At 45.8% G+C, this 70,122-nt stretch overlaps 5 protein-coding genes across 9 annotated transcripts in view; 3 read left to right on the top strand and 2 right to left on the bottom strand.

Moving 5' to 3' along the window:
* LOC308436723 (H-2 class I histocompatibility antigen, Q10 alpha chain-like) overlaps positions 1-1,750 on the top strand; it is a gene marked incomplete at its 5' end in the record, with an annotated part of 3,003 nt that extends 1,253 nt beyond the window's left edge. Inside the window, 3 exons of the mRNA XM_080937711.1 lie at positions 376-651; positions 767-869; positions 1,639-1,750. Of these exons, the coding sequence (XP_080793837.1) occupies positions 376-651; positions 767-867 (377 nt within the window). The 3' untranslated portion in view covers positions 868-869; positions 1,639-1,750. The remainder of the gene's footprint in view (positions 1-375; positions 652-766; positions 870-1,638) is intronic.
* Positions 1,751-25,860: 24,110 nt separating this feature from the next.
* Positions 25,861-46,893, top strand: TRIM26 (tripartite motif containing 26). Of its 3 annotated transcripts, XM_080938050.1 has the most exons (10): positions 25,861-25,967; positions 26,197-26,268; positions 37,665-38,159; positions 38,257-38,352; positions 39,437-39,667; positions 41,117-41,134; positions 42,603-42,625; positions 43,012-43,127; positions 43,306-43,338; positions 43,737-46,893. In XM_080938050.1, exons 3-10 carry the CDS (start codon positions 37,722-37,724, stop codon positions 44,417-44,419), a joined length of 1,638 nt encoding a protein of 545 aa, XP_080794176.1. In that variant the 5' UTR covers positions 25,861-25,967; positions 26,197-26,268; positions 37,665-37,721; the 3' UTR covers positions 44,420-46,893. The 3 variants fall into 3 exon arrangements, with proteins under 3 accessions (XP_080794176.1, XP_080794178.1, XP_080794177.1); XM_080938052.1 differs by lacking the exon at positions 41,117-41,134; XM_080938051.1 differs by lacking the exon at positions 26,197-26,268 and having other exon boundaries at positions 25,872-25,967.
* Positions 46,894-47,405: 512 nt separating this feature from the next.
* On the bottom strand, positions 47,406-53,978 carry LOC308436722 (E3 ubiquitin-protein ligase TRIM15-like; the record flags this gene model as incomplete). Its single annotated transcript, XM_080937710.1, has 7 exons — positions 47,406-47,479; positions 48,490-48,522; positions 48,960-49,075; positions 50,417-50,439; positions 51,128-51,358; positions 53,196-53,291; positions 53,613-53,978. 7 exons carry the CDS (start codon positions 53,976-53,978, stop codon positions 47,406-47,408), a joined length of 939 nt encoding a protein of 312 aa, XP_080793836.1.
* A 3,239-nt stretch (positions 53,979-57,217) lies between these two features.
* TRIM10 (tripartite motif containing 10) lies at positions 57,218-64,388 on the top strand (the record flags this gene model as incomplete). 2 transcript variants are annotated; one of them, XM_080938059.1, is made up of 7 exons in its annotated part: positions 57,218-57,646; positions 58,963-59,058; positions 59,646-59,876; positions 60,607-60,629; positions 61,244-61,359; positions 62,528-62,560; positions 63,847-64,388. In XM_080938059.1, 7 exons carry the CDS (start codon positions 57,218-57,220, stop codon positions 64,386-64,388), a joined length of 1,470 nt encoding a protein of 489 aa, XP_080794185.1. The 2 variants fall into 2 exon arrangements, with proteins under 2 accessions (XP_080794185.1, XP_080794184.1); XM_080938058.1 differs by lacking the exon at positions 60,607-60,629 and having other exon boundaries at positions 61,197-61,359.
* Positions 64,389-66,148: 1,760 nt separating this feature from the next.
* The window catches only part of TRIM40 (tripartite motif containing 40), a gene marked incomplete at both ends in the record, with an annotated part of 6,516 nt that continues 2,542 nt past the window's right edge, over positions 66,149-70,122 (bottom strand). Inside the window, 4 exons of one of the 2 annotated variants that reach the window (XM_080938091.1) lie at positions 66,149-66,215; positions 66,392-66,414; positions 66,762-66,980; positions 67,639-67,725. In XM_080938091.1, the coding sequence (XP_080794217.1) occupies positions 66,149-66,215; positions 66,392-66,414; positions 66,762-66,980; positions 67,639-67,725 (396 nt within the window). The remainder of the gene's footprint in view (positions 66,216-66,391; positions 66,415-66,761; positions 66,981-67,638; positions 67,726-70,122) is intronic. The other variant, XM_080938092.1, reaches the window with a different exon arrangement.

Raw genomic sequence — 70,122 nt, 5'->3', positions numbered from 1 at the left:
CCCTTCTCCCAGGAGAGTTCAGTGTGTCCATTAAGCAGCATTTCCCTCCCATCTGCATTGTGTATCATGGCTTCTCTCAGGCCTGTTCATTGTCCATGCATGAGGATATTGAATGTCTGACTCCAGGGTTGCTCAGTCCCTCAGACCCCTTTCCCAGTAGAAGGGAGACCAAGAGTCTCCTGCTCTGTGTTGGCTCATATATTTTATATGTTTACTATAAAATATTGAAAGGAAGACATCATTTAGTTCCTCTGTTTAGGCTTCAGTGTGGAGTCCCCTCCCCATCAAACTCTCCCATATTTCCAGGGATGGTCACAGGATGCTCAGTACACAGGAATAAAGCAAACTCACATGTTTTCCAATTGTTCCCCTCAGACCCCCCACAAACACGTGTGACCCACCAAGTAAGACCTGAAGGGAATGTTACCCTGAGGTGCTGGGCTGTTGGCTTCTACCCAGCTGACATCACCCTGACCTGGCAGAGGGATGGGAACAATCACACTCAGGACATGGAGATGCCAGACACCAGGCCTGCAGGGGATGGAACCTTCCAGAAATGGGCAGCAGTGGTAGTTCCTTCTGGAGAAGAGCTGAGATACACATGTCATGTGCACCATGCAGGGTTACCTGAGCCTCTCACTCTGAAATGGGGTAAGGAGTGGATGTGAACACACACCCTGCTGTAGGGAAAATTTGTAACCCAGAGCAGGATCAGGGTTGAGAGCTAGGGTCAGACTCCTCACTCTTTCTTCCTTTCCCTCATCAGAGCCTCCACAAACCATCTCCATCATAGCAATTCTTATTGGCCTGGTTGTTGGAACGTTGGTGGTGGGAACTGTGGTGATTTTTCTGGTGTGGAAGAAATAAAGGTAAGGAAGCAGCAGAGTCTGAGTTCTTGTCTCCATAAAGACTTCAAGTTAACATATAGATGTGCCCTGCATGACTCATTAGAGGAAAGCCATGTCCACAGGGAACTATGTGCTGACATTAACTCTATCATAATGCATGAAGGAAATAATTGAAACTTCTACTACCCTCTTGATGGAGGTCACACAGTCCTGATTCTGATTGGCCACAGACAGAAAGATGTCACAGAGTAGGTACCTGCTGAGAACAGACCTACAGAAGGCCAGTTATTCCTCTTCACCTGCAATCTTCCATCTTGTTTTCTTGTCTGTCCCCGGAGCTGCAGTCCCAATTCTAGAACCTTCCCTGGGGTTTGACCAGGGGAATCCTCCCACTCCCACAACTTTACTGCTTCCTCAGTCTCTCATGGGCTGTGTTCTTCCCACAGGTGGGAAAGCTGGATTTGTACATTGGCTGCCAGGAACTAAGTGGGAGTTGGTTCTGAGACCTTGTGATGGGGAAGACAGGTGTCCATGTGGGTGCTCACAGGTCTTCTCTCTCAGCCCTATTGTTCTGAGCTCTAACAGGTCTTATTCTGTGCTGTCATGGGCATGGACACTGCTCAGAGTTCTGATGCATATCTCCCAGTAGGATAGGAAGTTCTGGGAGGACATGTTCCTGAGCTGGGGTGACTTGCTACACTGGAGTTGCTCTTAGTATGGATTCTGCTTTGATATCATGGCATAACTATCACCAATCAGAATTTGTTCTTCATTATATCTTTTTATACAGGGAGACACCTACCTTGTGTGACTTCAAAAGCCCGTGACTTCTCCGTTAATGGCTGGCATCTGTGCCTAGGTCTGTCTCCTGTCAGTACAACATGAAGTGAGATCAGCCCACACCTATCATGATTCCTTTTCATGCTGTCCTGTGTGCCTCCCCAGGCATCTCTAATACAGGAGAGGCAGGCCTGGATGACTGCTTTCAGAGTCTGACATTTACTTTCCAAGTTCATTCTTTCTTCGTGAACATGATGATTTTGGCAGTTGTTTTGGGAGTGGTGAATTCTTCTCATAGCTTGCTTATGAGTAAACTCAGTTGAAGCAAGTTGAATAAAATAGTAACACTGTCTTGAGGAGCTGAAATCCATCTTTGGTCTTCTCTTTTTCTAGGTGCCTTTCTTTCTACTCAACCTCATATTTACATCTCTTCATTTCTCTTCCTAATAAACTTGAACTTTGTTTTATACTGGTTGTCTTTATTTTATTTCCAAGTTAAGAATCTCACCTTCACTTAAGTAGAGTTTGCTTGTAAATGAAACTTTTATTTCAGATGGTAAGATGATCTGAACCCACTCTATGTGAATACACAGCTTGGGCTGAGCCCAGAGCATGTCCTTCTTTGTTCTAACTATCCCTAGGCCTAGGTCTGAAAGCTTCCATACTCTGTACAATCTAATCTTCTGAGATGACTGATTCAATCCAGCTTTTCTCAGCTTCTGATAGAATTGCTTTGGCAACCTGTTCTAATCCTCTGGCTCCTTCTCATTCTCTGGATACTTCTATCTTATATGTTTTCTCTGTGTAACCTAACTTCGTAAAGCTGTTCTGGTAAAACTGCTGTACACACACCACATTCCACACCACACTTTTCTCTCTTGCTGCTGTCCTCGTGAGAGTTGAGCGTATCCTGTTTCTAACTTGTTCTATCAAATCTTTCTCTACTTCATCATTTTGTCTGGCCCTCAATTAGATGTCATTTTCAATCATGGTTGATTCCTTCTACAAATTAACCTTTCCTTCATCGTTAGGGATTGAATGTATATACTAAGGTTATGTCTGTATTTCAGTCAGATGTACGGAAATCCAGGGTTTGTCTGCACTCCAGCCAAATTATATCTATGGATGTGATCACTTGCCAGAGTAGCCATGTTGCTGGATTAAAATTCCTCTACAATTTATTTTTTTAGGAATATATCAACCAGCTGTTTTAATAATACACAGCATGAACAAATACAAAATCAAGACAAGCAGTTTCCAGATCTTGCTGACAAACCTATAGTGCCAAACTTGGGAAACAAAGAGGCTAGACCAGGAGTTAAGAGACCAGCTAAGCTCATGGAGACCCTGACTCCATGAGAAATAAGCAGGGTTGGTAGCACACACCAAACTCTGGACATCACGAGTGTGCATGCCCACACATACACATGTAAAAACAATTCCCCCACCCCAATTGCTAATTTTAATCTGTTTTGTATATTTTTGTGTAAAAAGTCAAGATAACAAAATTGCCTTTATTACAAATTTCTGCAAACTAGAAAATCCAAAGTTCTATTCCAATCACCTTCTACACCAAACTATTCCAAATTCTACTTACATTATGTCTCAGCTCTGGGCTTGAGGCTTCTAAAGTTCACAGAATACTTTGACTCTTTCTTTATTCTTTGGGTAAATTTAAGTCATTTACATGAATCCAAACATCATAATCCTAAAATTTAATTAACAAGTTAGAAGATTCCCCAACACCAGGAAAAGTTTAATCTTAAACAAACAAGAGCTTTCACATCTGCTGTGTGGCATATCTAACAGGAATGATGGTACAATTTAAACTGACTGTCCTACGTCTTGCTGACTTTAGCATTCTCAGAAGGATCCCATCTTTGAAAATGGCAGAAAGTGCAGAGACATCTCAGTGGTTCTCTGTTCCCTTCAAACTCATTTCCTTCTAGCCCTTTTTGTCTCTGCTCGGTCTTTTGCCTCTAGCTATGGGATCTGTCAGCAATGTGAGTACCTTTCTTTTGGGAAAGGCGCTTTGAAGATCCGTCTGTTCTCCACAGGCCTGCTCTCAATCCCGCTTACCGCTTGACGCTGGGGTTCCGTTAGCTTTTTCATGACTGACACTAGTAGGATTTCTGAGACTGAATCCTTGGATGCGTCCTCTTCATCTTTCACCTGAGGAGCTTCTGGGTCCACGACTGGGTCGACTTTCTCTGAGGGCTTCTCCATGGCGGTGGGCAGAAGCCTCAAAAACTAGCTTGAAACAAAATTGCAGAGGCAAAGTGAGCCTCCTCTACAACTTCTAAACAGAACTCCTTAGCTACTATGGCAGCATGGAGTTGTCTCTACCCTGCATCAAACTGGGATTGCCATTGGTCCTGCTGGACACAAAGGACTCTTTGAAGCAATGGTGGCCAGGGTGCTTGGCTGTCACTGAGCTGCTCTTTTGCTTTGCACGTCACCTACAATTCTTCCCTTTCACTATCTGAAGATCCACTGGGTGGCTTATTTCATTTTTATGGTTGTCTTATCTGCATGTGTGCCTGTCTGTGTACCACTAGCTTGACTAGTGCCCATGAGTGTCAGAAGAGAGCCTCAGGTTCCCTGGAACTGGGGTTACAGACAGCTGTGAACTATCAATCATGGAGACATTAGGAACCAAACATAGGCCCTCTGGAATAACAGCCAGTGCTCTTAATAAGTAAGAAATACCAAGTGTTCCTAACAACTGAGCCATCTGTGTGTGTGTGTGTGTGTGTGTGTGTGTGTGTTGTGTTTCCCTCTGTGTATGTGTGTATGTATGCATATGTGAAGGAGAGAAAGAGAAAGGGAGAAAGAGAGGGGGGAAGAAAGGTGGGAGATACGTGTTTGTGGACAGGAATATGATGCCCATGGATGGTAGAAGGTGGCAGTAGAGCCCTAGGATCTGGCTTGTCAGACACTTGTAAATTGCCTTTTTAAGCAGGCTGGGAACCAAACTCAGATTCTTAGGAACTGCCCTTTACCACTGAGTCATCTCTCTGACTCTTTGACTCAGAACTAGACTAAATAGCTGCAGTAGCTTTTATAACACTTCCCAATAGGAGTGAGAGCGCATTGGTTTTATAAGAGAAAGATTAGCTTTGGGGAACTAGGAATCGCTACAGCTTGCCTTCTCACCCAGACCAAGTATTAGGCGTAGAATCCTGGGAGTAGTGTTTGGGTACTAGTTTCTCTAACCAGATCCATGTCCTGAGTCCCAGCACAGGGGCCAATAAGTCAGTGATTCTCAATCAGTTCATGGAAAGATGTGCATACATACTTAGAGTTTACATAGATCTCAATAAGAAGCATGCTCGTGTGTACTGTCAATTTATGTTGAATGTGTTAGGAACTGGACATTTTAAGACATTGACTTCACTAAAGACAATATCAGATAACTGTAATCTAAGGTCAAAAGTGGGACTCGGGGACCCAGGGATATCCTGGTAGCCATCCTTGGCTGTCAAAATTACATCAGAAATTAACTGAAACCCAAGAGGTGTTTGTTTTCTTCCTCCTCCTCCTCTTCCTCCTCCTCCTCTTCTTCTCCTCCTCCACTAAATCTTGAAGTGGAAAAGCCCACCTTTTAATTTAGCTTTTAATTGATTCATTGTGAATTTCACATCATACACCCCAACCCCATTCATCTTCCCATCTCCATCTCCTTCATACCCACCCTCAACCCTTACAACCTCTCCTTCCCAAAAGGAAAAGGGGGAAAGGATCTCACTGTGGAAACTGTAGTGTGTCACAGTGTGTTTCACAGTATAATTGTCCACACTTCTTTATTTGCAAAAATTTGTTTGAACCAGTCATTAGTCTGGTTCAAAGCCTCTGGCTTCTGCTATACTATCAATACCAAATCTTCACCTGGACACACTTCAGTTAGCAAGAACAGTTAACAAGGAACAGAGCTACAGAAGCCAAACTGCAACAGTGTAGTTAGGCACTTTCCCAGGCCTGTGGACTATGATGGATTTGGGGGGGTTGTTCTCATTTTGGCAGGTGTTGGGGTCTCCATGCTGGCTCTTAGGTCAGAATGGTGCCTCTAACATGGCATCACTTGTGTCAAGGGCTTGGCAGAATGCTGTTTCAATATGACCATGATGGGGGTGTCCTTGTCCTGGTGTACAATATCCACAAACTCTCTGATTTATACACATTAATAGAATAGCCAGCCAGGTATGGTTCTGTATTGTGGTGAAAATTAATTGGTGGTTTCTAACTACCTTTGATTCTTTAGTTCCCAAATAAAAGACACAAAGTCTTTATGTTTATAATAAGCCTTAAAAGCAGAAGAGCTGGGAAGATATCAACCCTCTATGCTATTTTGGTTACTTCACTATCAACACCCCCAAGATATAACTTGCCAAATTTCACCTGAGCTGCTTCTACTCCAACTGGCTGGCCCTCAGGGCCTTCATGATCTACCTGCCCCATAGTGTCTTCTCCCTTCTTCTCTCTCTACTTTTCTTCCTTGTCTTCTCTCCTCCCACCCCAAACTCAGAAACAAAAACCCCACCTGCCTCTCTGCTACCTAGCTATAGTCTTTCAGCATCTTTATTTAACCAATAGTTTCAAATTAAGGAGGAAGGTTACACAGCATCACTTGGTGGACATGAGGATTTCCTTGTCCCTGAAGATCTCTTCGTCAAGGGGCAACCAGATCTTGCAGGCCAGTATTTAGCATTATAATACATAGCAACAGACCAAACTTCAACAGTGGTACATTAATCCCAGCACTTGGAAGGCAGAAAAGGCAGGGGCAGGTGGATCTCTGTGCGAATGATCCCAGCCTTGTCTACAGAGCAAGTTCCAGGCCAGCCAGGGGTTTCTAGTGATGAATTAATAAAATTAACAAATTAATAAAATAAATTAGAGCAGCTTTTTGCATGTCAACTGTACTTCAATAAAAATAATTTAAAGGCTGGATTTTATTCTAAAGGAGTCCTAGACGTCTTGGCTATAAGGAGGGAGCCAGGCTCCAAGTGGATTTTTACTTTTTAAGGTAATGCAGACTTCTCCAGAAAAGCGCAGTGCCTTAGCTCCTGGCACACTGCCAATGTACATTGGTCCTAGGGTGTGGTTGTATTAATCAGGGCACAGGGGATACAAAGTAACCATGAACCACCTTTCCAGCATCCTTTATAGGCAAGCAACATAAAGATTTCCCACAGCTTCCAATTATTGACAGCTAATGTTTCTCAAGCAATAGTTTATCTGGGTTTGTTTCTGGTTTGTATTCTCATTTTATCCTCTAAAACCACAAGGTGGGGCTAACGAGCAATTTTACGGGTCGAAAGCCAACAAGTTGTTAAGGACAATGACACATTGTTTCAGCTATTTCCACAGGTCATTCTGTTCCAGGTAGCAAGTGAAGTTATGCTTAGAACTGACTAACATGCTGCCAGGAGTCTTCCCTCCTGGAGAAGACTGAGGCGAGACATCTTAGGACTCTGATGTGGCTTTAAAGACTGGGGGTCTCGGTATGTTCTAGCTTTCTAATTATACTGAAATGTTAATAACTTATAAAATGTCCTAAAAAGAACCTTTCTTGATCTTTCTGAGGGTAAAAAGCTGCTGTCTTCGGCGACTGACACCGGTAGCCTAACAGTAGGGGATTAAGTAATGTGGCCTTTGTTCTCTCTCAGCAGGAACTGAGCGGTGGCTCTAACTTTCAGCATGCTAACAGAAGTCGCAGGAAGGAAAAGAACACTTTGGAAAATTATTATAGTGTTTATTTCTAAGTTGCAAGAAATTACCTATGAGAGCTCTCTAAGAAAAAGGAGGAGAGCTGAAAGATCCTAAGCAGAATACGAAAAATTTTCTCTCTTCTCTTTGTCCTCAGCGCTTACATTTCTTTCAGAATGCATGATCACATGGTAAAAGCTCATCACAAGTTCACACAAATTCAAATCACAAACTGAAATATAAGTTTACCACAGAGAATGTTTACACACATATCCATTAGAGGTAATTATCTGGCTAAACATCCATCACCGGTCATAACTCCACAGGTTCATAGAAAGTTAAAAAAAAAAACAAAAAACTAAATTATTAGTGAAGTTTTGTATAGATAAACCCAGTCAATATTTTATCCTCTGTCCTAGCACCTAGAATAAATCATTAATTTCCTTTTTATCCTTTGGTTAACAGTTTTACAACCTCTTGGAATGTGCTCTGAGTGGTAGAAAGTCAGTTGCTATCTAGAAGAGATCCCTGAAACACGGGAGACCCACATGGGTGGTGGTCTCCCCTGTGCTCTCGGATGTCAGCACTCCTGTGAGACCCGCTTTCTCCCAGAGGGGTCTGGGTACAGAGTGCTCTGGCACCAGGTCAGCTCCAGGTGCAGGCAGAAACTTGAAACGACGTACATAATTCTTATTGAGGTCTGACTATCAGAAGAGACCTAATAGCAGTCCCACTATAAAAGAGCTTAGTAAATACTAATTAATTGTAGGGATTCTTATAGAATCATCATTAAGAATTAAGTCATCATCCACTTGTCTATATAACATCACTACAAGACAGTACATCTTCATAGATCTGCAGAGATCTGCTCCAAATGGGTGGGCTAAAACCTGGTGATTGTTATATATGTTTAACAATAACAGTAAACGCCTATTAATAGCAGGAATCTTTATAAAATGATTTTCTCCTGGGCCTTGCCTACTGGAGTTCTGTTGTAGATGTGAATAATCTCAGGAATTTCATATGCTAGTTATTAACTTGTCCTATGATGACTCTTGACAACACACTCAGCGATTAAGTACACTATTAAATAAATCAGTGGATCAGTACCTTAGCCTTCCTCAACAGTCTGTAACTCCATTTCCAGGATGTGTGTTGCCACCTACTGGCCTCCAGTGGTACTGCATGTGGCGAACAGGCAACCATGAAGGCAAAATATCTATACACAAAATATATACCTTTATATTATAAAAATATAAAGGGTGTCAGGCACTTACTAGGGGATCAGGCTTATCCCAGGGTCACACAGAAGAAAAGTATTTAATTCACTGTATTAACTATAGAATAAGAGTTGTGGTATAGAATCAAATCATATAGGCTTTAAAAAGAGGCAGCAGGAGAGGGACTGGTTAAGAAGTAACTTACTTAGTACAGTGTTTTGTCCAACACACAGAAAGCCCTGGATTTGATCTCCAGATAGCATAAGCCAGATGAGGTATCAGGATCCACTGAACTTGTCTCATTTAACCAAAACAAAGCCACTGGAGCTGGTGAGATACCTCAGTGAATAAAGGCATTTGATGCTCTCCTAGATTTGTCATGGCAACCAGAAAAATTCCAAACCAAAGAATGCTTTGTCATCCTAGATCCTAGTGCACAGACCTTCAACTAACCTTGAATAATGTGTGAATGAAAAATATACTTTAGGAGATTCATAGTGAATTTTGAGCTAATTTATCCTGACACTGGAAATTGGAGATCAGAAAAAATAGCTACTTTCAGAAAAATTGGTTAAATTTCTTGTTGCTACAACAAAATGTATGGCAAGAACAACCTAAGATAAAAGGCTTATTTTGGCTCACAATTGGAAAGGACATCCTATCATGGAAGGGGAGACAAGATGATATAGTGTAGGCTTAAGTTTTTCTCCACCCAACTTTTAATGTTTCTTAAATGCTTTAACTTCCCTTCTAGCCCACAAACCACCAAAGGTAGTGAAAAAGAAAGGTTATTAGGATATAGGGAAAGTGGACCTGTTTAGGAATTGTTCTTTGGAGCAAATCCTATCTTCATTGTGAGGAAAACAGCCATTCAGTTCACAGGTCAGCAGCGGCAGCGTGACACACTCAAACACACTTCAATCCAGTTAAGTAGAGTGGAGATAGCAAACACGAATCAGCAGTGGCGACACAACCTAGCAGGAACAAACAGGCCTCAGCTGGATTTAAGTCAGCAGGAGAGATTAGGGCCACCAGGGATAGCACAAGTTCTCAGCTGTGCCTCTCAACAAAACGAAGATTAAGAAGTGTTTCGAAGCTACTTCTGCAAGTCCCTCCCACAGTCTGTTAAGTCCTATTTATACTCTGTCCAAACATCATGTGTGTGAGTCTGTGGATCAGTTGACATCGCTCTGCTGCAGGTTGATGTCAAGGTGATACATAATTGGACAGTAGAGAGTGGGGCGGGGACAAAGTTGGTAAGGCAGAAGAGAAAGGAGAAGCGGAAGATTCAAGATGGAAGATGACGAGGATGAGCCAACTCCACGTGGCTCTGAGTAAGGTGAACCTATACATGCCTACAGTTAGTGAAGAATCCTTCATCACAAGTCCTTTCACGTATTTGCTCTGGAAGAACACCCTTTCACCTGGGTCTGCTTCGGTGAAACATTCCTTCACCTGTCTGCTTTAGTGGAACTTGTCTTTTACTTGTGTGCTTCAGGAAGACACTCCTTCATGTGCTTGCCCAGCAAAACAGCATCTGCCGACACAACCGACTTTCCAAAGAGTCCCTAAGTTTCCGCTTCAGTGTTGCAGCTCTGTGATAGCAGGATTGAGGCTGCTGGCTCCCGTCTCAGATGATCAGGGCGCAGAGAGCCAGGAATGCAGTGCTCTTCCCCCCCCCCCCCTTTTTTTGCCTTGCTAAGGAGAGGATAACAAGGGCTTCAAGGGAGGAATTCTGCTATGATAAAGTCCAACCAAAACCGGTTCACGGCACGCCATTTCAGAGTAAAACTTCCGGAGGGCAGGAGAAAGATGCTGCTGTTTGTTGTAGTTGGTGCGTACTGCAGACACTGCGTGCCGCTAGTTCCTGGTGCTATGGGAGCAGACGGTGGAGGCTCATTTTGCAGGCACCTGGAAAGGAGCCTAGGAGGAGCCAGTCAGCCCACACTTTTCCTTCATGGTGCTCTACTGCCATCTACTGGCAAAGCTTCAGGATCGGCTGGCAAAGAACGACTAAGGGCTTGGGATGCTTTTTGTAGCAGAGATGTATTATAAGTAATTCTCACGCAGTGGGAGTAATACCCGAACCTTCTATCAAACCAAAAAATCATAGAGAGATCACAAACATATAAATAAGTAAATATGATGGTAGTTCTTATGAAGCACTTTGTGTGTGTTTTTTTCTTTATAATCAGTATATTAAAGAGATTCACACATTTCAAAGATTGTTTAAATTCTGGCATCTAGACTTACAGTGACAAGAACATATGGTGACTTTAAATGTACAATTAAGACCATTCATCACAACCTGCTCAACTATTAATGTTAAATTATGATTACTTTGGAGCATAAATCAAATGATTTAAAATAAGCTAGCAGCATGCATTAGGAACACCTTATACGTGCAAATTACTTTTCACTTTCTGGGAATTACTTAAAAAGGGTTTTTATGTTTTTGGTTTTTTAATGCTGAGATGAATTAGAAGAACCTACGTCTCTCTGGATGGAGGATAGTTGTTGAACATGGTTAATGCACTGCTGAACTCCAAAACCACTATTAATATTAATGAGTTCTATACATATATATACTGTGAGCACTCTTTCACACATTACTCTCCTTTGCTGTTGGAGGGGGCACCTGGATTAAAGCCACTATTCCAGTTGATGGGATAAAAGTTTAACTACAACAACGAAAGGCAATGTAGACACACTCCTGCACATAAGGAAACATTTTGGAATGGAGAAGGGGCGGGAAGAATGTAAGAAACAGGAGGTTTGCTGTGAGACTGCATGTCTTAGGAGTACTGGAAACTACATCCATAAGGTCCCACCAGCACTGCTGCCCAGACGTGAGCTGAAAGAGGACTACGTTATGTTTAGCAGTGTGTGTGTATGTGTGTGTGTGTGTGGTGCACACACAAACCCCGCCCCCCGCCTCTCTCTCTCTCTCTCTCTCACACACACACACACACACATACACACACTCATGCAGCAGCCACATAACAGGCTGTGAGGCCTCCTGGATTTTTCTCCATTCATTTTGACATGAAAAGCCCAGAAAGCCTCAGCCCTCCACGAAGAACTACAAGCACCTAAGGAGAGCTGGGAGTGGGAGGAATAGCCTTCCTCAAAGAAGAACATCGAGTGGTTATCCAATACCACATGGTCAGTCTTGAAAAGATATATACAAGTAATGTCATACAGACTGAGCAGGTTATGTTCAGGAGTGTGTGTTGTATATATGGTGTGTGGTGCACATAGGAGCACACACACACACACACACACACACACACACATGCACAGAACCCAAGCACTATTGCTGATGCCAAGAAGTACTTACTGGCAGGAACCAGATATGGATACCTCCCCTCAGAGGCATCTACCAGAGCCATACAGATACAGCTGAGCATGCTTGCAGTCCATCGGACTGAACACAGGACACCAGTGAAGGTACTAAAGAAAGGAATGAAGGAGCTGAAAGGGGTTGCAACCTCATGGGAAGAACAACATTATTAGCCAACCAAACCCTCCACAACTTCCATGGACTAAAACACCAACCATTGAGCACACATTGAGAGACCTATGGCTCCAGGTGCATGTGTAGCAGAAGATAGCAGTGTGTGGCATCAATGTGAGAAGAGACCTTTGGTCCAGGGAGGGCATGTTTTCCCAATATAGGGGAATGTCAAGGCACTGAGGTGGAGAGGGTGATTAGGAGGGAGTGCACCTTCTTGGAGACAAATGGAGGAGTGGGGGAGATGGAAGTGAGGTAGGGCAAGGGGGATAACATTTCAAATGTAAGTACAGAGAGTATCTAGAAGAAGAAGAAGCCATCCAATTGTGAAAGAATAGGAGAGTTGTATGGGGTAGAGAAAAGGAGACATGTTTAAAAAAAAAAAAACTTAAAAAAAAATGCAACTTAGCAGGTAAGGAGGATTATTTCAGCTTACAATTCTAGGTCTCCGTTCATCATTGTGAGGAACTTCAAGAAGAGCTAATCCAGCCAGGGAAACACACAGGCTAACTACAGATCCTCACCTCTCCCTCGGCTCCCCGAAATCCAATTCTCCAGTCTCATTCCCAGCTCCACATCAGATCGCCTGCTGTGACACCCCTTCTGCCCTGCTCCTTTCTCCAGTGGACCACACAGATCTGCCTCAAAGGTCTTTCTCCCCTACTCATTGCTTATCCCAGTCCCCAATGCTAAACAGGCATCCCCTGGGGACAGGACACTTTGGCCAGGGAAGCAGGCTAACTTTAAATCTCCACCTCTCCATCATCCCTCCAAGTCGAACTCGCCATTCTCATCTCTACCTCTGTAGCAGACCTTCTCTGTGGCCTCCCCCTCACTCTCTGCACCCATTACAAGCAGATCCAGATGGAACAACCTACATCTTCCTCCCTCCTGTGGACACACACCCTTCCTCATTCCTAAGTGTCTGCTCCAAATACTTAGAAGTACATTTTACCCAGAACCCCCAGGGGCTACAATTATCTAGAAATCTAGAACAATTTCCTACCAGGCAACACACAGCCACTGCAATCTCATATGAAACAGAAATATTAACAGAAACCAAGAAACAAAATACCCACACAACAAAGAACAGATTTCTTCAGTACCTAAAGTATGGTCTTTACAAACCCAGATTTCGGGACACCAGTATAAAAACACAATCAATAATAGCCAGGGTGATGTGAATCCAACAGAGCCCAGCGACTGTGGCACAGCAGATACTGAGTGTTACAACACAGTTGAAATGCACACACAAACATACACACACACACACACACACACACACACACACAAGAAGAGAGAGAGAAAGAGAGTGGGGGAGAGAGAGATCTCAGGATAGCCTTTACTAATAGGATAGAGGTTCTTAAGAGGAAATTAATAATAAAAACCCTTAAAGAAATGTATAAAGACACCAATGGGGGGGATGAATAAAACAGTCCAAGACCTGAAAGTAGAAACAGAATCAATAAAGAGACCCCCAAACTGGGGGAAATATAGAAATAAATAATTTAGTAACTCTAACGGGAACCTCAGAGGCAAGCCCCATGAACAGAATAGCAAGAATGGAGGATGGGACCTAAGGGATTTCAGCAAGATCATAGATGGAATGGGTGCTTCAGTAAAGAAAACATTAAAACTAAAACTGTGCTGGCACAAAACATTCAGGCAATTGGGGCAACATGAAAATACAAGTCTAAGAATAATAGAAATAAAAGCTCTGTGGTAGTGGCGAACACCTTTAGTCCCAATACTAGGGAGGCAGAGGCAGGTGAATGTCTGAGTTCTAAACCAGCCTGCTCTACACAGGGAGTTCCATGGAGGAACTGTGTCTCCAAAAATTAAAAGAAGACACATGCCAAAGTCACAAAAATATGTCCAACAAAATTATAGAAGAAAAATTTCCTAACCTAAAGAAGGTGATGCCTATAAAGGTACAAGAAGCGTACTGAACACCAAATAGACTGGGTCAGAAAAGTAAGTCCCTTTGTCACATAATAATCAAAACACTAGACAACAGAACAAAGGAAAAATATTAAAAGTCGGATGGGGGAAAAATCAAGTAACACAGAGAAGCAGACCTATTAGAATAACACCTGATGTCCCAATGGAAACTCTAAAAGCCAGAGAGGCCTGAACAGATGTTCTAAAAACTTGAAGACACCACAAATGGCAGTCTAGACCACTATACCAGGAAAAACTATCAGTCACAGTACATGAAAAAAGAAAAACATTTCATGATAAAAACCAAAGTTAAGCAATATCTAACTACAAATCTAGCTCTAAAAAAAGTACTAGAAGGGGGGGTGGAGGTTAACCACACCTAAGAAATAAAGAACCCCTTGATCACTAGTTGGATCACATACAGCTGGATCTCACGGAGGCATCTCCTCAACTGAGGCTCCTTTCTCTCTGATAACTCCAGCTTGTGTCAAGTTGACACAAAACCAACCAGTACAATTGACCCCTTGTCAACGTGACACACAAACACATCAATCACTATTAAGCCTCAACCCTTACATTTTTATTTATCCCCAAGATCTAAATAACCTTAAGAGTCCCACATTTTTTATAAAATCTTACATATTAAAATTTAAATCTCTTTTAGAATTCAAAGCCCCCCCCCCTTTTTTTTATTCAAAGTCTCTTAACTGTGGACTCCAGTAAAATACTTTCTTCCTTCAAAGGGGAAAAATATCAGGGCACAATCACAATCAAAAGCAAAATCAAACTCTAACTATCCAATGTCTGGGATCCACTCATGAATTTCTGGGCTCCTCCAAGGGCTCAAGTCACTTCTCCAGCTCTACCCTTTGCAGCAAATACCTTGTATTCAGGACTCCAGCTGCCTGTTTTCCACTGCCACTGCTGTTCTTGGTGGTTATCTCATGGTACTGGCATCTCCAAAACACCGTTGCAACTAGGCTTCACCAATAGCCTCTCATAGGCTCTCTTCATGGTTCCAAGCCTCAACTCCTTTGCATGACCCCTTCAGTCCTAGGGCACTAATTGCAACTGAGGCTGTGCCATCACCAATGGCCTTCCATGGCCTCTCATAGTGCCAAGCCTCAGCTGCTCTCCATGACCCCTTCATTCCTTCAAAACCAGTACCACCTGGGTGACTCTTACACATTACCAAGTCCAGCCACAGCAAGAGGTACAACCTTGGCTATCTCTGGAACACAGCTTCTTTGTGCTCTCAGAAAACACTTCCCAGAAGATTTCACCTCAGTGATGCTGGTCTCTTCTTAATCACCACTAATTTCATAGTTCCAGCTGTCCAGTATCAATAGTCCCAGCAATGCAAAGGTTTTGCTTTAGTAATTCTGGTACCTTGTTAATCACAGATGATTCTTCAGCCCCGGATAACTAAAACCACAGAATTTTCACAATCAAAACAGCAACAGCCCTGATAAGAGTCTTTAATTTTCCCTTTGAAATTTCACAAGCCAGGCCTCCATCTTCTGCACTGTTCTCAACATTATCTTCCAAGCTCCTCCTAAACATTCCACAGAGCTCTTAATATGCCAATGGCTCTTCTAGCTCAAAGTTCCAAAGTCCTTCCACAGTCCTTCCCCAAAACATGGTCAGGTTGCCACAGGAATACCCCACTATGCTGGTACCAATTTGTCTTAGTTGGGGTTTCTATTCCTGCACAAAACATGACCAAGAAGCAAGCTGGGGAGAAAAGGGTTTATTCAGCTCACACTTCCACACACACTGTTAGTGAAAGACTTCAGTACTTGACTCTAGCGAACAGACAGGTCTTCCAGACAAAAACTAAGCAGAGAAATGCTGGAGCTAACTGATGTCATAAAAGAAATGGATAACATTTACAGTAGACTGAAGAAAATTGAAATAACACCCTGTGTTCCATCTGACCACTATGTATATTTACAAATGACAGAAGAAAGCAAAATGCTTATAAATGCATAGAAACCACACAACTCCTCACTGAAGGAAAATTTTGTCAAGATAGAAATTAGAGACTTTTTAGAATTGAATAAAAATAAATACACAACACACCCAAACGTATGTGACAAAATGAAAGTGGTTCTCAGAGGCAAGTCCACAACATTAAGGGACGACATTTTTTTTTTAACATTTTTTTTTTAAATGGAGAGATCTCATGCTAGTAACTCAACAGCACACATGAAAGCTAGGTCAAAAAGAAGTAATCACACCCGAAAGGAGTAGACAGCAAGAAAAAAAAATCAAATTTCAGGGCTGAAATCAATAAAATACAGACCAATAGACAAGCAAGAAAACAATACTTAGAATCAATGAAACAGAGCTGAGTGTTTGAGAAAATCAGTAAGGTTGGTGAGCTCTTATGCAAAGCAACTAGAAGGAAGAAGGAAGATTCAAATTAACAAAAGTAGAGATAGAAATGGGGATAAAACAACAGACACCCAGGGAATCCAGAGGAGAAGGACATTCTTTAAAAACCTGTATTCCACCAAGCTGGAAAATCTAAAAGAGCTAGATAATTTTCTCTATACATATCACATATCCAAGTTAAATCAATATCAGATAAGCAATTTAAGCAGACCCTAACCCTGACTCCTAGAAGCAATCATTAAAAGTCTCCCGGCCATAAACAAACAAAAACCAGGGCCAGATGGTTTTAGGGCAGAATTCTAGAATGCTACCAGACTTTCAAAGATGAGTTAATGGTGATGCCCCTCAGATTATTCCCTGAAATAGAAACAGAAGGAGCATTGTCAATCTGCTTACCCAGCCACAGTTACCCTGAGATCCAACACAAAGGCCAACAAAGAAAGAGAATTATAGACCAGTTTGCCTTATGAACACAGGTGGGAAAATTCTCAGTAAAGTTAAGGAGAACTGAATCCAAGGACACATCAGAAAGGTCATCCACCAAGAACAAGTAGGCTTCATCTCAGAGATACTAGGATATAAATTAATAACTTTAATCCATCATATAAACATCCTGAAAGACAAACTATATGATCATCTCATTAGATGCAGAAAAGGCAGTATCTTTAACAAATGGTCCTGGTCAAGGTGGATGTCTGCATTTAGAAACATGCAAATAGAACCATGCTCTTCAACCTGCACAAAACTGAAGTTTAAATGGATCAAAGACCTCAACATAAAACCAGATACACTTGTAGCAACAGTTTTGAAATTTTGGGTTCTTTTGAAAACACAGAAACATTATAAGAATATATTTTCTTTTAACCAAAGGTATAGGGTATGGTGGTGGTTTAAGAATGTTTGGCCAAGGGAGTGGCACTCTTTGGAGGTGTGGCCCAGTTGGAGTATGTGTATCACTGTGGGGATAAGACCAGGGTCCTACCTGGAAGCCAGTCTCCTCTCTGACTTTGGATAAACATAAAGAACTCTCAGCTCCTCCAGCCCAATATCTGTCTGGATGCTGCCATGCTCCCATCTTGATAGCGTCCCATCTCTAAGCCTGTAAGCCAGCCCCAGTTAAATGTTGTCCTTTATAAGAGTTGCCCTTGTCATGGTGTCTCTTCAAAACAGTAAAACCCTAACTAAGACAGTGGGAGAAAGAAGAACCCACAAAGTAGCAAACACCAGCTACACACACTGAACCTGATAGAAGAAAAAGTGGGAATAGCCCTGAATGTATTAGCATAGGCTCTGACTTTCTAAACAGAACACCAACAGCACAGGCACTAAGATCAACAATTAATAAATGGGATCTCATGAAACTGAAAAACTTCTATGAGGCAAAGAACACCATCATTCAGACAAAGCATCAGCCAAATAATGTGAAAGACTTTTACCATCTACACATCTGATAGAGAGCTAATTGACAAAATATACAAAGAACTAAAAAAACAAAAACAAAAACCTAGATATCCAGAAAACAACCCAATTTACAAATAAGGTACAGAGAATTCTCAAAAGGAAAGTCAAGTGGCTGTTTAAAGAAATGTTAAACATTGTTAGCCATCAGGGAAGTGCAAATCAAAACTACTTGGAGATTTCATCTTGCACACATCAGAAGATCTATAAAATGAGTGATAGAGTATATAGCTTTATCTTTTTTCAATGCCTACTTTCAATGATGGTTAATGCTTTAACCCCCTGCTAGCCTACAATCCACCTGACACGGTGGAAAAGAAACATCATGGGGGAAGTGGACCTGTTTAGAAAGTGTTCTTTGGAGCAAATCCCATCTGCAGTGTCTAGAAATCCACAGTTCTGTTCACAGCTCAGCAGCAGCAGCTCGACACACTTGAAAACACTTCTTGGATACACCAGCAGTCCAGTTCAGTAGCAACAGGATAGCAAACAGGAATCAGCAGTGGTGGCACCACCTAGCAGGGACAACCAGGCCTCTGCCTAACTGGCACAAGTCAGCAGGACAAGGGCCAATGGGAATGCCCGGAAAAGTTCCAGGCAACGAACTGAAAATCGGCAAAGACTCAAGACCAACAAGCATTGCACAGCACTGTGTAAGCAAGTCAAGTTCTTCTCACAGTCTGTTGAGTCCAATTTATACTCCCTCCAAACATCATGTATCCTCCATGGGTCTTTCCTCACTGCCTCTCTTGCCTCAGCAGTGAGTTTCTCTTGGCTGACATTACCCTGCTAATCGGCCTGAGTCTGCAAAAGCATCAAGAAGCCATCAACATACTACCAGAAGTTTTTCTGGTTCAGTTCTCTCTATGGAGTCCCGGCAAAAGGAGCTCAACTACACAACGTAAGGCGAATCAATACATGCATGTCGTTAGCAAATAATCAATCCATTGTGTGTGTGTTTTTTCCATGTGCTTGCTTTAGCAGAACATCCTTTCACCTGTGTCTGCTTCAGTGAAATGTTCCCTCACATGTTTGCCCCAGCAAAACACTATCAAACTTGACTGACTTTCCAAAGGACCCCAAAGTTTCCACTCAATAGAGTAAGAAACTAGGGGAGGGAGCAAACGGGAGCAGAGTAGTTATGGGTGGATGGGAGCTGGGACAGGAGGATCTAGTGGAGAGGGGGAGGGAGAGGGGGATGAGGGAAGAAATACAGGGAGAGACAGCTAAAAGTAAGGGCTATTTTGAGGGGGAGTGTGGAAAGCTAATACATAAGATTCTTAAAACATTTACATATACAAGGGAAATGAAAAGGAAATCAGCCAATGGTGGGGAAGACAGAGCCACAAGTTCACATTTCTTGTCATCAGATGAGGCTTCCAGTATGGGAATTGCTCTAATTGAGTTGTTAGCCAAAAAAATTTTCATGGGAATCCCTGCAACAACCCAGGCTGTTGCCAAGAATATAGATTGCTCTCCACAAACTGGCGGCAAGGCCCCCATTGCTTAAGAAAACACTTGAACAACTCATTGTATGCAAGGTGTCACCCGTAACCAACCTATAAAGACTGTCTTTATGGAAGATATCACATATACTTCTAAGAGTTTTGATGTAGTCACTGCTGAGGTCTGCCCCCTGGCATAGCTGTGACCATTTTGTCCCATGTCGTCCAGCTATTTTACATTGTTGCTGTAATGTGCCCTGAGAAATGCTCATCATAATAGCTCAGCCCCCAGAATTCTGAGCTGTGGCCCTGATCAATCAGTATTAGGGTATATGTTCTCTAAACCATAAACCATCCCTGTCTCACCAGGATTAGTCTCTGTGTGGTTTGTAAAGCAACTCCTGAACCCCAATAGTCACATCTTAACCTCATCGTGCACAGATGGTTGAGTCAATTATCACATTTTCACCAAATTGTGGTGTGTTTAAATATGCCTAAAATAAACCACTTGGAGTCAGACTCCCTAAGTTTGAACCAACACTGGCTGTATAGTCTTGTTAAACCAAGCTACCTTCTTGCCTCCCACAGATCATTATTCTGCTGACCGCGGTGATCTCGGAGACCACAACTATATTTTATTATTTATAAATAAACAAATAATAAATAAATAATACTTTATTATTATCCCTTAGAAGCCTGTTTGTTTTCTAATGAAAGACAAACAGTGAATTGATCCAGATGGGAGGAGAGATGGGGAGGAACTGGGAGGAATAAAGGGAGAGGATATCGTTATTGGGATATATTATGTGAGAAAAAATTTATTTTCAATAAAAGGAAAATTCATAGAGAGATGGCTGCATGTGACCTGGCTTGTGCTCAGCTCAACTTCTCCATTCTGACATAGTCAGGGACCCACCACCCACCACTCCAATTCAATACAGTCGCCTGGTTGAGACTCCCCTCCCAAGGGATTCTGGGTTGTGTCCAGTTGACAAGAGAAGCTACACATCACAAAGACTGCCATCTTGAAGTGCAGAGCAACTGCTGGCCCCTGGTTTCTGAAGGCACAGCCCTGGCCAGAGCTAACCAAAACTGTCTGTACCAAGATTTTTTGCAGTCAGGAGCCCACATAAAATATTTCACACTAGCCAGAGTGAGCACCTCCCCTGGTGGAGAATCTTTTGTGACCAGCGGCTGTGATTGGTCCAAGACACAGTTAAAGACTAGCAGTGTAGGAAGCAAGGTGGGATTTGGCAAAACAAGTGTCTGTGGTTGGTCCAAGTGCTCTATTCTCTTGTGTGTATAAGCAGACCTCCTGGGCTCTCTCAGTGAGTAAGCTAGAAGACATTATCTTGTAATTTCTCTTCTGGCTTTACACCATCAGGTTCAGGGAAAACTTCTCTTTTGTACTCATGGGAATCCAGAGAGATGACAGCCCTTTGAAGACAACAAGAGGCTTGACACTTGAATTAGCCCCTGACACACTGCTCTGAGGTGTCACAGTATGGAAACCTGTGTGCTTCTGTATGGCAATAGAAATCACAGAGGTATCAGGGACAAGTCCTTGGGCATCCCAGTATATGCCCCTGCCCAGTCTTGCATGGCAGCTGAAGAGGTCCCAGCAACCCCAATTGTGGCCTACACTGGGTTCCAGAGCTTCAGGTCCAGATTTCCCAATACAAAGCGCTAGCAATACCCTGTTGCCAATTTGGTCAAGCTGCCCTGGAAAACCTCAGACCACCCTCACCCAGTACCTCCAGGCTTCAGTGCATCCTGTGGCCTATGTAGCACAACTTGCTGACATGGGAATTTCTGGTTGCCTCACGTGATGCTTTCCTGAAGCCGACTCGTGAGGGGACACGTGATGTTTAGAGAGCGCATAAGCAGAACCCCCACACACAATGATGGGTGCTTGCATTGTTAGCCAGACAAAGCTTCACTGGTCTCGAGTCTGCTGATCTTCACTTCGCTGATAGAGGCATGGCTGAGAGAACTTCCCCTGGCGTTCCAACTGGTCACTTCCTCGGAACTGTGCGGATTCAGTGGAGGTCTGGCTGTTTCCGCTGGATCATGCTGGCCTGCTGATTCATGCTTGATGACGCCACTGAACTGAGAGCTTCCGGTATCCTGACAACGAAGATTGGAATCACCCCCAAAGAACTACGTTTAAACAGGTCCACATTCCCATCTTTCTCCTCTACCTTTGGTCGGTGGGCTAGAAGGTCAGATCACTTGAGAACTTTTATTAAATCTAGGTTTTGCTGGTCCGGCTATGGTATCTCATCCTGGTCGTGAGTGGGGCTAGGGACCAAACTCGTCTTCTACAAGAGCTGCAAATCCTCCTAAGCACTGAATCATCTCTCCACCCCTAACTTTGTTTTGTTTTGATTTTTTATTGTTTTGCTTTTGTTGATGTTGTTGAACCATCTCTCCAACCCCACATTTCTTTTTTGATTGCCAATTAAATAGAGTTTTAATTCCATGAAGGGGGCATACACTGAAACCAACACATACACATAGCTCTTTAGTGCACAACGGAGTAATCGCCAGGTAAAACCTGAGACGTGCTAGGAGAGTTCGTAAAGTTGTTTTTCAAGTTTTCTTCGATATTTTTAATTTTTAAAAGATTTACTTACCTATGCACATGAGTGTTTTGCCTGAATGTGTCTGTGCACCGCATATGTGCCTGGTGTCCAGAGATGTCAGAAAAGAACATCAGATCTCCTGGAACTGGAGTTACAGATGGTTGTGAGAAACTTTGTGGGTGTTGGGAATAGAACTCTGGCTCTCAAAAAGAGCAGCCAGGGCTCTTAACTGCTTAGCTATCGCTCCAGTCCCTCATTTAACTTTTGAAACACTACTCGGTTGAATATTAAAAACATAATCAAGTAGTGAGCATAAGCCATTCTTAAGAGTATGATTACAGCTCCTCATTTATTCACTACTGTCCATGAAATGCAATAGTCACGGACCTCCACTGAGAGGCTTGACACCAGGGACAGAGATAGCCAGTCCAGAAGTAGTTAGTTTGCACTGTTTGGTGGCTACTTTTCTTCTGTTTATCACAGTTTATTATTATTATTATTATTATTATTATTATTATTATTATCTTAATTATTCTGTTTTCTAATGTGTGAAAAATGTTTGCCCTGCTTGTGTACCTATGCATCACCTGTGTGCAGTACCATAAGAGGCCTGAAGGTGGCAGATTCTTTGAAACTGGAGTTAATGGGTGGTTGTGAACCACCTTATGGGTGCTACAAATCAAACTGAAGTCTTTTGCAAGAGAGACGAGTGCTCTTAACTGCTGAGCCATCTCTGCAGCCCACGAATACAATTCTTACCAGTTGTGTAGATTGCTGTTGACCAAGAATTACTTACACAAATAACTGCTTTTCTATAAATGGCCTAAGGGTGTTTAGTGAGCATTTCAGGGGTTTTCATGGCTTGGATATAACCTGTAGGCTCAAAGCAAGTGTTTTAAGCATGGGTAGCCAGGGTTTAGCCTTGTTTTGAAGAATCTTTAGGAAGTAGAGCCTTATCAAAATAAATGAATCACTGCCAACAAATTGAGACTAGTTGCCTTATGTACCTGGTGCCGTGTTTTTCTCGCCTTGATAGATCATATCCCCAAAGACTGAAAGCCAAATTAAGCTCTTCCTCCCTTAACTTTTTTCTCTTGAGGTATTTGTTCTCAGCATCAAGAAATGTCATCAACACAGGATATCCAGAGGTTAATATCTTACATTAGTAAGTCAAAGAAAAGACACCATGAGAATGAAGTGGTTCTTGCATGGCCCTGGGGGAAATACTCTAGTATCGCACAGAAAGGACATATAGTTGTTATTCTGTGTAGGTCTAAGTTTGAGGGGATTTGTGTGTGTGTGTGTGTGTGTGTGTGTGTGTGTGTGTGTGTGTGTTTGCTTTATTTTTTCTTGATTCTATTAACTTGGAGGCTAGAAAGATGGCTCAGTGGTTAAGAGAGCTTAGCTTTTTTTTTTGTTTTTAGAATTGTTTATTTTTATATATACGAGTACACTGTAGCTTCCTCAGACACACCAGAAGAGGGCATCAGATCCCTTTACAGATGGTTATAAGCCACCATGTGGTTGCTGGGAATTGAACTCAGAACCTCTGGAAGAGCAGTCAGTACTCTTAACTACTGAGCCATCTCTCCAGCCGATAAGAGAGCTTATTGTTCAAGAGGATTTAAGTTCAATACCCAACTGTAGAATAAGCAATATAAGCTTGTCCCCGACTAGCTTACAAATAAATGAAACTCAGACAATGATTATTTTACTTGGCTTTGATAATTACTGAGGAGTAACCCCTAATTTACTCCTAGCTGGCCTGGCTACCTCCACAGTAGTAATACCCTAAATACTTCTGTTTCTCCTGGCCAAGCGCTCACGGTTCATCTCTCCTCATGGTGTCTTCCTCTTCTTCCTCCTTCTCCCCCTGGTCTCTCCTTCTCCAACCAGGTCACTCCAAATCCTACCTCTAATCCCTCCAGTAACTGATAGTAGCCAATTTTATTTAAGCAATAGTTTTAAATCAAGGAACAAGGTTTGCACCATAAAAGCTTCGATACATGAGAAGTCCTGGCAGGGGTGGGGTTAATAGAATTCATTACAGTACATAGCAATAGACCAAAACTCAACACCCAACATTCCCCTCACTGTAGGCCTGGGCAGTGGATTCCTGAGGGTCTTTCAGAGAGAAGGGGTGTGTAGCTGTATTTATTGAGCGACAGCCTTGTTGCAATTCTTATGAGGCTACCTGAAAAGGGAGGAGGATAGAAAATGCACATGGTTAAAAAGAAGTGAACAAGATGATTTGGGGGCTGGAGAGATAACTCAGCATTAAAAGCCTTTGCTCTTGTGGAGATGACCTGAGTTCAGTTCCCAGCACCCATTCCAGCCTCTTACAACAACCTGTAATTCCAGTTCCAGGGAATCTGAATCCTTCTGGCATCCACTGGTACTGGTCATGCACACTATGCACATACATACATACATACATACATACATACACACACACACACACACACACACACACACACACACGAAACACCTATACATAAAAAGTAAAAATAAACCTTCCTTTGAAAATTTAGATTTAGTTATTTTTGTTTGGCTGGATTTTTGATACAAGGTTTGTATATGCTTAGCCAGGGAGTAGCACTATTTTAGGAGGTGTAGCCTTGTTGCAGTTGGCCTTGTTGGAGTAGATGTTTCACTGTGGGAGTAGGCCTTAAGACCCTTGTCCTAGATGCCTGGAAGTCAGTTTTCCACTAACAACTTTCAGATGAAGACACAGAACTGTCAGCTCTGCCTGCACCATGCCTGCCTGGAAGCTGCCATGCTCCCACTTTTGTAGACCAGGTTGGCTGTGTTCAGTATGGACTCCTGCTCTGCCTGTGTTTCCTCTGTATCTGCAGCAAAAATCTCTTCTCCATACTTTAGGGGTAGTCACGTCAAGAAATGCATTCCAGGACAGCCAGAGCTACATAATAAGACTCTGTCTCGAAAACAAAACAAAACAACGCCCCCAGCCCCAATACCAACTAAAAGAGCAGGTATCCAGTGAGTTTATCCAGTGAGCAGAAAGCGGTGAGCAAATTGGGCCTTTAACCTAGTGGGTGTGGTCGAGTCCTTGGCTGTGGAGTTACTTGGGACGCTCAAACCTCCTGTAGAGGGCCCCAGAACCGGATACTACAGGTTCTATAGTTTTTCTCCGTTTCGACAAATTCTCTCTCGGTGGTCCAGGCTGGTATTGAACTCTAAAGCCTCGATTTCCCTAGCGCTAGGGTCTTTAAATGTTTTACATTTATTTATTTAGTGTGTGGGGGGGAGAGTGCCCGTGCTATATAGTGCGCGCCTGTGGAGCTTAGAGGACAACCTGAATGGACGTTCTTGCGGTCCATTAGGTGGGGGATATGGAATTCGAACGCCAGCCATCTGGATTGAGGGCAAGCGCCTTTACCCGCTGAACTATCACTGTGGTGTGGGGTGGGGTGGGCGTGCATGTGCGTGTTTACTTTGTTCTGTACAGCAGGGGACAGCACCTGACTTGTGTAAGGAAGGTTATTTGTCGAAAATACCTCATTCTAGCTAGGAGCTTTGAAAATGGTAATATTTGCATGGATCCTGGAAATACTTGGTAGACTGATGTCTGGGCTGGTCTTAGTTACAGGCAGGCCCTGAGGGGGAAACCCCATCAAAAACCCAGCCCTTACAGGCACCGCAGCTCACCCCTAACCGCAGGGAGTCAGAAATGGGGTCTCGAAAGCTGGGGAGTTCCTGCACCCTAACCCACAGGAGGCCTCGCGTGACCTCAGCAGCTGGAAGGCAACCGTGACGCACAGGCAGCTTCCGATTTCACTTTCCTTTTCTCGGGCCCGGCCGCTTCACCTCTTTGGCCGCTGCCTGGGGATTTGCCCGGTGATCAGTGACGTCAAGTAGCCTGAAGTTACCATTGGAGGACGGAGTTCGGCAAGAGCCAATCCTAGCGCTGGTCCCGGAGAAATCTCGGCGGAGGGCACGGAGCGCCGGGAGACGGCTGGGCGGGGAGGCGGTGGTGCTGGTTGCTTGCAGAGGACCTGCTCACGCAGCCGCTCCGCGGAAGGAGTGACCCGGCCCGGAGCGCGACGCGGGTAAGTGCGTCCTGCACCGCTGAGGCGCGGCCGAGCAGCCGCCGTGCGTCCCGGGTGGGGACGGCGAAGGCGGCCGCGGGCCCTGGGCAGGACTAACCAGGCCGGGGCGCGCGGGACGGCGAGCTCGCGTGCCTGCCGCGTCCCTGGCTCGCCTCTGGGCCTTTCGCCCTGAGCTCGCCGTGTTCCTTCCTCTTCGGTTCCAACCCAGACTTACTTCAGTCTCTTCTAGTCCTCAGAGCCAGGAGTGAGCGGGACCCGGATGACGTTCCCCCTGGTAGCTTGGAGCTCTGCATGACCACAGGCAGGTCTTACATTTACGTATCTGTTTGTTTTTTTATTTATCGTCAGAGTAAACTGGCTTAGCTACTGGTACCAGGTGCTGTGCGTTATCCCTGATGACTTACTGCCTAATTAGCTTAAGAAAAGAAAGTGTATAAACCTGGCGGTGGCGCACACCTTTACGCCCAGCGCTTGGGAGGCAGAGGCCAGTCTGGTCTACAGACTGAATGAATTCTAGGATAGCTAGGGCTACAAAGAGAAACCCTGTCTCGACACCCCCCTTCCACACACACACGAAAAAGAAAATAAAAGAAAAAGTGTATAAATTTAACTTTGGGAAGTGAATGGTAGAAGACACTTAAAAGTCCCCAGTACATTCCAGATTTTGACAGCACAACCATTTGTGCGTGCTTCAAAGAAGGAAAGAATGACATGTGTTCATGCATGCCTGAACCCCTTGTTAGATGGGTTCCTGATGCCTAGAGTATTCCCCCCAAGCTAAAACAAACAAAAAAGAAGCCTCCCTTAATGTCTTTAAAATTGCAACTTTTTAAATTTGGTGTTGATGACAGAGTGTCTCCATGTATCCAAAATGGTCTGACTGACCATGGTAGCCCAGGTTAGCCTCCTGCCTCTCGAGTGCTTGGATTACAGAGATTACAGGCCATCTGCCCGCATGCCTAGTTATAATCTTTAATACACTTATTTTTTTTACAACAGTTGTAGATTTACTGAAAAAAATTGAGAAAACAGCGTGTAGGGTTTCTCTCTAACTCCCAGCTGATTTTCCTTTCATTAACATCTTACACATTTTTGTTGGCCAAAGTCCACATACTATGTTTATTCACCTTTAACTTTTCACCCAAATTCTTATCCCTCCATATTCTCATTCAGGTAACTGCTCTGCGTTGGTTTTTAGATTTGGTTTCAGGGTTTTCGGAGACACTTATGCAATGGATACCTCAGATAATTAACACATGAAGAGAAAGGTTTATTTTAGCTCTTGGGCTTGGAAGTTGCAACCCAGGATCGATTGGTACCTGTTGATCTGGGCCTGTGGTGAGGCAGCAGGCAGGTAGACAGCAGTGCACCAAAGAACAAAACCACTCATGTCATAGCCCAGAAGAGGGAGAGGGGAATCGTCAGCAACCCATATAGCTTCCTTCTGTGATGCTGTCTCAGTGTCCTGAAGTTTGCACTGTGTTTCAGGAATGCCAATGCAAGGAACAAGACTTTTTCATGTGGGCCTCTGAGGCATACTATGATATAAACTGTAGCACCTGGACTCTTCTATGTGTCTTACTCTTTTTTGTTCTTTTAAATTTTATTTTTATATTCACTTTACATCCTGTTCACTGCCCCTCTCCCACAATCCTCCATCCTCCATCCCTTTCTCCTCTTTGGTGGTTCATACTCAGAGCCCCTCTTAAGGTTGGGTTTGTGTGTTAAAAAGATAGGTTGCCATATTCAGCACACCTTAGTAAGGATTTCATGTCAAGATTTAGGTCCTGGCCTGCTCACCCAGCTGAGTGTGTGCTGGTTTTCTACAGTATTACTTTGTTCATCTAAGGAAATAGGGGGTTACGGATTTCAAATTACTCTCCGTGGGAAATGTGTCTACTTGTTAATTTGTTGTTCTGTTTATGTCAGTATGGGTACTTGCAAGATCGGATTACAGTCTAATAGTCCTTTGTTTCGTTGCTGAAATCAGTGCAGCTTTTGAGACTTGCAAGCTGATTACCTCTCTGTGTCTCCTCTTTTAGTGATGCCTTTTGAGCATTCAAACCCCTGTATATACATGACCTTCCAAACTTCAGAGAAGCTGGTCAAACAATTCCCTTTTGTCAAGAGATAAGAAAATCCAGGGCTGGAGGGTTGGGTCCCCTGGTTAACAGGATTCCTTGATTTTTGAGAGGACCGGGTTTAGCTTTCAGCATCCACAAGGCTCATAACCATCTTTAACTCCAGTTCCAGGATATTTAACACCCTCCTCTGAACTCTGAAGGCACTGCATACATGTGGTGCTCATACATGCACACAGAGAAAACACCTGTACACACAAAATAAATCTAAAGACTTGAGGGGGACGGGGAGATGGAAGAGGTAGAGATGGAGGTAGAGGAGGAGAAGGAGGAGGTTAGGAAGCAGTCTTGCCAGATGAAGTGGTGATTGCTTATATTCTCAGCACCTGAAAGGCAGAGGCAGGCATCTCTGAGTTTGAGGCCACTCTGATCTACTAGTGAGTGTCAGGCCCAACAAAGACTCCTAGTGAGACCCTTTCTCAGAAAAAGAAAAAAAGGGGGAGGGGCGTGTAAGTTAACTGAAGTACAAAGGTGGTGGATGGTCTATTACTTGCTACAAGCAGGACTGAGGGGATTCGTTACCGAAGAACTCTGCAAACCTCAGGTAGAACCTTTTAAGTGAAGGCTTCTGGGAGGATGTACACTCCCAGGATCACAGTGGGAAAACACTCGGGGAGACATACTGAGTAGCAAACAAAGGCTTAGCTTAAGATTGGTGTTTAGGATGAAGTAGAATTTGTCCAGGTGAATAGAAACGGGGTTTTATAACACTGACCTTCCCTGGGCCGGGGGACGGGAGGAAATATGTGTGCGTGCGGCAGAACATTTCTAATACTCAGATCCTGCTGCTGAAGTGAGTTTGTGAAGCTGGGATCTGAGGGAACAGAGAAGCCATTGGGGTTCCTAATCTGGGCGTGGCATCTTATAGGCATGATTCCCAAGATTTGGGCCAGCTGCTGGAGATAAAAAGATCACTGAGGTGTCGACTCTTGTTTTCCCATTCTGAGTAGGTGAGAATTCCCATCCACTACACCAGAAGAAGAAAATGGATTGTAAAGCAGCATGAGAGTGTTATCATAGAAAGACAGAACTAACTGGGAAGGAGCAGAGGTAGGCAGTTTTATTCAAGGCCGAGCTGTGTCTGAGAGAACAGAGTGTACAAGGACAAGGGAGGGGAATGTCACATGAAGGGCTCTCTCCCTCTGTTCTTACTATGAAGTACTAGATTTGGGGCTGAATGCCCTGCCTTGTGTGTTTTGAAGCAAGACAATAACAGAATAAGACTCACATTTGAAAGGTGATCCTTCAGAACTTTGTAGGAGAAAGGTCACCTGCTGCGGTGGCTGTTCTTGGTTGGCAATCTGAGTGTATCTGGAATGAACTGCCATCCAGAAATGGAGGGCATACCTGTGGGAGATTTTTCTGTCTGGTTTGAAGAGGGTTAATATACTCATAGTGCATACCTTTGAGATAGGAAGACACACAGCTTCTGTCCAGGTTTTAAGTCTGAAAGACACAGACCTTTAAATCTGGATCTTGAGGTGGGAAACCATACATTTAATGTGAGCCATACCTTCTGCTTGAAGTTTATATAAGGACACCCAGCCTTGTGGGATTGAGCAACTGCTAGATCCTTGGACTTTCCAATCACAGCTAGACATTGTGTGGCCTATAAATTATTCCAGTAAATCCTCTGTGTGTCTGTTTTCTGTGACTCTAGAAAATCCTAACACACCATTCCTCATCAAATATGTGATGTTTTGGTTGCTTTATATATCCTTAGTTTATATTCCACATATATGTTGCCAGTTAAATGGTATATGACACTGATTACATATCAGAGGTGCTGAGATAGGGTGTCATTAGGTATCTCAACTTTGATGAAAAATGGAGACCCCCCTATTAGCTTCCTGAGATGTCTCCACCCACTATCTGAATAGTCAGAACTTCCTCATCTCATAAGTGGATGTTGAGGTCCCTGGATGTATTTGTGGGTATTTACTTATTGTTGAGACAGACCTCACTCCATCCCTGTCTGACCTACAACACTTATGTAGACCAAGCTGGCCTAGAACTCAGACCACCTGCCTCTTTCCCTGAGCAAACCTTCCCCCAGTGCTGGGATTAAAGTTGCCACTGTGCCATACCTTCAATTTGTGACCCCCCCCCCCCGCCAAGGTCTCCCCTTTCACAAGACACACCAGGTATAGTAGACTGGGCTGAGGTGTACATGGGGTAGGCTTTCTCTGCCTCCTTTTTCTATACAGAGAGAGTAAGAATACAGCCTGTTGTATTATTGCATGAGGAAGCCACCATTTGTGGTTTTAGAAACACTGGTTTAGCTGGGTATGCTGGTATCCAGTTGGAATCCCCTCACTCAGGAGGCAGAGAAAGGAGGAGTCTTAAGTCAGGTTTGATTACACAGCAAGTTTGAGGCTAGCCTGGGATAGTTGATGCCTTGTTCTACCACAAATCCCCACCATGTCTGATGAACTGTCCTTTCCTACCTGATAGCCAGTTTGTCAAAAAATAAGCATTACACACACACCCCTCCACTCCCGTTTCTGCTTCAACAATTTCAGCCATCTTTATTCCACCCTGGATGCTGTTAATAGTATAATGGCTTTATACTGCACACTAAATGTGCTGGTGTAGCCACCGAACCTTACTTCCAGTCTTGTGAACAGCTCTGTAATCCACACCTTTATTTTCTTTATGATAATATAGAAGCTCAGAAAAGTCTATAGCCTTGTGCTGAACAACAGGGTAGCCGAGGCTGTGTGAAAATCCAGGTGGCTCAGTCAGGCTCTTTGGTGCAGACTTTGATTGGCTGCAGAAGATGGTAGAGAGGAGGCTTGTGTTCCCTACTCAGAATGCTAGGAGCCACAGGAGTTGTGATAGCCTAGAGCAGGCTAAAGGTCTACTGTGTCTAGAGGTTGTCCTCTGTCTGCCTGTGTTGCAAGACCTGTTGGTTGACTTTTTTTTTTTTTTAAAGTAAATTGTGTATTTCAGCCCAGTAACTTAATCTTGGTGTCAGTCAGTCCCCACCCCTCCTTAAAGAACATAAACAAACAAAAAAACAGGTGACAGACAAGTCTAGGCTGGTGGGGACAGAAAAAAGGTTTAAAGGTTTATTGGCTCATAGAACTGACAGGTTTAAAGGTAGGGCACAAGATTTGAAAAGGTGCTGACAAAATATGCCTTTTCCCCTTCATCTCTCCTCTTGTTGGTTCACTTCTCAAGAAATTAAATGCCTGTTCAGCAGGATGATTGCCCTAGGAGCTATAAAACAAATGACTTCAGCCCTTGAAGGTTCCCAAGGAACCACAAGAATTCCTCCCCTTTCCCAGCTAGGTCTCCTTGTGACTGGTTGCAGTGGACTTGTGTTTTTCCTTGAACCAAAGGGTATGGGTTATGAATATACCTAACACTGATACTTTTGCTTCACCCTGGAACCTTCCACCATAAGCATGGGCTCCCCAGAAACCAGCCAAAGAGGAAGTTACCACAGGAAGGGGGTGTGATAAAGGTTGTAGGCTCCGCTGATCACCAGTGGGTAAACTTAAGCCACATCTTCTAGTGGGTCAAAAAGCCAGTATCTTCCCCGTGTTTGAATTCCTTGCTCTGTGATTGGTTCTCTCTCCTGCTGTTTGCTTTGTGTCTTTTCGTGTTAACACCGCATGATGAGATTCTGTTTTTTCAATGGTTGGTGGGAATGCACATTACCGCAGAGGCTTTGGAAACAGCTCGGCTCATTCTAGTAAAATAGAGTCCACGTGCCTGAATGTGTACTCGTGGGGTCACAGGGGCAGTGTTCATAATGTCCAAACTTAACCCAGATGGCCATCAGAGGTAGGAACAGTAAATAATTATAGTTACAGAACAGCAATGACATGAGCAAAGCAAGCAGTCACATGAGTGAAACTCTGCCCTGCTGGAAAAGAAAAAAAAAAAAGGGAAAATTTTACATTGTGATCCCATGCTTCCAAATGAAAAAACAAAAAAAAAGTGTGCCAGTGGCTGGCGGGGCCCCACGTTGTTCATGGATGCATACCTGGGTCTAAAGCTAAAGAAAAGGGAAACAGTAATCATCACCATCATATTTCCTCCACAGCTGTCTTCTCACCTAGTTCCTGAACTTTTGTGGAATGATCCCTGCACTGGATGATGGAGACAAACAGTCCGTCTTCCTGTGGTCAGGAGTCAACAGAGGGGGTGGTGGTCAGCTAAGAATGCCAGCAGGAAAAGGAGCCATAGTGCAAAGGGATGGTAGTGAGCAGGGTTTGTTTGAGGCAGAGTTGAAGGTGGGAGCAGCAGGAAGTGAGCTGGGAGGCAGGACTAGGCCTGGGTTAACAGCTGGAGGAAAGGGAAGGGGAATCTTGACTCTGTTCCTGGGGTGCCAGAGAGCCATTTCTGGAGTGCTAACCAGTGACCTCATTAGCACTTTCTGCTAGGCCGGGTATGTTTGAGGGACAAGAAGGAAGACAGCTGTGGTAACTGGGGCAGTAAGTAGTGCCAGCGGAGGAGAAATGTTTGAGAGACCCCCTCCAGGCTTATAGTTCCTGATGCTGGGTTTGACGGCTGCAGTCGCTAGACATGTGCCAGTTTTAAGTTTCAAGGAATGTTTTCCCTGTTTAGCCTCGGTTGACCTGAAACATAGTAGGTACTCAGTAAGTCATGCTTAAACCCTCAGTGGTTTCCCAGGACTGTTAGGATGAAATTCCGAATTCCTTATCTGGCTTAGCTGGGCCAGAGAAAACAGTACAAGGCCAGGGGAGAAGAGCAGGAGTGCAGGGAGTCGTTTGTCTGTCTGTCTGTTACTATTTTGAGACAGGGTCTTGCTGTATAACCCAGGTTAACCTTGAATGTCTGCCAGCCCTTTGCCTAAGCCTCCCAAGTGCTGGGATTACAGACGTGTGCTACCACATTTGGCTAGAATCCAAGTGGGACCACAGTCACCAGGATTCCCAGGGCAGCCATCCTCAGCCATAGCCATAACTAGGGCTACAATATTGGGGAATATCACCTTTGGTAGTGAGCATGAGTTACAGCCATTTTTCTAGATCACTTGCTTTTTTTTTTTTTTTTTGGCCTGAAGGTTTGTTAGAAGACCCTCTCTAGGTTTGTTGGTGATTGTTGACTGACATTTACTTCTGGGAGAATTTACTAATTCTAGATCGAGAAACAGACCTTAATCTGCGCCTTGTGAGCAATTAGGTGGCGGTCTTAAACTAAGTATTCTGGGATGGCACGAAAAGGGACTTCTGTTGGGAGGCTCAGGGACATACGTGTCTGAGGAGATGCTGGGGTAATTGAAAGAGCCCTGAGGCACAGACTGCAGACCTACTTGCCTCTCTAGGTGTGAGAGTCCATACCTAAAGATCTATTGTCTTCTAGAATCTCTGGCTTTAGTAGGAGTTTAAGGAAGCAGGGAGTAAAGTACTAGATTTAGGGCAGAAGGAGCCGTAGGAGTGGGGAGAGAATTTTAGCACCTACAGCAAGATTTGCAGCTGTTAAGAAATGTGGGGCCATTGCTTGGATACACAGGGGTGAGAGCCGTAGCACAGGTGTCTGCCTCAGAGGTGTGGACCTTCACGACAACACTTCAGAGTGTTCACAGCTCACAGCGATTCTCACAGCCAAGAATCATGCCTGGGATCCATTGTGTTGCCAGAAATGACGGTGCCATCCCGCCCCCAACCACTTTGTTGTAGGCTAGGAGCCTCATCTTTCTAAGGGGGAGGTTTGGGGATAAAGGGAGACTCAGCAAAGAATAGAATGTATCCCCAGTTCTGAGTGTCAGGATGCTGCAGGCCTCTCTGCCTCCATGGAATTGTAGCTGGTTTCTGGCTTCCTGGGAGGGCCTGAGATCTGCTGCCCCAGGCCATGTGACTTCAGGCACAACATAATTAATACTCAGTCATTTCCTGTCCAATCAGAATACTCATCTGAGAAGAGGGAGTGGTGGTGAACTGCTCTAGTTTGCTTTGCTGCTGCCACAATAAAACATTCTAACCAAAAAGAAGTTGAAGAGGAAGAACCTTATTTCAGTTTACATTTCCAGGCCACAGCCCATTGCTGAGAGAAGTCAGTGCAGGAATGCAAGAGTTTTAAGGAATGCAGTTTACCGGCTCACCTGCCAGCTTCAGCTCAGCTGCACAGCCCAAGACTGTCTGCCTAGTGACAGCGCCGCCCACAGTGGGCAGCCTCCTACCTCTATCAACTAACAATTCTTATTTAGGCAATTCTCCAATTGAGGTTTCATCTTTCAGGTGACTGGTTCTGTTAGAATACCAATAAAACAGAAAGACCTGGACTGCCCACTTCTGATGACTTCACAGCTTGTGGATATGATCGGAGAGAACAGGGAATGATAGATCATGGTACGGGGAAAGCATCTTTAGAACCCAGCAGAGGCACACACACACACCTGTGATCCCAGTACTCAGGAGGCAAAGGCAGGAAGATGGAATATGCAAGACCAGCCTGAGCTGCTTAGTCCTGGCTCTGCCTGTCAAACACTAGTTTGGGGGAGGGCCTGACAGAATGGGTATGGGAAAGTGGCATGGTCTGCTTTGTTTCTCTTTGTCTCCTCCCTCTCCCTTGCCCCCACCCCATCCCCCTTTCCTCTTCATTCCGCAAGCTTGAGCTCCTTCCAGCCATAAAAAGCAAAAAGTGCAGTCTAACAGGAATGCTTCCTGTTAACTCGTAGTAGTAAAGGCTAAAAAGTGCTTTCAACCAAATCTGAGGAATGCACGCTCCTTTCCCGTGTCACCTCCGCTCAGTTTAACAGGCCGTCTGTGTAGACGAGTTCACAAGGGTTATCGGAGCTGGTCTCAGGCTCTGTTTTACAGTGTCCAGGGGAGAGAGAAGTGGGATGGTTGGAGCCTCGGTTTAAGCACCTGGATTGCTTCCGGGGCCTGTCCTTCATCGTCCTAATTGACCGATCCTCAGTTTCCTCAGAAGAGTATCCCAAGTGTGAGATCCCCTGGTTATTGGCTTGTAGAACCTGAATTGTTGAGGCTTTTGAGTTGATACCTCTGGTCTTACAAATAACATGTTCGGGGTGAGTCTTTGCGGCTGGGCGGTGGGGTTGGACTGTCAAATTATGGTAACCCAGAAACAGAAGACTCTGTACAGTTAACATTGGCTTTGGTTTTTCTAAGCCCGCTCATTATATCTGTACAAGTGTTAGACAAGGTTTTAAGTACTCTGGTTTCAGCAGCTTGGGTGGTTACTGACCCTTTTAATGTAGCAAAAAACCAGAACCTTTGTTTCCCCAGATTTTCCTTTTGTACAGTTTTGTGAAACCATTTCATTGTAAATTGTGGTTGCGAAGCTCTAACTCCTGGTGGCGTCTCTTGCTGAAAAGCAGGGTTTAAAGACTGGATCAAGATAGATTTTGTTTTTTGCACCTGCTTATTACTGTGATTTTTTTTTTTTTTTTTTAGGTTGTGTGCTCTACCCCCCCCCCCCCCCGCCTCTGTGTGTGTGTGGGAGGGTGCACGTGCAACTTGCAGGAATTGGTCCTCTACCACATGAGTTACAGTGATCTAACTCAAGTTGTCAGGCTTGGCAGCAGATGCCTTGAGCCCCTAGCCATCACGCTATCCCTACCTTGGGGTTTTAAAAAGACCAACTGATCTGTGCCTATGGGTGCCCCAAATTCTGAATCTGCCCGATTATTTCCTCGCTGTGTGGTTTGGTGTGATTAACACCTTCTCTGTGATAACTTAATATAGTGTGGTTTGTTTGTTTAATTGCCTTTGCTCTCCATAAACTGGAAGTTAAATCTAAAGTTTTTATGAGGTTCAATGAAGTCAAACATTTTTGGCAAATGAACTTCATAAGTGATAGTGTTTGTTTTGTTTTAACTTTATTCCTTGGGGGGTGAGGGCTGTTTTAAATACCTCCATGTTTGTCTGCATCATGAGGCCCGAAGAGGTTGTCCCATGCCCTAGAGATGGAGTTATAACCACTTGTGGGCTGCTGTTTGGGTGCTAGGAATATCGAACCTGGTTCTTCTGGAAGAGCAGCCAGTGTTCTTTGACTTCCGGGCCATCTCTCCGGGCTCAGGTGATGGCACTTAACCATACGGTTCCTCAGGAAACCTGTGGCTTGGTTATTTGGTTACGGTGACCACTGGATCTCTCCTTCATGGAGGCATATTGGGAAATAATCCAGTGCGACACTGTGGGGACTGCTCTAAACCTGTCACCTGATGGTGATCTTTGACATCTGCTGATGACATGTGTATTGTTAACGCTGGCAGTTGCAGAGGACTTGATAGTTTTCTCCCTGCTCCCTTGATCACCGAGGAGCTGATTCTAAACAATACCGGCCAGGTGGCTCTTGGAGCTGTGCCTTAGTGTCTAATTCCATTAACTCTGTTCCACATATTAGCCAGTGATCTGTAAGCCCCACAGTGTGAACTGTAATTACTGTACATGTACATAGTAGCTTCTCTTCAACTTAAAGCAGTCGGAAAATCCACTGGACCCACCACAAGCTGGTTTAACGTGGGTGCCTCATGGTGAAGGTGCCATATTTTATGAGAGAGTAGCTGAGCTCCGTCCTTAGAATTACTTGCCTCTCTCCAGCATGAAAGCCAAAACAGCAAAAAGCAGGCCTGGCTTTAAAATTTCTGGGCCCTTCTGCAAGTGGCTAGAAAGAGCCTCTGGCCCGCGGGCGCCCCACGGTTTCATTTCCTTTCCTACTTCCAAACTCAGCAATGTGTTAAATTGAGAATGCTGGGTCAGGCCTTTTCCTTAGGAGGAAACCGAGAGTTTAGAGCAGACACCCTTCACACTTCCCCACGCTCTGGGGACTTGATACTTCATTCGCCAGTTTCACTCCCAAGTTGGTTCATGTACTTTTTAAAAGTAGTTATTATTCATTACGCCTTTTTAAAGGCCACACATGTCTAAACCAAGGGTTTTGGGTTTATGTTCTTGCAGCATAATGCCTTACCTGCAAAGCACTTTTAAGGAATCGGTGTGGTATTCCCCCGCCCCTTGGGCTGCAGTTTTACGTCTGTGTATTTGCTGTCACTGTTAGCAGAGTCCACCGAGCTGTTGGACTCCCTTGGTACCAGTCAGTGATGGTGTTACTGCTCCAGCACTGCAAAACTTTGCATGGTTACCTTCCTTGTGTCCCTAGCAGAGCCACTCCCTGCCCACTGTGGGCTTTGTGTGCCATAGGGTGGGGCAGGACCCTGCATTCTGGTTACTGCTTTCAGTTTCAGCTCTTAGATCTCATCCAGTGGTTGGGGAGCCAGGGCTCTGGGTTCTCCCCTGGATCTCCTATGAACCAGGCCTATGCCTGGTGTTTCTAACAGAATTCTCTTAGGTAACCTGTTTAGAAGGCCCTGTAGGCTTCTCTCTTTCTCCCATTTTATGGATGGATAAACTGAGACTCGGAAGTACTCAAGTGAGCTTTCTGTTGTCACAGGGGCAGGAAGAAGGCCAGAGCTGCAAAGGTTGATAGGAACAGCTTTCCTCAGCTGAGTTTCTGGGTCTCTTAAGGGGCCATACCTGCATAGCCCAGGACAGCCACAGAGAGATCGTCCCTTCCCAGCATCCCTTGTGATCTTAGCTTGAATTGCTCTTGATTACAGGTTCATTGAGGAAGAACCACTCTACCAAGGAACAGAGACCCTCAAGCTAAGGGTGCGATGGCGGTGTCAGCCCCCTTGAGGAGTTTGGAGGAGGAGGTGACCTGCTCCATCTGCCTGGATTACCTGCGGGACCCAGTGACCATCGACTGTGGGCATGTCTTTTGCCGCAGTTGCACGAGTGATATCCGCCCCGTATCGGGGAACCGCCCGGTCTGCCCGCTCTGCAAGAAGCCCTTTAAGAAGGAGAACATCCGGCCGGTGTGGCAGCTGGCGAGCCTGGTGGAGAACATTGAGCGGCTGAAGGTGGACAATGGCAGGCAGCTGGGAGAGCCGGCCCGAGAGCTGCAGGACATGAAGCTGTGTGAGCGGCACCAGGAGAAGCTGCATTACTACTGTGAAGACGATGGTAAACTGTTGTGTGTGATGTGCCGAGAGTCCCGGGAGCATCGCCCCCACACCGCGGTCCTGGTGGAGAAGGCTGCCCTGCCTCACAGAGTAAGTCCTCCCAGGGCTTGGGAGGGGAGGGTTCTGTCTGGTGTCCCTCCTACCACATCAGGACACTCATCTCTCTCCACTGCTTACCTTTCCTTAGGAGAAAATTCTGAACCACTTGAACACCCTAAGGAGAGACAGAGACAAAATTCAGGGCTTTCAGGCCAAGGGAGAAGCTGATATTCTGGCTGCTCTGGTACGTGGGAATCAGGAGGGGCCAGGCAGGTGGGACGTGTTTCTAGGAGTAGGCTGGCCTGCCCTGTCCCTTGCAGTCGCAGGCTGTCCATTGGGGCCTGCTGTATGTCTCAGATTTGGGGCCTGATTTCTCATCTGATAGGCAGGTTGTCTGGCAGCTGTCTGTGGCTATTCTGTGAGGGGACTGAGGAACCTAATTTTGTGTTCTCTAAAAGTGTGGGGGAAGATGTGATTTCCTGTGAAGAGGGCAGCAGGGGTGTTTGGGAAGAGGGTGCTAGCTTTGGGGTAGAGGCTAAGAAGAAAGGGACAAGGAAGGAGGCCTGAACAGCTCTGAGCAGGCTCTGACTGAGTCTGCCTAGTGAGACTTGGACCCACTATGTGTAGGTAAGATTGGCAGCACATTGTGCACTCTTGATTAGACAGGCCGGGAGGGATGGCTGATGAGGGAGGTCCAGTTCTGGGGGAGTGTGTGTGTTGGGAAAATGGTCAGTGGCGGGAATCTGGGGTCAGCCCTATCAGTGCGTAGCCAGGCTGTGAAAGATAAAGCTAGAGAGAACTCAAGTCCACAAAGTACCTCTAGGTCTGGTATACATGGACACCCTCACTTACCTGGAGGGACCGAGGAATCAGGCAGTTCCAGCCTACAGGACAGGATGTGGTTCCTGAGTACTCACCAAGGAAACAGAGTGGAGTCCCATTTGGAAGGATAGGGTACACTTAATATATACAGTTATGGGAGTGCTGAAGGGGACTGGTTGAACTTGGACTTTATCCCTCAAACAGAGCTTCCTGAAAGAGAGACCACAAGAAGGGTGACATGTTAGTCATGGGAGATACACAGGCTACCTGTCACTGTCCCAGGACGTACTGGTCCCCTAGAACAGGTGACAGAGCAGTCAGCAGGCACAGTTGTCTTTGAGAAAGGTGAAGGGAGTAGACTGACAGGTCTCAAGGCGAAGAGGGTGTAGCAGGGGCATCCCACTGAAAGGAACTAGGATTCACCAGCAAGAGTCACCAGAGGATCAAGCGGGGCCCCAGTTCCTAGAGGGGACACACACAAGAACCCTGTCCCCCTACCCTTACAGACGAAGCTGCAGGAGCAGAGGCAGTACATTGTGGAGGAATTCAAGCAGGGCCACCAGTTTCTAAAGAAGCGGGAACAGCACCTGCTAGACCAGCTGGCCACCCTGGAGCAGCTACTCACCGAGGGCAGGGAGAAGTTCAAGACCCGGGGCGTCAGTGAGCTTGACCGATTGACTCTGGTCATCTCCGAGCTGGAGGGCAAGGCACGGCAGCCAGCTGCAGAGCTCATGCAGGTGAGAGGCCGATGGACCCCGAGTGGGAGACGGACCCTACCGCTTCCACGTGGCCTTTGAAGCAATCGCTCCTCCTAGGCTCTCAGCTTTCGTGCGTGAAATGTGAGTGTGTTAGTCTGGTCCTCCTTGTTTACTCCAGAGTCCACGTAAGCGTAAACATTGACATGGCATTGCCTCAGGAAAATAATCATCTGGAAATGTTTAAAGTGCCGTAGAACTGAAGGTTGCCATCCTTCCTCAGCATGAGACCTCCATTGAGTCCTCTAGGTAAAGGCAGATATGTGTTGTTGAGACAGTCTTACTGTGTCACACAAGGCGGTCCTGTCTCAGCTGAATGTGCACCCCCGTGCCTGGCCAAGGCAGGCACTTATTTGATAGGTGCTTTATATGGTTCTGGAGATGGGCTGAGCTGTGGCTGTCAAGATCCAAGGTGTGTGGAAGGGGAGGGAGGGCAGGTAAAGATAGATAGATGGGAGTTCTCCTCTGGACCATAGCGCATCAACCTGGAGAACAGTGACTGAGAGGTCTTAAGCCTCGTTCTACCAAAAAAGGGGAGGGCTGGACCTTCCCTCCATATAAACCAGGAGAAGGGCTGTCTGCCGGTTTCCTTTGACCCCCTGGTTTGATCAGAAATGAACCTTTCTGCCATCAGAAGACACACGAAGGTCTCTAGGGAAGAGATGGCCATGCTAGCTCCTAGCACAGGCTGCATCATCAGGAGGCCTCTCTGTGGCAGACTGAGCCTTGTATAAGAGGACTGGCTGGCCCAGACCCTGAGGCAGATTAGGAATGAGGTTCAAAGCCGGTATCTGCTCCCAGGCTTTGTACTCTTCCCTCTTGTCCAGCACCCCCCCCCACGCCCCCGGCCCCTTCCTCCTTAGCTCTAGGCATTGCCTCTTCTCTAGACTTCTGTGATCAGACTCTGGGTCACTTGTCTCCTCTCCCTCGACATTTCTTTCTTTCCCTTCAAGGAGCACCTCAGACTTTCCCGGCAGCCCTTCCACGTGTGCATGTGAGTTGTGGCTGTTGTAGCTGAGAGTGCCGGGGTTTGTCACCAGTGTGTCTGTCCCCTGATACCCTGGGAGTAGCTACTATGCAGAGGCCTCTGTCTGTACCTGAGAGCTCTGCCCCTGAAGCTGCATGGCGAGGAGTGCTGAGGAGAGAAATCTGCTTAAAACCACTACACAGAATGCTGGCGTTAGCAGGTCCTGTCTGTATTCAGGTTTCCCTGGAGCAAAGCTCCTGAACCTTCTGGAACAGTCCTTAACAGCCACAGTTTGACAATTGCATTTGCTTTCCAAACCGTACCTCTCTGAAAAGCCAGCCTGCCCTCTGCCCAACCCCCTTTTACTGACATCTGTAGCGCCTGTCACTTACTAACAAGGTACGACGTTACACGTCTCTCCATGTTGATTATTTTTTTACTCTTTGTCTGCTTCCCTCTGCTAGGATGCCTGCTCTACACAGGTAGGGGTTTTTCTTCTTCATTGCTACCTCTAGCTTCTAGATCAGTGCCTGCCTGGCACAAGGAATCACTTAGCGATGGTTTGTGGAATGAGTGGAAAGAAGAAGCACAGAGAACTGTGGCAGTTTCAGACTCACCAGGGAATCCTCTCACGAGAGGTCCCCGACCCCACCCTCACCCAGTCCTCGCACCTGTCTGCCCGTCATGCAGACACCACCACCGTCTTCCTGCTGTACCGATTGCTTATTCTCGGGGAACCATGCTCCAAAACAGTCCTGGGATTCTCAGATTCTCTCCCGTGCTCCCTGCTGCCATCTCCAAATCCCTGGTCCACAGTGACCTCCAGGATGACCTCCCCTCTTCCTATTGCCTCTGCCGCCATTCCCCAAGGGGCAGCCACGAGACTGGGTTTCAGGTAGTTTCTTAGTAGTGCATATAGAGCAGAAGTTCCTTCTGTCTTTGCAGCGGTTCAGAGGTGAGGGTCTGGAGACATCCTTGAGGTCAGTCCAAGAGCTGGCTTATTTCTAGTCTTGGGAATATTGTTTTCAGCCATGCGATTTGAGTCGGGCTCATCACTGTGTTCAAACTTCACCCAATGAGAAGACAAGAACTAGAAAGCAATTTTTTAAAGGACGAGACTGAGAAGTCTTGGTTTTTTTTTTTTTTTTTTTTTTTTTTTTTCTTCCTGCATCCCATTGTAATTTAGTCATGTGAACAGACTTGGTTGTAAGGAAATGCAATTTCTTGACTAGTCACGTCAGGCCAGAGCTTAAGGGGTTTAGTATAGAGGAGAGGAGTTGTCCTTTGACCTCCTCGTACATTGTGATATACCACACATGTGCACACACATGTTTAAAAGTGGGGAGTAGGGGTGAGCGCTGGGGGAATGTGAGCTGGCCCTGCCTCGTCTCTAAGCCCTTCCCCATTTCTTATCCATATGCATCAGTGAGCGAGAGCTTTCTCATTCTTCAAACCTGAGCTTAAGTGTCTCCTTGGAGAGGCCAGGTCGCTTGTCAACTTTGGTCATTCCTACCTTACGTTTGTTTTATCTGCATGTTTCTACCTAAATGTATGTCCATACACCACATGCATGCTGCTGCCCATAGAAGCCAGAAGAAGATACCAGGTTTCCTGGAACTGGAGTTATAGATGGTAGTGAGCTGCCGTGTAATCAAACCTGGGTCCTCTGGAAGAGCAGCCAGTGCTCTGAACCACTGAGCCATCTCTCCAGCCCATTGTTTATTTTAATGCCCCCACTAGACAGTCCATTCCCTAGGAGAGGGATCCATGAGTGCTTTGTTTGCTTTTGTGTGCCTGTCTGTTACATAGTACTAACTGTAGACACAGTATGTACCTGCCTCTTAAATCATACTGACTGTAAACACAATGTGTGCCTGCCTGTTGATATGGTACTATGTAGATGCTGTTTTACTTCATTCACTTTGGTGCTTGTGTTTTCTTCTCTTGCAGGACAGCAAGGACTTCGCCAACAAGTAAGAGTTTCATTTGTTCATTCCTCCCCTCCCACTCCATGGCTGTGGTCCATGGAAACCGTGGGAATGGGTGCCAACGGTACGGCAGCCCTTGTCTCATCCCACAGCTTCTAAGAAAGAGGGTAATCCATGATCTCTGAAGTCCCGACTGGGCTCACGTCTTCATCTGAGCACAGCGAGAGAGTAAAAGCCGGGCTTGGCAGACAGACCGCTCGCTCGCTTGTGAAATCTGCTGGGCAGTCTTATGTCCTGGTTCATGTAGTGTCTTGGCCAGTCTGTCCTTGATTAGGGATAATCAGGCCTTCCCTGCCTTGTAATTGTCGTGGACGCTGGCAGAAAAGCAAGAAGGGCCAAGTGACAGGTTGTCGTGTCTGCCGTTCTTTCAGGTACCCACGGAAGAAGTTCTGGATTGGAAAAGCCATCCCTCACATGGTTAAAAGAAAGGCAGGAGAATTCTCAGATAAACTTCTTTCTCTGCAGCGAGGCCTGAGGCAGTTCCAGGGTAAGCACCGGGAGGTTTCCTGGCTTCTGTCCACATATTTTCCCATCTTAGCCTTCCAAGGAGCTCTGGCTTCTGTATCCTTTTTCCTTGGGATCCCCAGTAAAGCCCTGCCCCAGAACTAAGACCAAGCAAGAAATGAGTTTGCTGGGTCTGCGAGTCATTTTTTTTTTCTCCATAGGCAAGCTGCTGAGAGACTTGGAGTATAAGACAGGTGAGTGAACAGGTCGTTCCCATTTTACCCTATGGAATCCTCACTGGAATTCCCCACAGCGGCCCTACCCCGTTACATTATATCAAATCAGTCTCCCATGTAATCTGCAGTATTGCTGAGCCTTTGAGGTCACAGGTCACACATCACACTTCTAGTGCTTTTTCTCATCTACCTGACCATAAGATCCTTCTTTGAGGGCAAACAGCAGTGGCAGCCCAAGGCCAGACATCATCCTGCCCAGACCTCTGCTGTGTACCAAGTACCTCAGGGGCACAGTTCACAGTCTATGATAGAGAGTGCTCTTTGAACTGCTCAGTGGGACAGCACTGTTACTATGGAGACTAGTCGCCCCTTCCTAGCCCACCACTGATACTCTTACTTCCTCCCTTGTCCCATAGTAAGCGTCACCTTGGACCCACAGTCGGCCAGTGGATACCTGCAGCTTTCAGAGGACTGGAAGTGTGTGACCTACACTGGCCAGTACCAGAGTGACTGCATGCTCCCCCAGCAGTTTGACTGTGAGCCAGGAGTGTTGGGCAGCAAGGGCTTCACCTGGGGAAAGGTATACTGGGAAGTTGAGTTGGAAAGAGAAGGCTGGTCAGAGGATGAGGAGGAGGGGGAAGAGGAAGAAGAAGGGGAAGAGGAAGAGGAAGACGAGGAGGCTGGCTATGGGGATGGATATGAAGACTGGGAAACAGATGAGGAAGACGAGTCACTGGGGGAAGAGGAAGAGGAGGAAGAGGAAGAAGAGGAGGAAGTTCAGGAAGGCTGCATGGTGGGAGTGGCCAAAGACTCTGTGAAGAGGAAAGGGGACCTCTCCCTTCGACCAGAGGATGGTGTGTGGGCCCTTCGCCTTTCCCCCTCAGGCATTTGGGCCAACACGAGCCCAGAGGCCCAGCTCTTCCCGGTGCTGCGGCCCCGGAGAGTAGGCATCGCCCTGGATTATGAAGGGGGCACTGTGACATTCACCAATGCAGAGTCCCAGGAACTCATCTATACCTTCACAACCACCTTCACCCGGCGCCTGGTTCCCTTCCTGTGGCTCAAGTGGCCAGGCACACGCCTTCTGCTGAGACCCTGAACAACAGAACCTGGCTGGGTCACCCTACAGAAACTTCTCTGGGGTTCCAGGACTCTGAGATGAAGAAGGATTGCCTAGATCCCACAGCCACGGAAACTTCCCTTCTCTGGGATCCCAAAAATATGTAGGAACGTTCCTGGCCAGAGCACTAGGAGGAGGAGAGAAGAGGGGGTATCACATCCACTGCCACCCATCTCCTCAGTGCCACCGCCAAAGTCTCTCAGCACTGTCACCCTGTCCGTAGTGTATCTCACTCAGCTTCTCATTTCCTCTGAAACTTCCTGCTCTGAAGACCAAATGACTCCCTCTTTCCTGAATACCCAATTTGTCTTGGCTCTGTGCTCTCTGTTAAGTAGGGTCAGCAGCAGCAGCGTTTTCTGGTTCGTTGGTAAGCCAGTACCCACAGGAAGACTTTCAATGGCATCTGAACCCATTTGGCTCTCCTCAAATTTAAGGTGCCCCTTGCCCAAAACCACTCTGTTGCCTACGTGTCCTGGCATCTTAAACTCACCTTTCCTACCCCAACAGAGCTAAAGCCGTGAAGATGCAAGAATAGGCTTAGTCAAAATCCACTCAAGTTCCCAAGGCCGTGTACATTTGTGTCCTGGAGTGCTGGGAGGATCATCTCCTGGCATGGCTACCAAAGCTTATGGCCTCCAAACCCAGACCTGAGTAGGTAGGACTCCCCAAGGACATCTGTATCTCAGAAAGCATCTAGGTACTATGGCTCAGATAGTAACTGTGGTCAATAAATTACCTCTGCAGAGTAATTCTCATGAAGGGAGTTTTTAAAAACAACCCCAACATCTTGCTCTTGATGTTCAGCTAAGAACATGAGGCCAATACCCAGGAGGCCAAGACCTTGTTACCAATTTGGCACTGTGGAGTGTCCAAATTCACTTTCCTAGGAGATGGATTGGGGAAGGGGAGAGCGTGCCATGAGGAATCTAGAGAACCCCACCCTAGGTCTGACTAAAAAAGGGGCCTGCAGTATCTCCCTGCTGACCCAGCTGGTGCCCACAGTTGAACACGAGCTCTTGCTTAGCCAAAGTGATTCCCCTCCCCCCTTTATCTTTAAACATTCCATATTTCTTCTGCCCATGCGAGTGTTAGCTCCTCTTGGCACTTGACAGACTGTTTCCAGACACTGGATCTTGGTGGCCTCAGAGTCACCACAGCAACTGGAGACTGATCTCTTCGTATGCATCACATGCTGCCTGAGTCACGAGTGCTTGCACAGTGACTCCCTCAACACCCTTTGTTCTAGAGTTAATCATCATCTCTCCCTCTCCACTCCATTTCCTGTGTCTTTATTACTAAATAAACTACAGGTTCTCAGTGATCAGAAAAATCTCAAGACAGATACCTGGTGCTGTCTCTGTTTTTATCTTGATGCCTACTGGAGTGAACTTGAACCTGAACCATCGATTGTTCCTTCTGTGGACAGCTTTTAAATCCCCTTTCATTATTAAACTAGTTCTGGATTTTTTTTCCCACTCTGAGGCCTGTAGCACTTGTAGCTGATGATGACCTTAAGCTTCCTGTCTGTACTTTTTAAGGTCTGAGATTTCAGGTGCCACTATGCCTGGTTTACACAGTGCTGGGGACTGAACCCAGGGTCTCTCAACCTGGGCAAGCACTCCCCAGGTGGCATCCCAAGCCCTGGTCCTATTTCTAGACCCCGTGTCTCCTTTTCTAACTTAACTGTGGTTTTGTCACACATCATTTAATAACTTGAGATGAGTTTGGAAGTTGAATTTTTATAATCTTCGATATTGGGAGCTGTTTGTCTCGCCTGTACGCTGAAGGGATTCTTCAAAATAAGTTTTCTTTCAGAATGTCCGGTTTGCTCTACTGCCTTAAGCTCCTGATTTTTAGAATTCCCATGGGGCTCTCTGCCTCCTACTTCTCAGTGGCCTGTTTCTGTTTTACAGAGGGGTTTGGGACTCTTATTTGTACCCTTACTCCTTAAACTAGCACACATGAACCACACACACACACACACATAACATATGTACACATACATACTATTAAGGGACTGGACAGGAGCTGTGTAGACATGGCTGGCCTCAAACTCACTGAGAAAATTGAAAGGCGTATACTGTCACACCAGAAGGGGTTAAAAACTTTAAAAAATACCTGGGGCAACCTAGAAAAAGGTTTATTTAGGCTTGTGGTGTTGCAGGTGTAGCCCATGACCAGCGGTCTCAATGCTTTTGGCTTCTGTCATGGTAACCTGTCCTGTTTGCTTGATCAGTCACACATCTCGTCACCTGGGAAGTAGAATGAACCAGGCCCCCACAGTCCCCTTCCAGAGCAAACCCTAGTGACCTAAAGACACGGCCTCCTAGTCATCTACCCTTCCGACCAGTCCTTTAATACTTCATTGTTCAGAAGATTGGAACCAGAATCTCCCCCACCCCACCCTCAGTCCTTCTAAGTTTTCACAATAAAATTATAGACACAAAACACAAGGCCCTTGGGTTATGTATTTTATTAAAACATTCAAAACCTAGAGAAATGACCTTAAGGGGCTTTGGGGTCCACCCAGAGTTGTTGAGGCCCCAAAGCATCTCCAGCTTTGTGTCCAGAAGTTATAAATTAAGACAAGCCAAAGTCCTGGTTACCTTCAAGTTGGTCATTTTGAAACTTTTGACAGTTTTGTTTCCCCTTCAAATCCCACTGGTGCAAAGTCTAGAGCAATGCCTTATCTGCTTCTGGCTCTCTGTTCAGAGAGCACGATGCCCAGGTGCAGGGTGGCAGGGAGCCGAAGGTGCTGGGCATACAAGTTAAAAACTGCAAGATTCCAAGACCCAGAGTTCCAACCTCATTTTTGAATGCTAGGGTCAGCTGAGTGCCAGGGTGCTGGTGTGCCTGCCACACTTCTGGCTCCACCTCAACCTTTCAAAGGCATGCAGGAACTTGGTCTCCAGGTGGGTTAGGGTGGAAAAAGATGTCTTGGAGTGGGATGTTTGCAGGGTCTCTCTCATGCCTGGTAGTCCATGGCCACGTTTACACCGCACAGAACAGCTACGTCTCCATTTGCATGGCAGATGGGTGCTGGCCAGTTGGAGCAAAAGTATCATGGCCAGGACACTGTCCTCGGTGCCCGGGTCCTGCCGTCCCCTCACCCTGGCCATGGGAGCCACTCTTATGGTGCAGCTGCCACTCAAGCGGCCATTACAGAGAAGACTGGGCTCGGGTTGTGGTCTCTGAGGGTCCAGAGTGACCCCTCCCCCCACTTCAGGATGGAGCGTCTGCCTGCTTCTTAGGCTTCTGTTTCTGGGGGACAGAAGTGAGAGCTGTGTCTGAGGATTTGTTTCATAAAGTGAAGTGGCTGGGGACAGCAGCAGCAAGCACAGTACCTAGGAGCCTGTTAAACACAAAATCTTGGGCCCTGGTCTAGACTACCCTAACAAGAGCCTGCATTTCCTCTCCAGGTCTCTCTCTCTCTCTCTCTCTCTCTCTCTCTCTCTCTCTCTCTCTCTCTCTCTCTCTCTCTCTCTCTCTCTCTCTCTCTTTTGTGGCACTGGGGCTTTATGCATGGTAGACAAGCAAGCTCTAGCAGGATGCTATTAATACATCCCTAGAACCCAGCTCCTCCCTACATCCCACCGCTCCAGAAAGGGTCTTTGTAGCTGAAGCTGGCCTGAAACTAACTAGCCCAAACTGACCTCAGTCTCACTGCCTCTACCACCCAAGTGCTGGGATTGTAACTGTGTGCCACCATGCCCAGAAAATACTAGTTTTTTTTAATACATAACATTTTTCAAAACTACAGAGAATCTAGCATAACTCTGGACAAAACTTGGGGGCTTCGTACATATTTTGAATGAATGTCTATACGTGTAACTGAGAACATTCACCAATCACTGTGTGCCAGGTACTGTGCTGAGCTCCTTGCATAAATTCATTTAATCCTCAAATGGATTTATAGTATAGGAACAGTGGTGGGGAGAAAAGGCTTAATAGACCCAAGACCCCAGCAATCAGAATCCAGGTGGGCACATTTAGTGGGAATGGATATTGGGAAAACACACACACACACACACACAGCACTTGCTGATTACCTGAATCTGTTTCCAGATGGTGCATCAGATTTTCTAAAGAAAGCAGAAACAAAGGTCTGTGAGACTTAATATCTCCTACAGATACTCCCAAGGGGAAGGTGTCCTGGCTACAGTGAAGACAGGGATACAAGACTTGAGAAGTGTACCTCACCTTCCTGGACTCACTCCAGTGCCTCTGTCCTTGGGCAGAGGGGACCACTATCTGGGGGATTGTCCCCTGCGTAGAGTGAGGCTTTGTGTGAAGGTGTGAGGAGAGAAGATGCTTAACCCAAGCTGTTAGCTTATTTTTGTTTGGGTTTCACCATGTAGTCCAAGCTGGCCTGAAATCTACGATCCTCCTGCCTCAGTCTCCCTGGTGCTGGCATTACAGGCGTGTGCCACCATGCTGGGTGGTTTGAACCAGGTTTGAAGTGAGAAGGTGGAGACAGGCAGAAGGTAGAACACCTAATGGGATCCGGAACCCCGTTTACCTGAAAATGTCCTCATCATCTTTGGGAGGCAGAGTATCTTCCTGTGGAGGTTTCGGATCTTCTTGACAAGATCAGAGGAAATGGCCTCTGGGCTCACAAAAGTCTTCATCTCATACCTGCAGACAAGTTGGAAATCAAACTTAAACTCCAGAAATAAAAGTCTTCATTTTATCTATGTGCATGTGTGTGTGTATGTGTGTTTGAGTGTGTGGCTTCCCTAAGAGGTCAGAGGAGCATGGCCTTAGAGCCGGAGTTGAAGTTGGTTGTGAGCTGCTTCATCTGGGTGCTAGGAATCTAACTACAGTCTTCTGGAAAAGCAGCAACCAGTTTTTAATCATGTTTATCCATCTCTCCAGCCTTCAAAAGTAATACTTAGGAGACATGGTGGAGAAAGGGAGGAAGCAGATCGAAGGATGATCTTCGTATCTGCTATGAAAATTCAATTCAGCATAATTTATTTACCTTCTGTAGGTCAGGATGGTTCCCAAAGCGATGGACTTTTCATTAGACATGGGAGGAGCTAATTTTAATTCCTCCTGAGCATTGGAGCTTGAGTCTGTTCCAGCAGAAAGGGGCAGACAGCGTCACCCCTCTCTACCTCTAGAGGGAAGTGTGATGGGAAGACAGCCCTGCACTAGTCTCTTTCTGTCTGTGTGCCAATTTGTACAGTGTGAAGGAGCTGGGAAGGAGGAGATCTGGTCCCACTCCAGTCCTTACCTCTCCCTCAGCTTCCCCATCACATAAGACCTGCCCCATCCTTCACTTTAATCCTAAGGCTCTTTAAGAAGAATGTTTGGAGACACTAAATGGCTTTAGTATTTTCAATTAGCAAAATACTAGCATGTTTCATACATTCTGGAGCTGGTCACGCCAAACACCACAGTTCTATACCCAGCATCTACATGGCAGCTCGTAACGGTCTGCAATTCCAGTTCTAGGGCATCTTCCTGGCTCCTCTGTTTTCCTCTGGCACCAGGCATGCTCATGGGGCACAGACATACTTGCTAACAAAACATCCATACACATAAAATATAAATAATTTTTTAAAAATCTGGATCACTCTAAATCCATGACTGTTACATATGTAACTTTGCTTTGAAGGTCAACGTATGTCTCAAAAAACAACATAATTGATGATGGTCAAAAAAAAGTTCCAGTAAATTGATATTTATTAGTTATTTAGTTGTTTGTTTTGAAATAGGCTCTCATTCTGTAGCCCAGGCTTGCCTCAAACTTATAGCGATCTGTCTGCCTCAGTTTCCCAATTGCTGAGACTAAAGGCATGAGTCACGATGTCCAGTTTCAACCTATCTGTTTACTGAATTTGAGCTGATAGTAAGAGAGGGAGTAGTCTGTGTATCCATCAGTTTTCTAGATAAGCATCCACAAGGGGGCAGATGGATTGCAGTGTCAGAAGATGCACATATAGAGTCAGGACTGGAGAGGGACTTCCTTACCTGCTCTGGTTGAGCCTAGAATCCTACAAAAGAAACAGAAACATGTACTTAGTTTCTACAAGACCATTCCCATCAGGGACTCTAGATCTTTGTCTTGACATCAGCTAGACACTCCTACCCAGAGTGCTGGAGCCCCTTAATGTCTTAGTGTGCATTTCACTGTCCTCTTCATGTTTTCTAACTCAGGTATGTAGGACTCTGCAACCAGCCAGTTCCTTTGCTCTGGTTGCTCTGTTCCAGCTGTATCCTTAAACGGGCTCTGCCCCCAGTGATTAAGAGATGGTAGAGAGCAGGGGCCAGTCTGAGTTCCAAGTTGGAACTGATGTGGGGCAAGGTTGTGGTAACCACACAGGCTATTGATGGTGCTCTTCCTGTGTGTCAGGGACCATGCTCAGCACCATGCATGGGTTATTCCTTACATGGTTTACCACTCCATGAAAGAATCATCCCATGCTCAGAGACACTAAGAGAGTCACCCAAGTGACAAGATTGGAAGACATGACACCAAACCCAAGATGGTCAGGTGATGGTCATCTTTCCATAATCCTCATGCATGCCTTGGGAAGTCCTCCGGTCTGCCCCCTCCCCCACACCTTTTCAACTGAGGTAATCCCTGAGGTCATCCCCATTGCCTTCCAGCTGTGTCACAGCTCCCCCTTCCTGTTTAGCCCCCTGCTGTCCCACTAGGTGGTAGGATGGGGAGTCTCTCACTTGCAGAAGCTCACTTGCTGGTTGCTGACACTTCTCCTCCAGCTCCTCAACCTGGGCACCCAGCCGGTCGACCTCCTGGGAGACCGTCCAGATGTACTCCTCCCTCTCCTTCCGGATCTGCTGTTCTAGTTCCTCCAGCCTGGTCAACAGGAGGAGCCTCTGGTCCACCATCTCCCGCTTCAGCCTTTCAAAAGCAGCTTCTACCTGCTGCTTCTTGCTTTCAACCTGCATCTGTAAGGAGATGGGCAGGGAGGGGAGGCTCAGAACTGGCTCCCATAAGGATCATCTGTGTACTTATTATGGATTAAGAGGAACAAGGAGTTTCAGGACTCATCTCTTTAAACAATAACAATGGTAGAAAGAGATCTCAAGATAAACTCACAGCTCACAGGGGATGAAATCTGTGCTGTTGTCTTAGCCAGGGATTTCTAACAATGTCATTTTGAACTCTTTAGAGTCACACTGAACTAAAAAAAAAAAAAAAAAAAAAAACCCAAAAAACTCTTTATAGGTCTGATATCCACTGTTTAGTTTTCTTCTCTGATGCTACAATAAAACATTCACAACAAAACAAACAAACACAAAACAACAAACAAACAAGAAAACAAGTTGGGGAGAAAAGGGTTTGTTTCACACTTTCACTTCTCAGTCTATCATTGAGAGAATCCAGGACAAGAACTCAAACAGGAACCTAGAGGCAGAGGCTGTGATGAAACACCACTAGCTTGATCTCCCTGGTATGCTCAGCCTGCTTGCTTATGTCGTCAGGACTATTGGCCAAGTGTAGGCTGGATGCTCCCAGATCAATAACTAATCAAGAAAATGTCTCACAGCCTTACCACATACAGCCAACCTTACGGAAATATTTTTTCTCGGCTGCTTCTTTTTAAATTCCTCATTTAGGAAGGGTTCCCTCTTCCTAGATGACTCTTGCTTTAGTGAAGTTGACAAATAAAAACAGCAGAACTAACCACACCTACCACATCTTTAGACTCATATGTGTAACTGTATTAACTTATTTTTTTTCCCTTGAGTTATATTTTCATGTCTCATGCATCCCAGGCTGGCCTCAAACTCAGTTCACAATGAAGTCAAAGATGACATTGAGCCTCTGGCCCTCCTAACTCCAGCACACAAAACATTTCCATTCAGTGCTGAGGGTTGAGGGTTCCCTGTATTCTAGGCAACCCTCATAGTTCATACTGAGTCATATGTCCAGCATGACTACAGTCATTTCTTAGAGAAGAATTAAGGCAAAAGGATCAGAGCCATCATCTACGGGGCATGTTTTAAAGGGAGTTGAGAGATGCTGGAAGCAGCTTCTGTCTGAACACCACTCTTGGGTCAAAGTGCCAGACATACCTAGTATATGGATTTTCCTCTTGATAGCTGCGTCATAAAGGAAGTGGTGAGAGCCAGCCAAATCTGCCTGTTTCATTCAAGTGCTGTCCTCAGAAGCTGAACCTAGACACTAACCCACACCCATCGCAGGCCTCCCAGCTGAAGCTAATGTTTCCAGTGGATATACTGAACCAGGAGGGCCATGGACCCCGGTCAAAAGATCTAAGCCATTTCATAACAGATTTGGGCTTTGCCACATAGCATTAGAAGCACTGCTTTTATGAACCCCGATTTTCCCCTGTGTAGGAAAAGAATAAAATATGTCTTGAATTGGAAGATTCCTGAACCGTCGCCAGCCTCCCTGTCCCGAGACATCAGATGCCGTTGTGAGGCTACAGAAGATGAGTTAGAAAAGTCTGAAGTTCTTTTCAGCCCCGTAACAGATACACCAACTAACAGGCTTCCCTCATCTTTGATGGAAACCCAAAAGAGCGCGGCAGTGGGATATAGTGTAGTTGGTACTTGGCAGACACAAGAACCTGTCAGGATCTCTCGTTAGGCACAAACAATTGTTAGGGTGGTGGCACATGCGGGAGGTAGAGACCATGGGATCAGCTATGTAGTGACTTTGAGGACAGTTTGAGCTACGTGAGACTCTGCACCTAAACAAACAAACAAACAAACAAAATGAAACATAGGAACAGCCAGCCAAAGGCATGGTCTTTACCAGAACCTCCTGGAGTTTCTGATCTTCTTGGCATTTCCTATCTTCCATCTTGTCCCTCTCCATTCTTAGAGCTTCTAGCCGACTCCTGAGACGATCCTGTCACAAGGAAGCAGAGTCAGTGAATATTCCAACACAGTGTTCTGTGCTGTGAACACATCACTGAGGCTGACAGATTCAAACTGACAGAGATCTATCTAATCCTTGACCTTCACTGTAGCACCTGTAGGGCAGGAATTGGGTTCGGTGGTACCATGGAGACAGAAAGTGTGTAGTAAGGTGTGTGTACCATCAGGGATCCCAGGAGCAAAGACGAGGACTGAGAGAGGTCCTTAGCCGGCAAATCTCTATCCCTTTTCCTTCACTCACCCACGTCAGGTTACCATCCTGCCCTCAGGAGACAACAGCTCAGCTCCTTACCCTGTAGGGTTGGATGGCTTCATCCAGGAACCCCACAGAGTGTGCCTGGTGGGCGGGGCCCTCCCTGCAGAACACGCAGAGCAGCTCCGCGTCTGTCTTGCAGAAGAAATAAATCTTCTCTCCGTGTTCTTCGCAGCAGGTCTCGCTCAGGGGACCAAGGGACACCGGAGCCACTGCAGCCCGGATTTGCTCCTCTTCTGCCCCCTGGCAGAGCGGGCACAGCAGCTGGGCCCCCATTGGGGTGCGCGGGAGGCAGAGTAGGCAGACAGTGTGTCCGCAGGCTGTGGTCACCGCATCCTTTAGGGGCCGGGTGCAGGCAGGACAAGCTACTTTGTGGAGTCCCCGCAGGGACCGGGTTGAGGGCATCACCGTGCCTTCCCCTGCCGGTCCACTTAGTCTTCTGCCTCTATCCACGGCAATTTCCTTTCCCTGAAACTGAGTCACTTTTAAGTGCGTCACTGTCACAGAAGCAAAGGAATCCGAGGCTGAAAGAAAAGCAGGAATGTCAGCTCAGCGAGGTCACCTGGCTGCGCCTCAGCCACGCCCAGAACCCAGCAGCTAAGCAGGTCCAAACTCCAGGGCATCTTGACTACCCAGCGTTTCCCAATGACAGGCAGGTGACCTAGCTCTCCACTCCTGTCGCCTTCAGTCCCTTGGGTGGGGAGCAGAGTATTGCATCATGAGATCACTTGGAAATGGGGTTTCCTGGAATCTCTTGGTTACAGAGGGGTGGGACCGTTGGGGAGGAGTCGCTTCCTGTCACGCTGAGCAGGTGAGAGCCATAGTGCGGGCTAGGAGGCCGGCTGTAGCATCAAAGTCCAGCCTGTGGTGTTGAGACTGACTTTGAACTGCGAGCCTGAATGCACGTTCTTTCCTTACTCGCCTATCTCCCCTGCATCCCCTGTGTGATACTGGATTTCAATTTTAGAGTTCTTATATCTCCCCTCCCTAATTGTGTGTGTGTGTGTGTGTGTGTGTGTGTGTGTGTGTGTGTGTTGGGATGTTTGTGTGCCACACATACAGTTTCTCAGATAGATCCCTTGAAATTCAAATTGTAGGCAGATCTGAGTTACTCAACATGGTGTGCTATGAATCCTGCTTGAAAGTATAGCAACAAGTCTTAATTTTTATTTTATTTTATAATTATTTTATGTATATGATTGTTTTTTCTGCTTTTATGTCTGCATGCTGCTTAAAGGGGCAGAAGAGGGCATTGGATCCCCTGGAACTAGAGTTACAGGTGAGCCTTCCTGTGGGTGTTGACAACCCAGCCAGAGCAGCAAATTCTTAACCCTTGAGCCATCTTTCCAGCTCCAGCAATATGCATTCACCACCACCCACTGCCACCTCCTCCCTGAGAAATTACTCCAGAACAACCAATTTAATAACAACTTGTTGGAACAATGTAGAGAAGGAGATACAAACTGAAAGGTAATGAGGATTTCTAAGGGTCAGAGAGTTTGACAGCCACAAGGCTAGGGGCTTTGGAGTGTTTAAATTCCAGCTCTGTGCTCTTCCCAAAACTGGGTCAAAGATCAAGCCACCAGGATATCTAGGCATTCCCCTGTCCTGTGGACAAGCTTCCAGAGTCCCTAGGCACTCCTCTGCCCTGTAGACAAGCTGCCAGGGTCCCTAGGCACTCCTCTGCCCTGTGGACAAAGCCTGCTCACCAGCACTTTTATCCCACCTACTTTCATGTTCTACACACCTCTCCTTCCTGCCGTACCTTCTCCTTGACAATACTCCCCTAGAACAGCTGACTGACTATGTGTGGTCAGCCCTGGCTGAGCTGTGCTGTATGTATAGAAGATGTCACATCACTACGGAGAAATGTGAAATATTTCGTGTCAAATCTGTGCTCAAATAATATTTTGGGAACATTGGACTAACTTAAACATACCATGAGTATTTACTTTCTCTCTTTTTGTCTTGCAATTTTTTTCACCCTTATAATAAGAAACATTCTAATTTATTGATACTAGGAAGAAATATTGGCAGAGATGCCTTTGTGCGTTTTTTGACTTTTGTTAACTATTGGGCCATCTGCTCTCTCTTCCATAAATATGACAACAGATCTCTCCTCAGAATGAGAAATTCCTCCACCCAACCATAGTATCATTAAAAAAATTTAGCATGGGCCAGTGTGATGCCTCATCAGGTAAAGGCAACTGTCGCCAAAGACCTGAGTTCGATCCCCAGGACCTACACGGTTGAAGGCCAGGATCTACTCCACATTATGCCAGGATACCAGCACCCACATGTACACACACACAAGCACACACATACATACACATACATGCACACACACAAATACACATGCACACACAAATACACATGTACACACATACATACACACATACAAATACACATGCACACACATACACACATACATGCTCACATATGCACACACAAATACACATACACACATATACACACATAAACATGCACACACATGCACACATACTCACAATAATAATAATAACTATATAATTTAAAGAAGAACTTTAGCAATCTATTAGTGACTTTACTGTCAATATCCAAAACACTCAGTCTCCCAAAATATCTCTTTATAATTAAGTTCCATCAGGGTCCAGCTCATACTGGCCACTAGAAACACTTAAATTGCACATATGCAAATGTGACTTTTGCTGATTTTTTTCCCCTTCAAGGCACATTTCATGTAGCTCAGGCTGGCCTCCAAGCTGCTATGTGAGTAGAGGCTGACCTTGAACTCCTGATTCTCCCATCTCTGGATAACAAGTGCTGGGCTCACAGGCATGAGCCACCATGTCTGGTTGTGCTTTGGGTTTCTGCATCACCTGCAAGACTCACGGCTTTGACCTGCAGACAGAGTGCAGTCACCTGTGCTCTGCTGGGTCCCCTTGGATGGGGGGAGGGAACCTGGAGAGCTTGCAAAATGGCTGTCCAGACAGCAGGATGTGATAGAGCCGAGGTGAAGTAAACAAGCTATTTACAGTGCTTCTCTCGGTGGGAGATGTGTAGTCATGCTAAATAAATAAGTAAATAAATAATGCTGCCTCATTTCCCCTCCCCCATCATGTTTTTTTCTTTCAGCCCGCTTTAAACGCCTGTCTTAGGCGCATGGAGACATCCCCACAGTTGCTTGCCCTGCGCACACCCGAGCTCAAGAGCCTTATCTGAGTCCCCACACTCCCCTGCCCACTGGCCTTGTGCTGACTGATACTTCCAATCTCCCTGGAGACAGGTGGCTCCTCCCTGTCCCCAAAGGAAAGATCTTTTTCAATAGTGGACTGCTGAGAGACTACACACTCTCATTTTTCCTGTGAGCAGCTTCGGGTAGACAGAGAGGGACAGTGAGACCCAGGCCATGGGAACTGGTCCAGAGAGTTAATTTATGATGCTTGGAGCCTCCGGGCCTTCCTCCTCTGCTATTTCTTCATCTCTGCTGTTGGCAGGAGTGTGTCTGCTCCCAGGAGAGCAGGACAAGGGGCCCTGGTGCCAGAGATGTAACTGGGCCCCTTGTCCGAGTGTGTGTAATTATGTTGGTGTTTAGGCCTGATGTGGGTGTGGAGGGTAAGCAGAGATGGTGACTTCCAGGAGTCAGAAGGCCCAGTTGGGTTGACATGGCCTCGGCTCCTTCTGTGACTAGCCTGGCAGATGAGGTCAACTGCCCCATCTGCCAAGGCACCCTGAGGGAGCCAGTCACCATTGACTGTGGCCACAACTTCTGCCGTGGCTGCCTCACTCGCTACTGCGAGATCCCAGGCCCGGAATCCGAGGAGTCCCTCAGTTGCCCGCTCTGTAAAGAGCCCTTCCGCCCAGGGAGCTTCCGGCCAAACTGGCAGCTTGCCAACGTGGTGGAGAACATCGAGCGCCTGCAGCTGGCATCTGCGAGAGGCCTGGAAGCGGAGGATGCCTGTCCAGAACACGGGGAGAAAATCTACTTCTTCTGCGAGGAGGATGAGGCACAGCTGTGTGTAGTATGCCGGGAGACCCAACAGCATGGGGCTCACACTGTGCGCTTCCTGGAGGACGCAGCAGGTCCCTACAGGGTAGGAGAGGATCCCTGCAGGGTAGGAAACTGGTTCTGGGAGACCCTTGAGGAGGCTGGATTAGACTAAGGGACATAGAACTGTGGTGTGGATTCTGGGCTGGAAGGGGTATCCTGACTCCAAATTCTTTTGCCTTATTTAATCACTCAAGCACAGAGAAGCACGGAGTTAATTATAAGAGATCTATGCTGTTTCCTTGTGGACCATAGTAAATACTTTCTGAACGGATGGACCATCAAATGTGTGTGTGTCCTGTATCAGTTAAGTGTGCTTGAAGTTTGTATTTTAGGGAATTATGGTGCGTGTATATTTACAAGTGTGAACAACTTGTTTGTGGACGGGTGGTCAGAGAGCGTTCTATTTGAAGCATGTAACCGAATGTTCCTGTTGTGAATGAGCTAGTTGGGCGAATGTTTGTGGCATATACTTTTTTTATTAAATGAGTACATTTCTGGTTTTAGTTGCTTTTCTGCTGTATTTTGTTATAAACAGGTGTATCTAAGATCTGGCAACTTTTTGATAGTGAGGCCAGCTTGCCTCAGACTAATTAGATAACCTAGGTTGACCTCGAATTTCAGATTCTCCTGCCTCTACTCTCTGGTCGCTGGGATTATAGGCCTGTGCTGCCACACTTGAAAGGGTAGGAGTTGAAACCAGGACTTCTTACATGCTAAGCAAGCACTCTAATAACTGAGCCACACACACCCCAGCGTTTCTGTATGTGTTTCCAAACACGCACATGGATATTTATGTGTTTGCTTGTTCCTAACTCTATTTTAGAACAATTTGTAAAACTGTGCATCAGTTACTTTCCCATCTAAATTTCTTCTTTTGTATCATCATTATTGTTTTAGTAAAAAGGGAGATGCCATTTGCGATGTGTTTCCTCTGGGTGACATAATTCCAGTTTCAGTTAAGAACATGTGGAGCTCGGATCATAGGTGATACTTGCCTGGAAAGGGGGCTCCTGGGGAAGCAAAGTCATGACCTTTGATGGTACATGAGAATGATGGGGAAACCCTGGTCAAAATCTCTGGGTCACAAAGCAAGAGTGACAAGACTCAAGGCCAGGTCTGGTGGTGCTTACCTGTGATCCCAGTGGTGGGGAAACTGAGGCAGGAAGACCCTGAGTTTGAGGTAAGTCTGGGCTACATGGGATCCAGCCTCAAAATCAGAACAAGAATGAAGACCTGAGTCTCTCAAGGTGCTGGGGTTCACACTCATCTCCAGGGCATTTTGTTTCCACAGATTGGAGGGAGTGACACCCCTTTTCAGTTACTCTCTGCAGCTTAGTATTTCATGCTCCTTCTACCCAGGAACAAATACAGAAGTGTCTCGTGTGTCTAAGGAGAGAGAGAGAGGAGATTCAAGAAATCCAATCAAGAGAGAACAAGAGAACCCAGGTGCTCCTGGTACGTCTCCACCCTTCCCAGGCCCAGCTCCTTCCTCCAGAGTCTAAGGCCCCCAGAGTAGAGACTTGAAGATGCTTTGAATTCGAATCCTGACTCTGACATCATTTCTTCCATCTGTTCTCTAGCTTTGGCTTACTCACCTATTAAATGGAGATTAAGGTTCACTTCCTTCTCGAGTCACTGCAGGAAGTAGTGTGAACCTGCCTCGAACGGCCTACTGGTGTGTGCTCACTGTGCAGGGCAAGAGGCCAGGCCTCTCTGGGGTCTTATCTGAGCCCCTTTTAGAAGTCACAGTGATGATGATAGGGAGGTGATGCTGGGCCGTGTGGCTCCCAGAAATGGAGTGGCAAGCAGAAAGAACACAGCTCCATATTCTTAAGGGGACTGGGGAGCAGGCAGGAGTAGGGGGCTCTGATTTTCCTACCTAATCTTGGGAGGTGTGGGCATAGATCAAGAGGGAAGTGAGAATTTATAAGGAAAGAAGAAAGGGGAGATGAGATGCCACAGGGAGAGGAGGAGAAGATGGGAAAAGATCCTGATGTGGGGCGAGTAAAATGTCCTCCTTAGCTCTCATCTTCCTTTCTTAGACTCAGGTGGCCACCAAGAGACAACAGGTGATTTCACAGTTTGAGCATCTGAGCCAGTTCCTGGAGCAACAGCAGACTGTCCTCTTAGCTCAGCTGGAGGGGTTGGACAGGGACATCCTGAAGCAGCAGGAGGAGTTTGACTCCCTGGCCACTGGGGAGATCTGCAGGTTCAGCACTCTGATGGAGGAGCTGGAGGAGAAGAACAAGCGGCCAGCCCGGGGGCTCCTGACGGTGAGGCCTGGCCTGCCCTCACCCCGGGGTCTCTGGAATCATTGCCTAGTTGGCACCTCCTTTACATACATGTCTCTGCGTCCCAGATGGTTGTGGAACATGGACAGGGGTTAAAAATTCTAGTCTATGCTTCCCCAAGAGCTGCCTGGTCACTGTGCTCTCTGGCCTTGGTCTTTCTTTCCTGCCATCTGTAAGACTGGAGAGGGAATGAGGTTATGGCAGCTTAAAGAGGTGGAAGCTGCTCTTGAGAAGTATCCGGCACTGTGCAAACAGCTGCCAGGTGCTGCTTCCAAAGCAGAATTTTATAACTTGAACGTCCCCTTCCACTGGCCAGAGAATTCTTCCTAGACCTCCTTAAACTGGAGGAGAATAGTTACTGGGGGTCTGGAAGCAGGATTTAGGGAGATACACTGGGTACTGGGATATAAGAGACGTTGGTGTAGGACTTGCTTACTTTTGCCTGTAACTAGTAGTAGGTTGTATCAGCAACTCTGTCTACAAAGCAAAGGGGCCAGGTGCTGGTTTCTGGTCCTCATGTCCAAGGCTGGGAATATGGTTTTTGGGTTTTATGGTCATAAGAAAAAAGGGAGAGAAAAACTAGAACCTAATCTCTCTCTCTCTCTCTCTCTCTCTCTCTCTCTCTCTCTCTCTCTCTCTCTCCCTCTCCCCCTCCCCCCTCTCTCCATCTCCCTCTCTCTCTCTCCTTCCCTTCCTTCCTCCCTCCTCTCAGGATATCAGAAGCACTCTAATAAGGTTAGTGATACAGTGTCTACTCCTTTCTTCCTCATAGATATTCATCCATACACCACCCACCTAGCTTTTGCCATGCAAGTCAACCATATTCTCAATTTAGGGTATAGTCATGTATAAATCAACAAATGCTCGAATGTGTTTCCAGAGGCTGCTGTAGATCTAGCCACTTTTAACAGCAGCAGGGTCTGTCTGAGAGGTCCAAGTCTCTGTGTGGGAAGTCACTCCTCCAGGCCTTGTTTGAAGAAGATGGCTGTCTGGACACATCATTAAAAGCGACTAATTCTGGGACTGGAGAGATGGCTCAATGGTTAGGAGCACTTGTTGCTCTTGCAGAGGGCCCAGGGCTCAGTTTCCAGAACCCATACATTAGCTCATACCTAGTAGAGCCTATACCTTCTTCTGTTCTCCATGAACACTGCATGCATGTGACATACATACATACATACATACATACAGGTAAAATACTCATACACATACAACTAAGTATTTTTTAAGATTTATTTTTTTTATTTAAATATTTTTAAAGATTTTTTTGTACTAAATATTTTTTAAAGATTTTTTTTTAAGATTTTTTTTTTTTTAATTCCCGGACTTTGCTATTTCTGTGCCCATAGATGTGAAACCAGAAAGTGCCGGAAACCAGAGGCTATATCCCCAGAACTGGGCCACAGGATCCGGGACTTCCCCAAACAGGCCATCCCACTGCGGCAGGAGTTGAAGATATTTCTAGGTAAGGAGACCAAAGCCTGGGCTTAGGAATGGCCCCTGCGTGCACTGCCAAATGACTGTACCATGTATTTAAGCACATCTCATTTCCTTCAGTACCTTGGCTTTTTTATTTGCCAAATCTGATAAGACCTAACTCTTGGGATGATGTGGCCACAAAGAGACATAATAAAAGTGAGGATTTGGGAGTTGGGGGATCAACCCATTAAAGGAATCTGACCAGTTGCCCTGGCACAGTAGAGAACGTAATGATTAACAACACCCACGACTCGACATCATCAAGGTTCCCAGTAGCATGTGTAATACATTGTGTGTTCTGATGGTTAACTTTGTTAACTATAGCTGCTGGTGGCATTTGCCTCACCATGGAAGTCTTCCTCCTGCCTTTGCTTCCTGTCACTGGTTTTTTTATTTTTTTATTTTTTTTTTTTTTTGCCCTCCTGGAAATTGAACCCAGGGCTTGTGTATGGTAGGCACTTGCTCTGCACAGAACTACGTGCCCAGCCTTTTCCTCTACTCCTTTTTATTGGAATGGCTGTCTAAATTGAGACACCCTTATAGAGACTGAGCCACACTCCTTTCCCAGAAGAGGGGAGTCATAATGGCGGCCAGCCAAGAAAGTTTGAAATGTAAATTATGGCTTTCTGCTCCCTACCAACGGTGAAATCATGAGCAATGTCACATATTTCTAAATGTCACACCCACAAAAAACATTCCCCTGGGAGGACATTTCTGGAAACCTGCTTCCTCCAAGAACTCACGGGCTAGGCAGTGGAGGAAATTTTGCTCTAGGCTGACTATTGACTGGCCTAAACATTATTTCTAAGTGGAAGAAAAAGACGAACCTAATTATTTATTCCCTAAGTTTATGTGTGTGAAAATAGAAGAAGGCAAGGCAGCCATAGTCTCTGTCTGCTCAGAGATGAGGTAGCAGGTTCCACTTGAGTTCTGTCCAGGCATATCGGTAACCCCTTATGAGATGTCTGCATGTCTGCAGCCCTGCCTCAGGGTGTCTGGATTTGGAATTGTAATGAGTGTTCTGAGAGGACTGGATGCCATCAAACTTAGAAGTGCTGGTCTAGACGGTTCCACCTCCATTCTCCTGTCGTCACTGAGTCTTCAAGGTCTTGAGATCAATGAAATCACATCTTATCACTATTTCCTCCTCACAGAAAAACTCTGCTTTGAGTTGGACTATGAGCCAGGTAAGCAGCCCTGCATCAGAATGGGGAGAATTTTTAAAAAGTCCAGAGAAAGAGAAACCATGTTTCTGGGTTCTGCAGTGTGTGTTAATTATGTAACATTCACACACACATATCACATGTAGCATACATGCTTGTGTGTATATAAGCATACAGACATACCAATATCTACAGATTCCACATTCAACCCCAGATAGAAAAACCATGAGCTTGTAGAGAATATGGTAAGACATCCTCCTTCTCATTATTCCCCAAATAATGTAGCATAGCAAATATTTCCATGGCATTTACATTGTATTACACAACATAAACAGCCTAGAGATGACCTGAAGAGTGGTTGTGAGTAAAGGCAGCTGTAGCTCAAAAAGATTGTGTAGGCTGTGTGTGAGAAAGGCTGTGTGCATGTGCATGTTGGCGGGCGCACGTGCTCTGCTGTAAATAAACCTGTGTGTGTGAAGCTAGTTGCGTTGGCGGTACCTGAGTGTCAATGTGTGAAGAAGCTGTCAGATGGCTGTGTATAAGGCATGTGTGTGAGAGCGTACTTTGTGTGCAAAGGCTGTGTGCAAAGGCGGTTGCATGAGGAAGGCTTTGTGCGAGAGAGATTATGTAGGAGGGTGAGGGAGGCTGTTGGGGAGGGCATCATGTATGAGAAGGGTGTCATGGAAAGCCATGTGTGAGAGTGTCAATGTGGGAAGCATGCAGTGTGTGAAGGGGCACTGGGTGTAGAGTCTGCGTGGGGCTGGCTTTATGTGAGAGAAGACAGTGTGTGAGCCAGGATATGTATGAGGACACTGTGTGAAGAGGGGAGACTGTGTGTGTAAGATGTATGTTTGGCTATGTGAGGAAGGCCGGTATGAGGCTGATTGTATTTGAGAGAGTTTGTATGTGAAGTTGGCTGGGTCTTGGGGTGTGAGGAAGTGTGAAAGAGTGTTTGTGAGAAGGATACATACATAAGTACGTATGTACATACATGTGAAAGCTTTGTGCCTATACCAGTGTGCCCTGTTCAAAGAAGCTATACTAGGTGGGGAAACTACAAAGGCCAGAGGCCATGGGTAAGGCTACAAAGTGTCAGGGTGTCTGTGTATGAGGAAGCAATCTGTGAGGGTGCTCACGTGTGAGGCCGGTTGTGTGTTAGGGAGCCTGTGTGTTTCACCAACAGGAAGCTCGCCTGCGAACACTCAGCTGGTTCAACACCAGCATCCAGATATGGAAGTAGGTTTTTAGGCCATCCTAGTAGGTTATGGCGTTGACCTGTTGACATACATGCTCCTTGTTTTATTTCACAGCTCACATCTCTCTAGACCCCCAGACTTCCCACCCAAAGCTCCTCCTCTCCGAAGACCACCAAAGGGCTCGGTTCTCCTACAAATGGCAGAATTCACCAGATACTCCACAACGCTTTGATAGAGCCACCTGTGTCCTGGCCCAGTGCGGCTTTACAGGGGGTCGACACACTTGGGTGGTGAGTGTCGACTTGGCCCACGGAGGCAGCTGCACTGTAGGTGTGGTCAGAGAAGATGTGCGACGAAAAGGAGAGCTGAGGCTGAGACCAGAGGAGGGGGTATGGGCAGTGAGGCTGGCTTGGGGCTTTGTCTCAGCTCTGGGCCCCTTCCCCACAAGGCTGGCCCTGGAAGAGCAACCCCGGAAGGTGCAGGTGTCTCTTGACTACGAGGTAGGCTGGGTGACCTTTGTAAATGCTGTCACCCAGGAACATATCTATACCTTCACTGCCTCCTTCACGCAGAAGGTCTTTCCGTTGTTTGGACTCTGGGGCAGAGGGTCCAGTTTTTCCCTCAGCTGTCAGGAAGGTGCAGTTTCCCTCCTCTGAGTACGAGACCAGAATCAAGCACCCTTGGGAGCAGACCCTCAGCTAGGTCACGAGGCATAAAAGTGATTTTTTTAGACAGTTGGGATGGCATGTGTCAGTAAGGGACAAGGTGGTAGGACCTTTAGTTCCTTCATTGTTCAAGTCTTTCCCCAGTGTCCATTGGATGCTCAGGGTGTCTGGGACCTTGGCTGCAGCTGGCTGTTCTCACCATTGTCATCAATGTGCTCAGGCACAGATGTACAAACAGTGCTGGGCTTTAAGCCAAAAACCTGGATTCCAGATGAAGCCCTGAAATCCACCAGTTGTGTGACGTAAAACACAACCTTGTATCTTCATTCTGTTTTCTTCCAAAGATTTTAGCTAATTTATTTGTATCTTCAAAAACACTTTGGAGGGCTGGAGAGATGGCTCAGTGGTTAAGAGCACTGTGGCTGCTCTTCCAGAGGTCCTGAGTTCAAATCCCAGCAACCACATGGTGGCTCACTACCATCTGTAATGGGATCTGATGCCCTCTTCTGCTGTGTCTGAAGACAGCTACAGTGTACTTAAAATAAATAAATAAATAAATAATAAATAAATAAATAAATAAATAATTTTTAAAAAAAGAAACACTTTGGAGGAGTGGATATGATTGAAATACACTTTTTACATTAATTAAATTTTAGAAGGGTAAATAAAAATAATATTTGACAAGGAAGCAACTGTGTTCTGGCATCATATGCCATGCCTCTGACACGGCTTCTCAACACATCTCCTCTCAAGACTTTCAGAGACAGTGCGGACTCTCCCACAGGTTTCGCCACATCCATGCCTGGGTTGAGCTGCTGAGCCTGCCGGGGATAGATGAGTGGCCCAAGCACCAGGTAGAGGTAGATGAGCTGAGTAAAATGCCCACCCACGGGAAGCAAGTTGGGGAGGAAAGGTTAACTCCTGATTTTTCTCTACTTGCGTTGTAAAAGAAAAGAGGCCCATCCCAGATGATTTAAAAAAATAAAGTTTATTATAAAAACAGATTCAGAAATAAGAAAAAAAATCTACAATTTTCCAGGCTTTATGGGAACTATGGGGCAGGGACAGGGTGATTAGTGAGAGTGTTTTCAGTTCACAGAAGTATCTACTTGTGGTGTTAGAAGGGTTTGCTGCAACTGTAAGCCCCAGGCCTCCTGATTCCTGTCATCTGGAAGATGGAGGCTGTTCTAGGAAACAGGAAGCTACCCACATATCTTTCCCCTCAACATTGCTAACTTTAGCAAGAAGAGGCTCTAGAACGCATCTAGAATCCATTTAGCGAGAAAGAGTCTTTGGTCACTGAAGCAACCCCCATCACTTCTGCTACACTGATGAGAAGCAGGCCATAGGCACCACTCACACTCCGGAGGACGAAATTACATGTGGGTAAAGACTGGAAATCACCCTGGAGTCTGCATGTGTCAGTCCTAATGAGCGGACAGGAGGTTTTGTCAGTGTCAGAGTGGGAAGAAATATTACCCAATAAACCTGCCAAGTTCCATAAGCTGAGGCGGGCTCACTCTGCTGTGTCGTAGAGATGCTTTGACACCAACATGAGACCATGGCCAGCGGGTGCGACCACAGTTATATGGAGATTGTGCCAATGGGCCTGGACGTGATGGGGTCTGAAATGCCAGGCCATGACAATGGGAGCCACAAGCTCAAGTCTGGCTTAAGGAGGAGACTGTGTCCCAGCGTCAGAAGCTAAGGCATCAGATGAGAACCATGGGGCTGAGAACACACCAGGAGAACTAACTGAGCTTCTGAGTGGCTGAAGGAACATGAGAGAGAAGTCCTTCTAATGTCTGTGGCGTACTCCTAAAGACAAAGAAATTATTTATTAATTCACATCTGTTCTACTGAGTCTTCCACTGCCCATGTAGTATGATCGTACCAAGTTTGTCTCCTTGACTTTAATTTAACCCATATACACATTTATGTTACATGGTCTGCATGTGTCTTCAAATGTGAGGCAGAGGGGAAGGGGCTCATACCTGTCCAGTAAGTCACTGGCATCCTGTGAAAGAAAAGGTGACAATCAGTCAGTTACTAGCTTCTTGACACTGAATACCCTTCCTAGTTCATGCCTGAGGGCCACTCTGCCTGTTGCCATGAGAACCGAAGCATAGTATCCCTTACCCTTCCCACACTCAACACACCCCCACACTCAACACACCCCCACACTCAACACACCCCCATATACACACTCACACACACATACAGAGAGAGACCACATGCACGCACACACCGAAACCACCACACATCCCAGGAGTACCTCCCCATACACCTCCCAGAAGGAACCTGCAGGCAGACTGTTTACTATTCCAAGAATCCCGAGTTTGGGGGTTGTCTTAGGAAGTACACCTTCAGGGTGCTGGCATCCAGTTCCTTGGCCATCCTTTCCAGGCCAGAAACCAGAATGCTGAGCTGCGTTACTGCCTCAGAGAAGTTAAATATCTTGGCCACCTCCTCTGGTACGTCCTCTCCTTGGTCCAGCCAATGCCAAGGGAAGGCCTCCGGCTGTTCCTTGGTTTGGTCTTGGCTCTGCTGCTCAGTTCTTAGCCTATGGCTCTCCCAGTCCACCTGAAAGCACAGAAGAGGAGCTATCCTGAGATTGAAGGACAGAGGGCTCTGTCCCAGCTCTCTATGCACTGAACAGCTGGGTGGGAACATTGTCTTCCACTCCTCTTCCTACACACCCTTGCTCACCAGCCACTGTACTTCAGAAGCAACTGGACTCTGCACAAAGCTCTCTGCTTCCCACCTCATAGTTCCAAGCACATCTACAGAAATTGGGTCCAGCCACAATGGAACACACACACACACACACACACACACACACACACACACATACGCATACGCACGCACACCACTCAGCTATGTTCTTTTGATGTCTGCTTTCAACCCTGTAAGTGAGGAGAGAGTGAGCGGGGTATAGAAAAGTGATTGCCAAGGACAGATTGGAGTCTCAGTGACTTGTGTAGTAATTTTCAACTATCAATTTTGATTCTCACTAAGTACCAAGGAGAATGGGTGTCCTTCCTTAAGAAAAATAAAAAGATGCATGGAGGTGAGAAAGCTTCACAATCTGTTTACCCATTTCAAAAAACAAACCCCAAACCAAGTTTTTTCAGCTTGCATGACCACAGTTCCACAACTGTGACTGCTCTGGGGATGGTTCCCCACAACAAAGGGAGAGGCCCTTCAGAACCCCAGACCATCCTGGAACTCAGACACCCACCTGCAGAGCTTGCAGCAACTTCTGTTCCTGAGCCTTAAGCTGTTGAAAGTCCTTTCTGAGCTTCCTGCTCCTTCGATTGAGTCGTTCCTGGAGACAGACACAGTTGGGGTGTGAGGCAGTATCCACTGGGGAATCCTCCACAGAGCACAGCGGGTGAGACTAAGAATTAACACTGAAACCAGGTCTGGTACTGTTCACCTTTAATCCCAGCGCTTGGGAGGCAGAGGCGGCTGTACTGAGTTTGAGGCCAGCCTGGCCTTCACAGTGAGCTCCCGTCCAGCCAGGTCAATGTAGTGAGATCCTGCTTCAAAGACACAAAACAAAGCCATTTCTGGGAGATGGCTCTGCACTTAAGAGTACTTACTGGTCTTCAGAAGACCCGAGTTTAGTTCCAAGTACCAACACTGGACAGCTCACAACGGCCTATAACTTCAGTTTTAGAGAATTCAGTATCCTCTTCTGACTTCCAAGGACACACACACAATATTTTTTAAAGAAAGCAGATATGAATAATGTCAATAACCCTAAATGTGTGAAACAAGATGGGGGCATCATTTACCATCTTTAAAACGAGTAAGATAGAGTTCTGTTTTTATAAACATATTTAAAGATAATTTTATTTTTGATTATGTATATGAATATGTGTCTGCATATGAATGTGTGCATGTGTAAGGGCACCCAAGGAGCCTAGAAAAGCACCAGCACCAGACCCCATGAAGATAGAATTACAGGTGGTTGTGAGCCAATAATTCTGGAAACCAAATTTAGGTCTTCTGAAAAAGCAATACTTCCCTCTTAACTGCTTAACCTCTAACTCCTGCAAATGCACATCTATCTATCTATCTATCTATCTCGCTATCTATCTATCTATCTATCATCTATCTATCTATCTATCTATCTACCTACCTACCTATCATCTATCTGTCTATCTATCATCTATCTATCTACCTATCTATCTATCTATCTATCTATCTATCTATCTATCTACCTACCTACCTACCAATTATCTATCTATCTATCTATCTATCTATCTATCTATCTATCTCTGTGTGTCTGTGTGTCTGTCTGTCTGCATGTTCTTGTTGTTGTTGCAGAATCAAGGTTTCACTATGTAGCTCAGATTGAATTGGGATTCAGATGTCAGCCTGCCTCTGCCTCTAAGTACTGAGGCTAAAGGTTTTTGCAACCACACCTGGCTCCAAACCAGTACTTTGTTTGCTAATGTGAAAAGGTAATTAAAGAAATTTTAAATTAACCGTGATCATCAATTCTCCAAGTGTAACAGGATTTCTCTGGACTTGGATTCTGAATCTGCTCCCCACACCCTGTCTTCTTCCTGGTGCGGTTCTCGGTCTGGGTCTTGGCTTCAGTCGTGTCACTTCCTGCTAGGCCTTGATTGCTCGCTCTAGGAAGGGCCTGTTATCCTCCTTCTTAGACCATGAACACTTGTAGTCCTTTCGATTTCTTGTCTGCCTTTCTGATAACCACAGTCGGTTTTGTCTACGTACGTGCAGCAGATACTCGCTGTCTTCCTTTTAAGAACAAATATTCATATTTATTTTTCTATACTTCCTGTTATTACTTAAATGTGGACTCGGAGTCATGAATCACCTTTGCACTTCCTCCCAATGCCTGGCGTGACTCCTTACAGACGGCACAAACCTGAGTTAATCATTCAAGGATGGAGAAGTCCTGTCCTTGCACACCTGACTCATGAAAAGCCCAGTCCCTCCACTGTAGAATTAGTAGTCACATAGTTACAGTAGAACATGACTCTTTCGGCTTTCTGAGTCATCCCGTACATTCAGTTTTGATTAAGACTCCTTCGTCTGTTGTTTCACATGGTGACAATGTTTTTTAAAAAGTCAACTGTCTGGAAGATTTCGGAAGTTTACCCTTCAGGGATGAGGAAGAAGTTCGGTGATAGAACATTTACCTGGCATGTGTGGGGCCCCGGGTTCAAACAACAGCTCCACAAAGGAAAAGGGAGAAGAAGATAAAAAGAATGTTCAGCCTTCACTATTGGATAGATAGAAAGACCTGATGGAGAAGTATGTGCAGAAATTAGATGGAAGCCAAATGCCCATAGACAGTTGCTCAGAGGTTCTGAAGCAAAGGGGAGTTAGAGACTGGAACCCTAGGGCTGAGGACACAACCACAGTGGCAGACAGCAGGGTGATGGAATGAAAGGGTAAGGCCGCTCCACGGGAGACACTGAATGACCAGAACTCAATTTTTTAGGATATGACATCATAAGGAAATATCAGAACCACTCAATCTTAACATCTCTGGATGACGCCGGTTTCTCTGGCAGATTAGCAGGTGTGCGAGGTATGCCTTTGACCCATTAATCTTCTGAGTAACTGACAAAAAAATACCATGAGGAAGTATACCCTGTGTGAGGTCTTGAGTTCAAACCCTAGAACTAAGTCTTACCATTAGTTTTGAAAAGAATGGAATTAGAAAAGAGAGGACTGGGGTTTG

This window comes from Micromys minutus, assembly GCF_963924665.1.
Source record: "Micromys minutus genome assembly, chromosome: 25".
Lineage (NCBI taxonomy): Eukaryota > Metazoa > Chordata > Mammalia > Rodentia > Muridae > Micromys > Micromys minutus.
This window is presented reverse-complemented; position numbering and strand designations above follow the sequence as displayed.

Excerpts from the sequence above, each read along its gene's own strand:
- TRIM26 (XM_080938050.1), top strand. The coding sequence starts at position 37,722 with ATGGCGGTGTCAGCCCCCTTGAGGAGTTTGGAGGAGGAGGTGACCTGC. Across the intron at positions 38,160-38,256 it reads AGGCTGCCCTGCCTCACAGA|GAGAAAATTCTGAACCACTT; the intron begins GTAAGTCCTCCC and ends ACCTTTCCTTAG. Across the intron at positions 38,353-39,436 it reads CTGATATTCTGGCTGCTCTG|ACGAAGCTGCAGGAGCAGAG; the intron begins GTACGTGGGAAT and ends CTACCCTTACAG.